A 72089-nucleotide genomic window follows, 5' to 3' on the forward strand; every position below is an offset into this window, starting at 1 on the left:
ACATCTGCTCCTGGCAACACCCATCTATTTCAAAAGGATGGATGATGGGCATCAAAGAGACTCCTTATGGGGTCTGTTAGCCGTTGAGGCAAGAAACTGCTCTTGCCTGGACTGTTTGATGCTGTGCTGTATGAACAGGGCATGCCAGACCCACAAAAAAATGACTGCTGAACTTTCCTAAAGGTGAGACAGTCCTTTTGGGGTTCTTGCTTCATGAAAGAGACTGCCTGACATTCTCCAGGACATAGAAGAAAGTGACTGACAAACTGCCAATATAGGCAGTCTTTGAAATTTCCTACTTCATGAAAAATTCTGCTAGATTCTGTAAGCCTATAGACTGAAGATGAATGCCCCACCATTACAGAAGAACTATAGGTAACTGTCCAGGCAGCAATATGTCTCTGTCAATTCTAGAGTTTTGGAAGTTGTTTACAATGCACTTAGTGTTTTACTGTAATATTATATCCTTCTAGGGTGTTTGATAAAGTTGAAGAATATATAGTTATAATTTTCCTTAGTTATGATAAAAGATAAAGTAGAAATAAATAGTATAATTGTAATTGTTGTTTGATACATTTTCCAGTTGCAAATTTATAATCTTAAATAAAAATATTTCACAGGAAATGGTGGTGTATATTTTTAAACTCAGTATTTGGAAGACATAGAATGGTGGGTGCCTATGAATGTAAAACTATCTTGATTTACATAGCCAATTTCAGGCAAACCTGGGATACAGTGAGAACTAGTTTGTTTGTTTTGTATTTGTATTTGTCTTTATTTGTTTCTTCTTCTTCAAATTTTGTGATTGTGTTTATATATATTTTTTGCAATGAAGCTCAGAAAACTAGGAAATGAACTTAGGGGACAGATCCACAATATTGTTTTTTGTGTGTTCATTCAAAATTTCTAATGTTTAGTTTTTCTGGCTATATCTTTATGGACACAATAAGAAATATTTATTTTATAAATTACTTTGGAAAACCTTGGCCTAGTGAAGTCCATAAAGTTATCTGTCACACTGCTGTAAAAATTTTATATATTCTCATGGCCAATGTTTTCTCTAAGGGCATGGAAATGCCCTTTTTAATTATTCAACAGTCATGAAGTTTAGAAAAAGTTCCATAGAGAAATCATAGACTTTAATTAACCAAAAGATGAAGAAGCTTCTGGCCTCAGTTGAATAGTAATATAAATTTCAATACAATAAATACTGCAAAAAATATGGTAAGAGCGCCAATGATCTAGAACTATATTGAAAGAGGAGGAACAGTGCCTACAAGGTTACAGAAAGTCTTCTTACAGAATTTATCATTTGATATGGAATGTGAAAGACAAAAGGAGTTTTCATGTTGAACTAAATGAAACTGCTAGATTCATTATCTTTCCTTTACTTTGTGGATATATTCATAAAATTCACTATACAGTTGAGTATTGCAGGTTCCTTTTTAATAGTCTATTCAAATCATCCTGGTATAGAAATTATAATTAATTGTGTTGGAATTTATTCCACTTATTATAGTTTTTTCATAGGCCTGAAACATTCTTTTTGGGCTGTAGAAATCCCAAATCTACTCAAATTTTATGAGTTGATGAATTGAACAGATGGATACTATCACTCATTATATTATAAGAAGGTGACAATTTCTGTATTGTGGAAAATTTATATTCTTAAGTCCATGGTAATGTTTTCTCTTCAAGTCAATGAATCCTACTTTATTTTTCTTAATTCTTAACATTCACATAAAAGAAATATTTATTAAATTAAAATGTGTTATTTTCAAGAAAATAATTGAATACTATTTTAATATTAACTGTATTTGTTCAATTTTCCTTTTTTATTGCTTTATATATAATACCATTCAAAATTTCCACTTCCTCCCCTCCTCCCACTCCCCTCTCCCTTTTCCCCCTCCCCCTCCAGTCCTAAGAGAGGGCAGGGTACCTTGCCCTTTGGGAAGTCCAAGGCCCTCCCCCCTCTATCCAGGCCTAGGAAGGTGTGTATCTAAACAGACTAGAATCCCAAAAATCTTGATCTTAGGAATCTTATGACTCTAGTTTTGTATATAATTTCTTAGTTGTTATTTGGTTTGTTTCGGTATTTTTGAGACAAGGTCTCACTGTGTAGCCCTGACTCCTGAAACTTGTTTTTTAGGCCAGATTTGCCTTGAAATCAGAGATCTGCATGCTTCTGCCTCCCAGGTGCTGGGATTAAAGGCATGCCCCCACTACATAGGCCAGTGAATCTAGTTTTAAGCAATACTGGAATTTTTTTTTAGATTTATTTGTTTTATTTTATGATCATAAGTATTATGCCTATACAACACATGCTTGCCTGTTGCCTATCAGAAGTCAGAATAGAGCTTCGTATTTGCTGGAAAAAGAGTTATGGATCATTGTGACATCCAACATAGAGCTTGGAATTAAATCCATTCTCTACAAAAGCAACAAATGCTCTTAACCACTGAGCTAGCTTTCAAGGCCCTTTAAGCAGTGTTTTTATGAGGATGAAATGTGAGTTTTCCAATTCTTGACATGGTATTCAACATTATCATACAATAAATCTCCGGCCAGTAATTGACAAATACAGTCATAAGCCCTCAAAGACAATATTTTCAAGTAGATTTTATGATGAATTTCTGTCTTTTTATATTAAACATAATGTATTGAAATAGCTAGCATGCTATAAAAATACCCTGGATTAAATGGTTTAATGTCAAATCACTACAAACATAACTAAGTGCTTAATTTCAGTGTTAGTACTTCTTCAACCATTCAAACACAAGTCTGTCCCACTAGACTTTCTTGTATCTACAGTCGCTAGTAAGAAGGAGGGCAAGAAAACCTTCTCTTTAATAAAGAACTCAAATCGTGCTTCTGATATTGATTTCACCAGCATCATGTCATGTGGTCTCATACTAAGCAAAATTATCATCATTAAGTCTCTCGATATCTATTTGCCATAGGTGTTAAATCAATCGAAAACTCATTGTATAATTAGACTGACCTTTGAGGCTTATGTTGATAGCTTGAGTAAGAAGTCTGTGGGAAATACATTTTTTGGAAATCAATATGTTGGATTGTCTGGTTTCTCTTTTATTTATTACTTGCAAAGCAGTATTTTACAGAGCTGTTTCGTGAGCATGGTATGAGAAACATCTTATTAAGCAGTATCTGCATTAATTTAGGGGGTAATGACATCTTGAATAAAGAGAGTTGGATGAGCTGAGACCTCCTAGGACTTTTTATGCCTCTTGTTAGCAACGCCATTGCCATTTCCTAGCTCCAAAAATTCAATATAGGGAAACACTCTCCCATAAAAGTAAATATATCTTCCCATTGGCTCCAAGTTGGGAGGCTGAAACCTATGAAAATAATCAGTTTGGAAGAATTCCCAAAGTTTCCACTGTTGCTGTCCATTGTTAAATGAAATGAAACACCCTTTCCTGTAATGTACCACTTCAAGTTAAATTGATTCTTATACAGTTAGGGCACAACAAAGAACTTCGTAGGTTTAGAGTCCAGTGTCCAGAACAATCACACATTTTAAGTTCTCTTCATTTCACAAAGATAGATTTAGAGTAAATTTTTTATCTCCTCTAATCTTCACATATGGATTGTTGGTATTTTTAAGATAACATCTGCACCCATTTTAGCCTTGATTTGATCTTTCAGAGACTTAAAGTGGGATTTTCTGTGTTCCAAATTAGTATATTTTATTAGCTATCACTCAGGCCTTGAAAAAAATCTAAAACTCGAAAAATAATTTTGGCTGAGCTCCAAATTTACTTCCCTGGTGACTTTTGATACACTAACCTTAAATATTATCAAGATCTGAAGTAAAGGAAAGAAAAATTGTGCTTCTTTGGTTGCCTTCTCTGGTGTTTACATAATTCAGCTCAGAATGATTTGAAGCCTTGATAAATTTTGTATTTTGAAATAGTGGACAGTATATTTGAATTTCTTGCAGTATTTGATTCACTGAAGTAGTATTTATTAAGCAGTTAATGTGTAAAAGTAATTGTGGATAAAGGGATAAAAGAGCAGAAAAGAAAATATGTTGGCCAACACCTCTTTGTGGGCACTACATTCTTACTATTTTAACTGGCCGAGCATCAAATCAATATGAACAAAGAAGAAAAGGATTCAGAGATAAAGTAATGGATAGACTAGATGGGAAGGAGTGTCTGAGCTGGGGACTCAACCACTACTGAACTTTTGCTGTATTAACTTCCTTTTCACCAGTGTTTTCTTCTTTTTCAGTCTGGGATTCAAGATCAGACATGTTTAAGAAACCTCCTAAACCAGCGGACCCCTCACTCTCCATCTCTGTATCTCCAGGGACTCCTTGCCAATGAGAGACTAAGCTGAACATGGAATCACCTTTTTCTGTGTTGTTCAGTAGAGTGCTCAGATACACTATTTCTCTCAGAAATCTGAAAGTTTTGCTTTCAAGTGAAAACATGTATGCAGAAATTTATTTTCCTTCTTTAGACTCATAGTATAGACAGATACAGTAGAAAATAATTATGCAAAACTTCTTTGCCTATACTATATGTTTCTCTATAGCAAAATTTCTCTATTTTATTTTTGAAGAAATTGTCCCCCAATATTCTAATGTGTGTGTATTAATTATCTCCCTTCTGTCTTGAACAAATTCCATCTGTAATTTTACTATCATCATTACAAAAGGACATCTTTGAGAAAATCATTGTTATCCCAGGAATACAGGCAAAATGATATAAGAGATTAAGGAAAATAACAGAATTTATGTATTTCTTATAGAAAGTCTTTGAAAATAGGAGAAACTTTCAACATTTTACTTTAGGTTAAAAGTAATTATCCATGGAGATTAATATTGGTATGTGTGAGTTCTAATCTTTGTATAAAACAGACTGGAAGGAAAATTGAAGAAAATTGTATTTTATGAACAATTTAGTTCATACACTATTTGTACACTCAACTTCAAAAACCACTGAAATTCTGTATAGTATTGGATGCACTTGAACAAGGGGAGATTTATTAAATCAGTAAAGCAAGATAAAATCATTCTTCGGAATCTAAGAAATAGCCAAATAAAAATCAACAAAGAAAAAGTAATTTAGCTTAATAATCAAAACTAATATAATAATAATGATAATAGCTGACCTCTGTTTATTAGGTGTTACATATAGTATTGGGTATAAGATTTATCGTCTTGATTAAATCCTCTATGCCCATCAGCACCAATTTGCACATGAGAATACTGAACTGTAGAGATTTTTGCATGGTTATAAAGAAATATGATTTGCATGGCTATAAAGAAATAAATTTATTAATATATACCTCTCATAAGTTTTCATTTAGTTACAGCAGTTGAATATGTGTAACAGTGTTTTAAACTGTTATATACTGATTCCTAAGGAGAATGGAGTACTTCTATCCCTTGTTAATTAAGAGGAATGCAAGAGAATAATTTACATCCATTTCCCAGGAAATGTTGCATGTTAAAATCTAGTTCTTCAGTTCACATTTGTATTCGATAATATTTTCATTACAACTATTATAACTTGGCCTCGCTATATATTAATTTTTTTAATCAACGTCTAGTAACATGAACTGCTTGGCCATAATTAAGCAATATGACATGACAAGCTGCGCCTTTCAGTATGGTTACTGGATTTTATAATTTCATAATAAACTCTAGTGATGTTCTATATTCATTATACACATTAATAGATTCTGTACACATTTAATTATCCTTTATATTGATATTCCCATAACTTTTAAGCAGTTCTGCTTGAATAATACCAGTATTTGAACACAAATTTACTAACAGAACAACAATATTCAAATAATCAGTGCTGTATACTAGGATTAAAGCCACTTTTTGGCCAGTGTACTTTTTTACAGCTACATAGTTGTAGGATTAATGATTAGATAAGAACACTATGAACAAATGTATTTACACATATTAAAAACATATTATCGTATACATCATAATATTATGTATGAACAAATCACATAAATAACAAATAAATGCTAATTGTGATTTTTGAATAGTTAACTACTTAGATTTAATGGATGTATCCAAAGAAGCCATCAAAAACAAAGACATTTGTTCTAAAAGTGAAAACCATAACAAATTTAAAAACTATTTATACTGTGTCCCTTTTCATTGACATACTCTGACTAGAGATAAATTCTCTACAAAATATTTTTAGAAAATTATGCTCAGATATAATTACAAAAATGATAATCACTAAACTTTATGTTGGTGAATTTTTAACCTTTTTAATGTTTTTATCTTTTATTTTATTTTTATTGTATATGACTACAATGGTTTTTGTTGTTGTTGTTGTTATTGTTGTTTTTTTATGAATGACACTTTATTCAGTCATTTTCTTTACAACTGAAACTCTGGGAATTCAAAATTAACATCCTTGCCTGTGAGCTTCTTATACACACCGGAAAAAGTTTCCACCTTGTGCTCCACGTTGTTCTGCTGTGCTTTGTCTAAATGAACCTTTATGAGCCGGCTGCCATTCAGTTTCACACGGATCCTCTTTCCCACAATCTCACTCAGGAAGACCAAGTCCTCAAGGATGGCGCTGTGCACTGCGGTGAGCATGCGGCTTCTGGGGCGCTTCTGCTTATTTTTCGTATGGCTTTTCCGAGTTGGCTTGGGCAGAATCCCCCTCTGAGCAATGAAGAAATGAAGACTAGGTGTTTCCCGCTGAACCTTTTCTCCAATTCACGAACCAGCTGGTCTTGGATTTTTTTTTTTTTTTTTTTGGAAGGATTTCAGCTGAGGAACTAGTACAAAAATTATGATGGCTTTCCGGCCACCACCAACTTCAATTTCCTTGGCCACAATGATGTTGAGCTCCCGCAGCTGCGCCTTGAGATCCGAGTTCATCTCCAGCTGGAGCAGCGCCTGAGAGATGCCGGACTCGAACTCATCCCGCTTCTCCCCATTGGGCTTGACTATCTTGGCGCTCGAGCTGACCATGTCTCGCCCTTACGGAGTGCCAGCTTGGAACAAGGCCCAGCTCTCGCGAGAACTGCTCATATCGACTATAATGTGTTTTAATCATCCTTCCTTTAATACCTTCTGAAGCTTGAGTAAAGTCTCTCCAATGTGTTTCATATGAATTTCCTTGCTAGGAAAGGAGTCTTCATGCTTTTCTAAATTTACAGATATACGTAAGACTTAAACTGATTTCAGGAGAAAAGCGAGCTTCAAAGGAGCCTGTTGGAAGCAGTTCTACCAACAGTAAACCTCAATATTCTGTTTTCCCATGAATAGTAAAAGTGTGTATAACATTCAATTTGGGTGATTTACAATTTTTTCCTTTTTTGAAAAAACAGAATTTTGAAAATGTGAAGGAAGGTATTCAACGTAGTTTAATAAAATAAAATGTTAAATAATTGACCTCTGGCCTAGTAATTCCTGATACATTCAGACTAGGTATATTTTATGAGCCCTTGGATTTTTGTCCCCATCGACCTCTAAAGGTCATGTGAATAAATGATTTAATGTTGGCTGCATCATTAATGCCTCAAATTGCTCCCACAGATAATTTCTTATTATGTGAAATCTTCTAGGTACAATGCCCATGTAGGCAGAGGTTAAGCTACATCTATTTTGAGGGGAATACTTATCTACAAATAATGTGTTACATTGAGATTGTACAATTTTTAATTAAATATAACTCTCAAATTTTGTGATTTCCCTGCAGTACTCTAAAACTCCTTTTGTAATCACCAAGACAGACTGCTTACCATATAGTTTTATAGAATAACTTGGTATTACAGAAGTTTGTCTTCTAGTGTACATTTGTCAAATATGCTGAAAGGACAGTATGAATTTTCTTGGGTTTAAAGAGAGGAAGCTAATTCAACATTTTAAAATATCTTTATCTTTTTTTTTAAATAATCCCTGATCCCTATTAATGGAATACTTTAGAGGGCACTTAAGTGAAAGTAGACCTCAGTTTTCAATGCATTACAACTCTCTTTTCTTCCCAGAAAATAGAATCTCGATCCATTTCCATCCTTATAAATTATAAACATACACTATCCCTTGTAACTGCACCAAAGCAGCATTCTTGGCTTGTCAGGTATTAATGGTGGCTCGTCTGTCTGCCCTTCAGCTGAGACATCAAACTGAGGTCTCATTCTATAGCTTCTAGAAGCTCCTGAAGGGGAATTTAAAAAAAAATATCTCACCATGTTTTTCTTCAGAACAACCTCGGAGTCTTGTCCTTCGTTTTCAAAAATTGTACATGGGAGGCTGTGGTAAGTTCATACTTCAAAGCTGAAGATGCCAATTTGGCTTTTATAGGGAGTGGAATTCCCAGGGTAATTTTAAAATTTGACTTTAAGATGTTTTGAAATGATGAAGGCTAGTATAATATCATTTGATTCTGCTTCCTGATACTATCAGGAAAACAATCATATCTATGATACATTGAACAATAGCTTCTAATATACTTACATTTTAAAAAAATACCCATAAAAGCTTACCTTTCAAGAAGTTGTTAGCTAGGTAAAAATGACATGGAGCATAGAAGCTCCCAATCATAAGAGATTACTTGTATGTCTAACATGCCATGTTAACTCTGAAACTTAGAAAGCAGATAGAAGTATTTGAGAAATTCAAGCATGACCTCATTTGTTCCATTCCAGTTTTTTCTTTATATAATACTTGAATCATGCATGCAATACTTTTTAAAGTTTTCAATTAATAATTTTCAAACATAAAAGTCAATGGAATATACATATTAAATATTAGATTTATAGCATAGTATTTTTATTTTTTCTTTGACTGTAGCCTCATTTATATGTGAAATACAAAAATTCACTTTTAGGAACAAAGAATAAATAATTATCCTGAGTTGCAGGGAATGGAAAAGTATACCAAGTGGAGAAGTTTCAGTCAAAGACACAAAATCTGAACTAGACAGAAACACAAAGTTTAAGAGAATGACCATTCAATACAATGGATTACTGCCATGCTTCATAGTCTTGAAAATAGTTATTAAAAGATTTAGGTGTTTTTATTACCAAAAATAATTACACGCTATAATTGGTATGATAACTGACTTGATCTAGCAACTGAAAAATCTATGTATAGACCAAGATACTTTGTTGTATTATTTCACAATATACTATACAAAATTTGTCAATGTAAAAAGTGGAGCAAATTTTTAAAAATTGGAGTGAAAGAGCATTTACTGGAACAACTCAAAACACACTTCTTTTGATTCAGTGAAGAAAATCAAGCTCTTCAAGAATATAGATTTGATTAATTTTTAACTTGACTACCGTAAGTGAGAAATTGTGTTCTCCCATGGCTTTATGACATAAAACAGAAAAATTAAAGTAATTAACAATTCCATTTATCTCTGCACACAAATAGTCAAAGGCAAATTCCTCTAGAGCAGATTCTCATTTCCTTCTATTCTCCCAGGTAACAAACATCGCACCTGCCGTCTGACACACAGTTGGTACCAAAGGGCTGTGAAGTGTCCTCAAGCATGAATGAAAGAGATCTGGAGCTTTTATTTTTAAAGAGCCCTGTTTTAAATAAAGCTCTAAAGACCAAGAATCATAAAATCAAAGAAGGATAGATTTCTTCAAATATTCGTTATCTCAGAAAGACACCACAATGTCTTTAAGAAATCTCAGGAGAAAGCTCTAGAGCTCAGTCAGCAGTTGTAGACCATGTCCTTTGGGCATCTACAATAAGAGTGAGATCACTTTTCTGATCTGTATCAAATAGTGCGTGATATTTTGTATTTCTTTCTAGTGACGATAAGAAATACTAAACATAACTTTCAGCTTTATAGAACAGCACATTTCAGTGAGCACTTAAGGAAAGAAGAGGATTTCTTCTTTGCCATCACTCTGTCTGCTCTGAGTATTCAAAGTGGACAACCGGTCCAAATCCATGACTTCTGGCTACTGGGTTCAATTCTATTCTTCTACTCCCGGGCAATAAATAAGCTTTGTGTGATTTACATATACAGGATTGCTGTAATCATATGAAGACAGATACTCTGGAGTGAAGTAGAGAGACATGTATGTTACTATTACTAGATTCTTCCTAAATGGTACTAGTCTTGATTTCGAATTCATGAAATGATCTACATTATTCCAGCCTCTGATATTTAAAACACATAATCAAACTAAAATTAGATGCTATCTATTTTCTAAGGACCAAATCAGTGATACAAAGCTGAAAGAATTTCCAAACATTTTAGAATGATTTCCTCCAGGGAATAGTGTGAAAGAAAGGATAAGGGCCCTCTATGTGACGCAGGAGTTCAGTATCCACAATTGCAAACATAACTACAACAGACAAGTAGCTATTTCTACTACATCACAGTTCTTTTTATAATTCTCAGTGTAGCGATCATGGTGAGAGACTGAATACAAACCTGTCAGGTGAAGCTCTAAGAAGGTGGGGAGCTTTCTGTGAAAAAACATTTTAAGAACACTTAATATTGAAAAATAATTGTATTATAAATATTTCATGCTGAGTTTGATTTTTCCAATATATGATCTCCCATGTGGAAATAAATTAGGAATTTTTGAAAGCTGCATGAACATTTTCAAGTTACTAGCAGAAAAAAATATATTAATGGTACCCAAAGAGTTTGAACAATCAATAATTTCTAAGAAAAAAAAGACCTAATTCAGGACAAGCATATAAAAAACAGACACTTGTATGTTCAATAACTGAGTGAAAAGAAACAGATATCAATTGTGCTTTTTAATGGAAAAGTAAAAGGTGTCCCTGTATAGACAAATCCATTAGTAAATTGATGAAAATCCTCCATCCCAGAGTTTGGAAAATATTGTAGAAATGTTGCCTACTCTGCTCATAAATAAGTATAATGCTATAAATATGACATATGAACAATGAGAAAAAATCCTGTTACATAAAATTATGGAAATAATGGTGATATGAAGGAAATTAATAAGTGAATGAGGATTAAAAGTACATTGTTTTCAGAAGGCCACTGTTATAAGGAATGGTGAAAGATTTTAGTCATTGCTATATTCTCTCTGAATGTATTATGGTAAAGAGATATCTAGAATGAACTGAATAAATAAATACACGTGTACCCACTCACAGAATCTAAGGAACAGATCAAGGTTTAAAAAAAAAATCACTTGGGTACATAGAAATCGAAATGTACTAGCTAGAGGAGCAGAGATTTGGATCCAGGTCATCTGAAGTCAGAATCTTTTTATTTTATTTTATTTTATTTTATTTTTTTTTATTGATAAAAGGAAAAAGTTTCAGCCTCCTCCCAGCCTCCCATTTCCCTCCCCCTCCTCCCACTCTTCTTCCCCTCCCCCCACTCCTCTCCCCCTCCCTCTCCAGTCCAAAGAGCAGTCCGGGTTCCCTGCCCTGTGGTAAGTCCTAGGTCCTCCCCCCTCCGTCCATGTCTAGGAAGGTGAACATCCAAACTGGCTAGGCTCCCACAAAGCCAGCACATTAAGTAGGATCAAAACCTTGTGCCATTGTCCTTGGCTTCTCATCAGCCCTCATTGTTCGCCATGTTCAGAGTCCAATTTTATCCCATGCTTTTTCAGTCCCAGTCCTGCTGGCCTTGGTGAGCTCCCAATAGATCAGCCCCATTGTCTCAGTGGGTGGATGCACCCCTCGTGGTCCTGACTTCCTTGCTCATGTTCTCCCTCCTTTTGCTCCTCATCGGGACCTTGGGAGCTCAGTCCAGTGCTCCAGTGTGGGTCTCTGTCTCTATCTCCATCCATCACCAGATGAAGTCAGAATCTTATCTCATGAAATAGTTCAAAACTATGACACTAAATGTGTGAAACAAAATCCTTGTCACTTCACTTAAATCCCTAAATGCACAAGGATGAGCTTGGTTATTTGAAAGAAAAAAAAAAGCGCTTTTCAAAGAACTTGTATAAAACCTATACAATAAATGAGCAACTTAAATAAGAAGAACTCAATTATTTTCATTAAATGTACTATAATTAAATGCTCTCTTCTTTGCTCAGACTCTGAAAAGATGCACGGAAGTTTCAAGTATCAGGACCTCGGACCCCCAACCTGCAGTGTTAAGAGATGCAGAGATCTTTAAAGGGAGTAACATACTCAGAGGCCACTGGGAACACTGGCTTTTCATTTGATGAAGATACTCCTCTTAGATCCCCACTTTATCCAAGAGTTTCATCTCTCCAAGAGTTTCATCTCCACATACCTCTCATCTGTGATAGCAAAACTAGCCCAAATCAATGCTCTACTCTTGAGACTTTAGTAAACTTTTCTTTATTATATCTACATCTCATTACAGAAGTAGAAGAAAGACTAATAATGAGTTTGTTCTATAATAATAAAGACTCATTTCTACTAAAGTTGAAATTCTAAACTTATGATAGAAAATTTCAGTTGTTCACAAAAATTAGAAGGTAGTAAATGAATAATCATCACAAATCATTTTGATCATTACAAATGATCAAAATTTAGATATTAAATGAATTCTGCATGCCTAGTCAAGAATCTATATCTATAACTCTCTCTTCAAATTTCAGACATCTTAGAAAAATTATTCAGAGATCATTGTGGTAGAGGGGACAGAAAGATTATAAGATCCAGAAGATCAGGGAGTTTGCTATCAGATTGTGTCTCTAGAAATGTCCAAAACTATACTCATGAAGTTTAACCAGACCAACATGACTACTCAAGTATGAACTGAACATGGCTGACATCAATAGTCATGCCAAAGTGGATAAGGAAAACCTATGACTCTCCTACCATGTACAAAGAACTGTAGCCAGCTAAGAAGTGCTGAGAGTGCTAGAAATAGTATTATTCATGGAAGAAGACACCAATTGATTATCTGACACCAAATGGTCAGCATTGAAAACATGGTGCAAGTAATACTATATGGACCAAGTAAGTTAGATTTCATAATGTATATGTATATACATATACATAGAAGCCATAAATAACAACTTGTAAAAAAAGAGGGCATTGAGGGAGAGAGTAATGAGGATATTTAAAATAATTTAGAAGGAAGAAGGGAAGGGACAAATATTATAACTATATTGTAATCTTTTTTATTTTTTTTATTGAAAAAAAATTTCTGCCTCCTCCCAGCCTCCCATTTCCCTCCCCCTCCTCCCGCACCTCTGCCCCTCCCCCCACTCCTCTCCCCCTCCCTCTCCAATCCGAAGAGCAGTCAGGGTTCCCTGCCCTGTGAAAAGTCCTCCTCCATCCAGGTCTAGGAAGGTGAACAACCAAACTGGCTAGGCTCCCACAAAGACAGAACATGAAGTAGGAACAAAACCCCGTGCCATTGTCCTTGGCTTCTCATCAGCCCTCGTTGTCCACCATATTCAGAGAGTCCGGTTTTATCCCCTGCTTTTTCAGTCACAGTTCAGCTGGCCTTGGTGAGCTCCCAATAGATCAGCTCCACTGTCTCAGTGGGTGGGTGCTCCCCTCGTGGTCCCGACTTCTTTGCTCATGTTCTCCCTCCTTCTGTTCCTCATTGGGACTTTGGGAGCTCAGTCCAGTGCTCCAGTGTGGGTCTCTGTCTCTATCTCCATCCATCACCAGATGAAGGTTCTATGGTGATTTGCAAGTTATTCATCAGTATGGCTATAGGATAGGGTCATTTCAGGTTCCCTACCCCCAGCTGCCCAAGGAACTAACTGGGGACATTGCCCTGGGCACCTGGGAGCCACTCTAGGTTCAAGTCTCTTACCAACCCTAAGGTGGGTCCCTTAATTAAGTTATGTGATTCCCTGCTCCTCTATCCAACCTTGTTTTATCCCAATCATCTCGTTTCCCCAAGTTCCCCCCATCCTCCTCTTCTCAATTTTCTCTCCCCTTCTCCCCTTACCCTTTCAATGGAAGAATGGATGAAGAGAGTGTGGAATATATACACATTAGAGTACTATTCTGCCATAAAAAACAATGACTTCCCGAATTTTGCATGCAAATGGATGGAAATAGAAAACACTATCCTGAGTGAGGTAACCCAGACCCAAAAAGAGGATCTTGGGATGTACTCACTCATAATTGATTTCTAGCCATAAATAAAGGTCACTGAGTCTATAATTGGATATCCTAAAGAAGCTAAATAAGAAGGTGAACCCAAAGAAAAACATATAGTTATTATCCCTGCTATGGGAAATAGACAAGATTGCTGGGCAAAAAAATTGGGATCTTGGGGGTGGGGTGGGATGGGGGTAAGGGGAGAAGGGGAGAGAAAACTATATTGTAATCTTAAAAACAAAATTTTAACCCGAGGAAAGGGTTAGAGAGGAGTGGTATAAAACATAAACTTCAAGGCTTAAAATAGCTAATATACTCTTTTTTCACAACAACTGTAATTAGCTGTACATTACAAGATTAAGGTTGTCAATATTCTTCCATAGAAGACTTATGGGACTCCCATCCCTCATAGGTATTTATACAGGGATAACTCTCATTGAGGGACTGAGAGATATTTCTTCAGTGCAGTAGCTATTGGTAATTTAACCATGGTCTGGTAAACAAACTCTCGGCCATACTCTTGTAGATAATAACAATGAAACTCAAACACTCACAACCACACACACATACACACTCTCATATACACATTATTATTTAGAGAGGAAGATATTTGTGAAGGAGTAACAAAGAGAAGAAAAGGCAAAAAGATAATAGAATAATTGGATGAATATGATTGAAATATACTATGTATATGCATAAAAGTGTCATAATTAAATCAATTATACATAATTAATACAAGATAATCAAAACTTAAATAAATACAAGTGTTTAATGAGAAGTCAGTGTCATTATGTTACTTTAATCAATTTTGATCTGCAGTCCTGGCACCAGAAATCTACTAATAGTTCATAATGAATGAACAGAGCATTAACTCAACTGTTAGAATGGAGCAAGCCTTGTTTTCTGGCCTAAGTTTGTTGTGTGGTGGAAGATGTTAAAACAAATGCACTACATGTGACCTTTCCCTTATGCTTCCCTATTTGATCAACTTTTCTATTCTGTTATTATTCATGAAGTTCTATACCACAAGAGGTGTGGGGCAGAGGACAGGGTTTTAATATCTAGAAATACAAGATGGGGGAAGAATTGCATACACTATCTAATGTTGAAATTATGTCCCTTTACTTGAATCTTTTTTCTTCATTTATAAAGTGACAGTAATTATACCTGTTCAGAGATGCTGTAGGAAGCAGTCTCATTCTTATTTAAAAGTGTTTTGTGTGGTGCTTATTAAAACCATCCTGAATGATGTAATTCAGACTCAGAAACACAAACATGGTATGTACTCACTTATAAGTGAATATTAGACATAAAGCAAAGGATAGCCGGTCTATAGTTCACCACAATAGAGAAGCTAGGTAACAAGGAGACCATAAAAGAGCTCCCTGGGAAGGGGAAACATACAAGATCTCATGAGAAAATTGGGAGTGTCTGGGGGAGGGGAGTCACCAGAAGATGAGGAAGAGGGTAGAAGGATGGAAGGAGGGGAACATGAGGGAATGGGGTGGTTGAGATGGGGAAAGGAGAGAGAGGGAGAGCAATGAAAGTGACTTCTTGATTGAGGAAGCCATTATGGGGCAAACAAGAAAACTGGAACTAGGGAAATTCTCAGGAATCCACAACTAGTACCGTAAGCAATCATGGTGAGGGTGCCTGAAATGGCTTTGCCCTGTAGTCAGATTGACCTTAATTGTCACCATAGAACCTTCATCCAGCAACAGGTGGAAGAAGATGCAGAAATCCACAATTAAGCACTGGACCCATCTTCTGGAGACCAGTCCAAGAGAGGAAGGAATGATAATAAGAGCAAAGGGGTCAAGATCATGATGGGGATAATGACAGAAACCGCTGACCTGAGCTAGTGAAAGTTCACTGACTCTGGACTGAAATAGCAGGGGAATTTGCATAGGACAACACTAGGCCCAGTGAGTGTGGGTGACAGATGTGTGGCTTAGCCAGGCTATGAGGCCACTGGCAGTGGGATCAAGACTTATCCCTAGTGCTTGAACTGGCTCTTTGGAACCCATTCTTTTAGAAAGAGTACCTTGCTCAGTCTATATATAGGAGGGAGGGCCTATGTCCTGCCTAAAAGTGATGTGTCAGATTTTTTATTTTTTTGATTCCTCACGGGAATCCTTACCCTCTTGAGGAGTGAATGGGGGACTAGGGTTAGAGGAAGTGGGAGGAGCAGGAGGAGTAAAAGGAGTGAGGACTAAGATAGGTATATAAAATGAGAAAAAAGTTGTTTAAAACAATAAATTAAATAAAAAGTGTGTTTTATAAACACGAGTTGCTTTCCTGAAGAGGGCAATATAGGAACCAACTCCTAAGATAATTTTAATTTCAAAAAATATTCATAAATCCCTTAAGATAGTACTATCGTATACCTTACTGAGTAGCCACATTCAGCCTTAATAGGAGAGCAGGTGTCTGGTGTTACTGAGACTTGATATGTCATGGCTGGCTGTTAGAGAAAGGAGGAGGAGTGAATATGGGATAAGGGACATTGCAGGGAGGGTCCAGGAGGAGAGGACAGAGGGAAGGAAGGAGGGGAAATGTAATCAAGCTGGAAAAAAATAATTAGCTAATAAAAAAGAGAACTTCATCCTGCGTAGGTAGGTATTGCTGCTCGCAGAGGCTATAGGCTTTATATGGAAATCCCAGTGCCAGTTCGGTATAGCCAAGTATGAATTGCTATTCAGGGAGCCTCCAGAAGTTCCCCAAAACAATAGAGATTATTGTCCCTGTTCTTTATCTCCCTCTAGAAATGAATGGCCACATCCTATCACTACAGTCGCAACACACTTTAGATAAAAGACAATGCAAAACCAAACTGTAACAGAAGGAGAAGGTTCATGCCTATGTTCTTGCATTTACAGTGCTGAGAATGTTCTATATAGGCTGATGGTGAGAAGCGTCATCAGTCATCTTACCCAAAGTTTGCCCTCCGTGCTATAAAACCAATCTTTCAGGCAATATATTCCCACAGCTCTAATGATGTTGAATATTTGTGAGTGGGTAGCCAATCATTTTCTGATTGAATTTGAGTCCCTTTCTATTATCAGGAATCCATATATGGTACTGTAAATCTGACCAAAAAGATACGGCTAGGGAAGTTACAGGTTCTATGAGGAGTGTTCTATTGGTTGTTTTCTAGATGAATGGTTGCCAAAATGCTTTCTAAATATGTTTATTTCTACACATAGTGCTGCTCTAAGCCTTGGTCATTGAAGATTCTTTTAATAGAAATAGTTAATGCAGATACTCAAAATTAATCAAAGCTCACTGGGTGGTATTGATGCACAACTTTAATCCCAGCACTTGGGAAGCAGAGGCAGGTGGATCTCTGTGAATTTGAGTCCAGTCTGGTCTACAAGAGCTAGTTCCAGGACAGGCTCCAAAGCAACACAGAGAAACCCTGTCTTGAAAAAAAAACATAATAAAAGTTCTGAGAGCAAGTAGCTAGTGAGTTGTCAGCCCTAACAAAGGCATCAAAGTCATCCTTCTAAAGTAGAGGTGAAACTCTAAGAAGATAGGGAAGAATGAATATAAAAAGGCAGAGGATGGAAAGGAAGTCTATGAATAGCTAACTTCTTGATACAATATAACTATTACAATCATTGACATATAGCATTGTGAATGAGACATGTGCACACACACACACACACACACACACACACACACCAGTACACAGTACATAAGAGCAGAAATAATCAGATGCAAGGAGTTATATACAGGAGGAAAAGAAGGAAAAGTGAAAGAAAAAAGAAAGGAATAGAAGAAATTAGGAAAAGTATGCAGATGTCTCAGAGAATATGGATATGTTCTAAATACATCTTCTCAGGTTTGGCATTACCAAAGAATAAGCCAGAATAAAAATAAAACAAAATATATGAAGGATGGAAGAATAGTAGTTTTGATTAAGGAATTAGCATAACTGGGAGGGAATAAAAGACAGGCAAACATGTAAGGGATAATGGGAAAAATATCACAATTATTATTTTTTAAATTAAAAAGAGATGTACATGTGAGCATAATATCTACATTTTAAACACAAACAAATAGTTTATATATATAGATGATAGCCAGATGGATGATACATAGATAGATAGATAGATAGATAGATAGATAGATAGATAGATAGATAGATAGATGATAGATAGATGATGATAGATGATAGATAGATAGATAGATAGATAGATGATAGATAGATGATAGATAGATAGATAGATAGATAGATAGATGATAAATTATAAAATAGATGAGATAATAGAAGAAATAGAGGGAGATGATAAGTAAGTGATAGATATATAGACAGAATAGAATTTTTCAAAAGTAATCAGGGATTTTTAACTTAGATCTATAAAGTTTAGATTTGGATTTCATTTTTATTCTCAAAAATATGTAGTGGTTTGGCTATGGCTTTACTAAAAAGTGAAGAAAATGACCGTGACAGAAATTTAAAGTAGTGGGAAAATGAAAGAAATATATCATCATGAAGCCAAACACAGAAGAATTGGAGCTTTGATTCCAGGCTTCATTTCCAGAAAGAAAAGATTGAATGTGCTTTTAAGTTTCTTCCCTCTGGCTTCTCTGAAATAGAACATTGTAGTGAAATCAGAGGGTCGGTCACTCGCAAGAAGACGGTTTAGCTTCTAATTAACACTGGAGAACACCGTGAGAGCACTTGCTAATTAATTCTCGGTAGAGCTGTATGTCCTTCCTTTGTCGTTTATAAATGAACGTGTTAATGTCAATGTAAGGTAATATGTTTGTAACATGAATCGGAAATAAACGAAATGCACGAGTAAAATTAGAAATTTTTAAAAGTGGACACAATTGAACTTCAGAAAAATACTGAAAAAAATTCACGTAGAGTCTTGAACCGAAATACTAATTTCAGTATTAATATAAAAGTGTTACAAGAAGAATTTTTTTTCTCAGAATAGGGAAATTTATTACTGTGCTTCCACTGTCAAAATTTAGGATCTTGGTCTTTCCTTCTTGCCTTTGTACAGGGCCAAATGGGACACGTTGGCTACTTTAACAACCTTAAAGCGGACTCCAGGAATATCACCTACAGCATGACCCTTTCGACCAAATCCAGCAACCAGAACTTCATCGTTTTCCTCAATGAAGTTCACGCAACCATCGTTGGGGACGAAAGCTGTGATCTTCTTGCCGTTCTTGATGAGCTGCACCCTGACACACTTCCTGATAGCAGAATTTGGCTGCTTGGCTTCAACTCCTACTTTTTCCAGCACAATTCCCTTGGCATGAGAGGCACCTCCAAAAGGATTGGCCTTCAGGGCTGTGCCCAAGTGGGCTTTCTTGTATTGTTTGTCATGCCACTTCTGGTCCCGTCGGTGGCTGCGGAGCTTCCTGGCAGTACGGAGACCACGACACTTGCCCATCTTGCCGACGCCAAGGGCCCGAGAGAAAGAGCAAGAATTTTAAAAGGGAAATAAGATTAAACTTATGCATGGCTTTCTGGTAAAGTCTTAATTTTAACACCACAGAGAAAATTCTAACATAAAGGTCAATGGGACTTCCACTCCAGTTTGGTAGGTTGGAGGGTAATTTCACCATATCTTCTGATGAGTTCATCCCCACAAAGTGTCTTAGATGCACCCTCCAGGTTGAGAGTGATTAAACTGACATGCCCACTTGCCAGAATCTTTTCCTCTGGGAATGAGTGTGGGATTTGCCTACAGATAAGCTGGGGCTGGGAAGGGAGCCAAAGGTTGAATAGGGCCATTAAGAGCTCCTTCCAGATTCCTCAGTAGTTTTTAATTGTGGTTCACTGTTTGGCAAGTTCGTGGATACCTCCATCGTTACTTCCTCTCTGTTCATCTGAGGGCAGAGAGGTTCCCCTGTTTAAGTATCTCTCCGCTACAAATAAAAACTCTTAAATGGATTTAAAGCTTCCCTGGTCAAACCTTTAGCAAATGCTCCCACTATCAGCCTTTAGACACAATTTGTCTGCTTATTTATTTATTCCTTTCATGCATTATTCTATTTGGTCTCCATATTTTTAAATTACCTAAATATTTTAATATCATTAAAGCTGGCTGGAGATTTTACAAAAAAATTAAAGTATAAATATTGTTGCAAAGAGGTTTTCTAGCAAAAAAAAAACTCACTTTGGTAATATAAGGTTGAAATGTGACTGAATATATCAATTATAGTTTTAACTTGCAAAATAATTCATCTCCTGAGAAAATATTAGCAGTGGATATGTTTTAATAAGGGGAAATACACAAAGCAACTCAGAAATGATAATGTATACCTAATGATGCATATCACACATGGGAAGTGCTTGTTTTGCTTTGTATTGGCAAGTGTTTTCTAAGCTGCCACTTTCATTAAGAAAGCCTATATTAACTCCAGAAATGAGAAGTACACTGAGTTTTGAATAAAATAATTGGCACAGAGCACAGTGGTCCTACCATAGCCCGTGTTCAGGTCTTGAGACACATAAGGGGCATTGGCATGATGAAATAAAATTTCAAGCCCCTGGAAGAGTTTGACACCAATGGTTAGCCACAGATAGCTCCAGCGGTTTTTATTTATGTGCTAAAAATAAACATGTTTTTCCATACTAACTAAGATATGGATTTTGCCACATTTGTGTATCCCAACACCCAAAATGGATCAGGGATGGGGATTAAGCAGAGGAAGCAAACAATTAAATGGATAAACTAATAATTGGCTTGCTTCTAGTGAGATGAAATCACACTACTACTGTGGGATGAATGCTCTTGTACACTGTAAAGATGTGTCACCCATAATGGTTTAATAAAATGCTGATAGGCCAGTAGCTATCAGGGAAACACAAATCAAAACAACTCTGAGATACCATCTTACACCTGTCAGAATGGCTAAGATCATAAACACCAATGATAGCTTATGCTGGAGAGGATGTGGAATAAGGGGAACAACCATGCATTGCTGGTGGGAATGCAAACTTGTACGAACACTTTGGAAATCACTATGGCAGTTTCTCAGAAAATTGGGGGTCAACCTACCTTAGGATCTAGCAATAACAGTCTTGGGAATATACCCAAATGATGCTCAATCATACTACAAAAGCATTTTTTTTCAACTATGTTTTTAGCAGCATTATTTGTAATAGCCAGAACTTGAAAACAACCTAGATGCCCCTCAACTGATGAATGGATAAAGAAAGTGTGGAAAATGTATGCATTAGAGTACTACTTGACTATATAAAAAAAAAACAATGACATCTTGAAATTTGCATGCAAGTGGATGGAAGTAGAAAACATTTTTCTGAGTGAGGTAACTCAGACCCAAAAAGATGAATATGGTATGTACTCACTCATCAGTGGATACTAGCTATAAACAAAGGACATTCAGCCTATAGTTCATGATACTAGAAAAGCTAAGTAATAAGGTGAACCCAAAGGAAAACATATATGTACCCAGCTGGGGGTTGGAGAGAGACATGGTCACCTGACAGGATTGAGAGCATGGGAGCAGAGGGGAAGAGTAAAGGGAAGGGTGAGGCAGAAGAGGAGGGGGTAGAAGGGGAGGTTTGATGAGAACTTGAGGGAATGGGATGGTCAAGATGGAGGGGTGACAGATATGAGAGCAAGGAGAGACATATCTTGATTGTGGGAGCCATTTTGGGGTTGGCAAGAAGCCTGGCTCAAGAGAGAAATTCCCAGGAACCCACGAGGATGGCCCCAGCTAAGACTCTAAGCAGTAGTGGAGAAGGTGCCTGAACTGGCATTGCCCTGTATTCAGATTGATGATTATCTTAAATATCACCATAGGTACCATTCATAAAGCTCTGCTTATTCTAAAACTGCCACAGAGTCATCAATATTACAAGAGAAAAGAGAACATGCAGGCTGTGCTGTCCCAAAGTCCACTGGTCCTTTCTGAGTGAGACTGTTCCTGTGTTTTTTTTGCATCATATGGAGACCCACTGAACAATTAATTCACTCATATATTGTTCTGAACGTATGCCACATAGCTCCCAACAACAAAGTCTAAGTGAAACCAAGTTTTTATTGATAATATTTATTTAAAAATTTCAAAGTTTATGGTGAAAAAATGTTACCCGGAAGGGGTAAAGATATTCTTTGGATGACCTAACTATGCAGTTTCACTGCTCTATAGTTTTGGTTCATTCTCCCTATTCTGTCCTCTACTCTGAGCCTCTGTAAAATAGATACAGTAATACTTGAAGCACTGTTGCTTAGAGTATTATGAATATTAAATGACAAGGCATGAGCAAAGTATCAAGTATATTGCCCAGTTTATACAAATAATAGAGAATGGTAACAATAATGTTAAAAATTTATTTCTTTAAGTACCTTCCCTACATATTCAACTCTAAGTTATGTGTGACATAAAGTAAACAATTCTGTTTCCAAAAAGGAACAATTCATAAGCACTTAATATGTAAGACAAGCTCCCTGAAATATATTCAAGATCCTGATTTCAATCCGTTTCTAAGTTGAGTCTGATGTCTTATTCATGAGCCCCATCTTGTCCCATCGTTTGGTATCTCTTTAAGAAAGGAAATTTCTAGCAGTTAAGAACATAGACATCTATAACCAGAGTTTGCAGGCCCTAACCCTTGTCCTCCCATTGCTATGCAACCTGAAGAGAAACACTTCGACTCTCTGTCAAAGCATTGCCTGCATGGGATTTCTGAAGGCATAAAACTGATTGAAAAAAGTAAACATTTAGAGTATAACATGGCATAAAATAGGAAACTAATTCTTATTTTCTATAAAATAAAAGACCAGAGACTATGCTGTGGTTTATGCTCCAAACCCAAGCTCCCAGGAGGCTGGGATGGAAGAAGTGAGATTTCTAATCTTAATTTAGAATTACATCGTGATACCTGAAGCAAAGTAATAAAATAATGAGTTATATAACCCAGAATTACCTCAAAACTTTATATTCTTATTGTGATTTATACTAGAATTTATATTATGACCTTAATCCTTCCCACTTGCACATCCTTTCATTATTATTTTCCACATAACTATCACTTGCCATTATTTCCTCAAAAATGAAGGGTAGTATTAAGGATGATTTGTCTATATATTTCTCATACTTGGATTAAAGACTTGGAATGTATACAAATGTTGTATCTAAAATTTGCTGCAGTTTACTTATAGTCAGCATAGTATTTAAAGCATAAGTTCCATCAGCAACAAATTAAATATATCAGGTTGGAGAAAATATAACACTGTTTTCTTCCATCTGTGGCTTGGAATTAAGTAATGTGGAAGGAAAGAATGGTTATATATAACTAGATGTATCTAAAATTCCTTTTTAGTTTCATGTCCCAGTATATCTTCACCTTTTCTGACTTTATCCTTTTTTCTTCTGATTTTCGTTCTTAAAACAATATTTTCTTTTTTACATACCAATCCCAGTTCCTACTCCCTCCTCTCCTCCTGCTCTCTGCACAATTCCCAGACCTCATCCCTCCATCCCTTACCATCAGAGAGGGTATGGCTTCCCCTGGGGAGTCAATAAAGTCTGGCACATCATTTTGAGACAGGACCTAAGCCCCCACCCAATGTCTAGGCGGAGCAAGGTATCCCTCCAAGGAGAACGGGCTCTAAAAATTCAGTTCAAGCACTAGGGATAAATCTTGGTTCCGCTGCCAGGGGGTACACAGACTGCCCTAGTCAAGCAACTGTCACCCACATTCAGTGGGCCTAGTTTGGGCCTATGCAGGCTTCTCTGCAGCCAGGCCAAAGTTAATGATCTTCCATAAGATCAGGTCAGCTGTTTCTATGGGTATCACCATCATGGTCATGATCTGTATGCTCATATTGTCGCTCCTCTCTCTGGGGTCAACTGAACTCTTGGAGCTTGGCCCAGTACTTAGCTGTGGCTTTCTGCATCTGCCTCCATCAGTTGCTGGAGAAAGGTTTGTAAATACAAATTTCTGTTCTGCCTGATCCCGGAGCCAATTGGTCCCAAAGAAGCACATAGAAGCTTGTATTAATTATAAACTGTTTGGCCTATTATCTCAACTATTGACTGACTCTTACAAATTAAATTAACCCACAATTCTTACCTATGTTTAGCCACCTGACTTGGTACCTCTTCCCAGTGAGGCATTGTCATCTTGTGTGTTTCCTCTGGATCTGACTAGTGACTCCTTCTATGTCTTTCCTCTTTCCAGAATTCTTCTAGTCCCACCTATACTTCCTGCCTGGCTATTGCCAATCAGCATTTCATTAAACTAATATGAGTGATAAATCTTTACATTGTAGAGCAAAAGTTCTATGATGACAATTAAGGTAGTCATCAATCTGGTACAGGAGAAGTGCAATTTAGGTGCTGTCACTACTATTGGTTAGGGTCTGAGCTGGGGGTCATCCTTGTGGATTCCTGGGAATTTCCCTTAACCAGCTTTCCTTTTTCACTTAACAAATTTTATCTGTCTTGACTTGGAGTTTTGTGCACAGTGAGAATGAAGTCTATCTCAGAGAAATATGGAGATGTGTGCAAAGATAAGACAAAGGGTTGTTGTGAGGAAAAGCTATTAGCAAACATTTTGGCATGTGGTTATATGCCAAAATTCTAGAGATATAAATATCTCTATAATAGCGCATGCACTCCTGCGCACTCTGCACACGCTGTTTTCTCGTCTTCTGTCTGGTACCAAAGGCTTGAGGTGTCTCGTGTCAGGGGCGACATGGGTACTGAGTTCTGCTACCATGCATTGATTGATTCTCTGGGTCAGGTTACCTGACCCAATTCTGGACAAAGCTTCAATCGCTGGAAGAAAAAAACACAGCCACAGGCAGAACCAAAATAAGAAGTGGAGGAAACAGCTGAAGAAGCCAGAATGGCAGGTCGAGTGTGAGGGGATCAGCCCCCTCATGCGGAACTATAGGAAATAAATGTAAATAAAATCACAAGATATCCAGATTTTCCTTTGTCAAAAAAAAAAAAAACATTGATAGGTTTACAAGAAGCTTGGTACCACTGTTAACAGAGATACAGAAGCAGACCATAGGGTTGGCTTTGCAAGGTAAAGATGTGCTTGGAGATGCCAAAACTGAATCTGGCAAAATTTGGCTTTTCTCATTCCAGTGTTAGAAGCCTTACATCGCCTGCAGTGGACTTCTGATAATTTCACCTCCTCAAGAACTGGCCTATCAGACATTTGCAGTTCTACGAATAGTAGGAAAGATACATGACTTTTCAGCTAGTCTCATCTTTGTTAGAAAAAAATTGAAACATGAAGCTGAGAGGATCAACAACATAAATATACTCCTTTGTCCACCAGGGTGACTTCTTCAAAAAGTGGATGAAACAATATGCTTCCATGCCTCCAATATTCAGATGTTAATTCTCGATGAAGCAGGTAGGATCTTGGACATGGGCTCTACTGACACAATGAATGCTATTATTGAAAATCTTCCCAAGAAACACCAGGTTTTACTTTTCTCAGACACACGGGCCAAATCTGTAAAGGATCCTGCATGCTTGAGTTCGAAAGATTCTGAGTATGTTTGAGTTCAGATAAAACCAAAATGTAGTACCCCTGATACATTGGAGCAGAACTATATTGTGTGTGAGCTGCACCAAAATACAAGTATGCTGTTTTCTTTTTGAGAAGCCACAGAAAGAAGAAGATGTATTGTGCTTTTCTCCAGTTGCAAAGAGGTTTAGTACCTGTACAGGGTGTTCTACTAGCTGCACCCAGGCATCTCTATCCTTGCTGTCCATGGTGGGCAACAGCAGATGAGAAGAATGGAAGTCTACAATGAATTTGTCTGGAAGAGAGCTGCAGTGCTGTTTGCTACTGATATTGCAGCCAGAGGATTGGATTTCCCAGGTGTGAATTGGGTTCTTCAGTTTGATTGTCCAGAAGATGCTAACACATATATTCACAGAGTTGGAAGAACTGCCAGATACAAAGAGGACGGAAAAGCTTTACCAATTTTACTACCCTCAGAAGAACAAGAGATAGCACAGCAACTTCTCTAGAAGAAAGTACCGGTGAAGGAGATCAAAATCAATCCAGAAAAAATGTACTGATGTTTGGATAAAACTATAATCATTTTTAGCCCAAGATCAAGATTTAAAAGAAAGAACTCAAAAGTGTTTTGTCTTTTATATACATTCAGTATATCTTATGAAGGATAAAGAAGAATTGAATGTGAGCAAGTTACCTATTACTGAATATGCACTGTCTCTTGGTCTTGATGTAGCTCCACGGAAAAGATTTCTTCAGAAAATGGGAGAAGCAGCCAACCAAAGGAGCAGAAAGGAATCAAGTCACTAAAGCAATTCAGTCCAGGGCTCCCTCCCTCACCAATGACAAAGTAGAAGAATTTAGAACTATTTCAGTGATAAAATGTCCATCCTTCAGAAAAGTGGAAAAAAAGCTAGAAGAGACAGAACACATATTGGCCAGTGGTGAGAGTGAAGAAGAGGATGAAGACACAGATGATGAAGAAATGGAAGAGCAACTGGAAAAAAGCAAGATGGCCTCAAACTGAATCTGTTCTCAATATTAAAGAGGCACAGAAGGAGGTTAAGGAAGGTCCTATGCAGTTCTTAGGCAGAGATGATGATGAGGAAGATGGTCATGGTTTTGATTTCCTCACAGCGAAGCAGCTTGATGTGTTTGGGTTGGATCTTAAACAGAATCAAAGATTTTCGAAAAAGGAATCTTCTCAATCCAGTGTCAAGGAAAAATTAACCAAGGTTGCAGAAGCAAAGGAAGTAACGAAGAGAAATGTTAAAGCGAACAAGAAAATAACATTTACTGATGAAGCAGTGGCCACAGATTCAAAATCTGCTTCAAAAGATGTGGAGGAAGAAGATGATACCGGGGGTATCAACTGAGACAACGCAAAGGAAAGGCATCAGGAAGAGGACAAATTTGACAAAGAAGAATATAAGAAGAAAATTAAATCAAAGCATCAGGAAAGGCAGCTAAAAGAGAAGCCAGAAGAGAAGCCAATAAAAGACAAAGGCCAGAGATGAAGATTAAGCCTTTCCGGACTGGAGTGATGAAGATGTTGATGGACTTGATCCAAGCTCACTTCCAGATCCAGACAAGCACAGACGTTCTGAAGATTCTGAGAGTGAAGATATAAAACACATGCTGAGTGACACCACGAAGAAGCAAGGAATGAGGAAAGGAATAACACTGAAGTAGATGATGTACAACCAAGATCGTCATGGAGGAAAGGCCAAGTGGGAAACTTTAGAGCCTTTGGATACAGGCTTGCCCTTAGCAGAAGATGAAGAGCTGGTGTTACACCTGCTCAAAAGTCAAAACTTTCTTTGTCTTTGTCAAATACTCTCTGTAGTAATATGGGGCGGCAGGGCTGCGTCCCCCACACCCGGCCGCCCACATGGCTAGCTTATGCTCCGAAATAACAACACACAAACTGTATTCTTTTAATCACTGCTTGGCCCATTCTCTTCTAGGCTAATTCTCACATATTAATTTAGCCCATTCCTAATCATCTGTGTGTAGCACCCCAAGGTGTGCTTACCGGGGAGATTCTAGCCTAGTCCATCCTGGGTCCGAGCTTCATCACGTGTGTCTGCCAGGGAGCAGGGCATGGCGTCTCTGCTGAGGCGTCTGCTCCCGAGAGAGCTGTGGAGTCTCTGACCTCACTTCCTCTTCCTCCCAGCGTTCTGATCTGTTTACTCCACCTACCTATGTCCTAACCAATAAAATGGGCCAGGGCAGTTCCTTTATTAGCCAATGACCTTCCTCCATCATTTCCCCTTTTTCGGTTTAAACAAAAAAAAAAGGCTTTAACATAGCAAAATTACATATAACAGTTATCAAGTAAAAGTTACAATAATCTTTATCATAACTACGGAAAACTATAACTAACTATTCTTAACTCCATCAAAGACTCCAGAAAGATATAATATTACCTAAGTAAACAAGAACTAAGAAACTTCAAACTCTAGAAATGACAAAGACATCTCGCTGCCTGGACAGTCACCCAAAGTTCTTTTGTACCGTTGGGGCATCCATCTTCAGCCTTCAGGCCCATGGTATCCAGCAGACATTTCCATAAAGCAGGAAAATTCAAAGTCAGTTCAGTCACTATCTGTTGTGTCCTGCAGAATGTCTCGCAGACTCTTTCAAAATGAATCAGGAACCCCAAAAGATCATCTCACCTTAGGCAAGTTCAGTAGTCCTTTCTCTGTGGGTTCTCTGTGTCCAGTTTATGCAATAGTCCAGGTAAGAACAGTTTCTTGCCCAAATGGCTATCAAACTCCATAAGCATCCTCTTCGATGCCCATCTTCTTCTTGAAGTAGATTGGTGCTGCCAGGAGCAGAGTGTCTCATTGTCATGAAAAGTCCTATTCTTAGAAAGACATGAAGAATGTCTATCTAAAATATATCTCTATATATCTAGAAAATCTAACTAACATGACTACAAGCTTTACTATTATCGATGATTATCCATTAACAACCTATATTTCTTAATTATACAGTACGTATTTAAATGAACTACACAATCACAATACCTTAATCAAAATCAGAAACACTTATACATATAACAAAATTGACCTTAAATCTCTATCAATAAAGCAAAATCTATACTAATGCAAATTATTCATATCTATATCATATCCCCCTTTAAATGTAAAAGAACATTTATAAACATTTTTTGGGAATATGGGCGCAGTTATTTCTCTCCAAACTGCTTCCTGCTGAATGGGGGCGTCGTTAATTAGGTCTTTCATGGTACAACCTGTGTGCTAGTTTCATCTCAGTTGGCAGTTGAGCGAAGCAATTTTTTGAAGGCGTTCACACCAACCCTTCAGGAGGGCGTGGTCCATCATACCAAATCGGAATAAATGCAATCCACAAGGTCTGATCCTCTGTGAAAACAAAAGAAGAATCTCTTTTCCAAAGTATCATATCCTTAGATCCAAATTCTGAAATCATACCCTCATGATATCCGTTCTGGTTCCATTTGGCAGCCCATATAATGAAATGTCTCTCTGTACTTAGCTCCTTCACAGTCAAAAATTTTAAAGAAAACACAATGTACATAATCCAGACTCTCTGTGAATTTTCCATTTTTACGTGGCTTATTTTTCTTTATTTCTTTTAATCTCTTAACTATCTGTACTCTGTCTCTTTAAAGACTTTACTTTTACTTTTTTAAACCATTAACTTTATTCTCTATATTCTTTTTCTTCTCTCTCCCAAGCCTACGTACATTCATCCACAGTGTGACTCATTTAGTGGTCTGAATCTGTCCTATTGTGAATCTGCAATTTTTTACTATCCAAGGGCACTTTTGATTTGCGCCTTTAAATCAGTAGGCACTTAAGAATCTAAGCTGTGACATTCCTAGGTTAACTTTTTGCTTTTTGAGCGTGTATCTTTGACCTGGAATATCTCTGTAGACCAGGCTGTCTTTGAACTCTCAGAGATCCGCCTGTCTCTGCCTCCCAGGCATTCGGGATTAAAGGTGTACACTACTACACCTTGAACTCACAGAGATCTGTTTGTCTCTGCCTTCTAGGCACTGGGATTAAAGGCGTGTGCTACCACACACAACAACTCTCTTCCTTTTTTTGTTTTTTACTTTAAGAAGTTCAACTTTTAGTCTGTATATATTTTTAACACAATGTAAACCATTTAAAAATTTTCTTTGTCTTTGAATTTCTCTTTACTGTATATCTCTCTTTTTTTGACCACATGAGTCTTTAATTTACCAAGCAATGTCAGTAGGATTAAAGGCGTGGCTTTGCCAGCTAGATCCAGTCCATTCCTTAGCTTTTCAGCCTCATGGCTGAGGTACTGGCTGTGGCCATGTTTACTGCAACAACTGTATGGCATTTCAAGGTCCCTGCCAGCAAGTGAGCTACAACAGACAACACTCAAGTCCTCTCTCGGTAGCCGGCCCTCCTGCCTCAAACAGTCAGAGTTTGCCCTGGCAGGATGGCCCAGAAAGCTGGCATTTTTAAACGGAGCAGCTTTTTTCCTGCTGAGGCTGAAAACCGAAAAGCATGTGTTCAGCTTTTCCTCAACACCGTTTAAGTGTTTCGTGGCAGGACCTCTTAATGAGCTGCAGGCTTTGCAGCTAAAGCTGAGTCAGGAAGCCTCTCTTAGATGAGGCGCTTGCTTGCCTCTAGCAAGCAGAGCAGACCCGAGAACACAGCGAGTCTAGTTGCCATCAAACAAATCGTAGCACTTTACTCCAAATGCTCCATTCAAAAGCTCTGTCTCCTGCAGGAGCCAGACAGAGATCGCAATGGCGGCACAGCCCCAGGAAGTCATGCTTTAAAATGACACAGCATTTTTTTTTTTTGCTACTGTTGCCGAATCAGGAAATCTCTCTACAGCACGCCACCAACAAACAGCAAAAATCTGTGTTAAACTCTCTCTCCCTTACTTTTAAGCCTTCTCAGGTTTTTTAAGTGGGTTTAGCTGTTCACACGTCTGGGCGCCAAATGTAGTAATATGGGGCGGCAGGGCTGCGTCCCCCACACCCGGCCGCCCACATGGCTAGCTTATGCTCCGAAATAACAACACACAAACTGTATTCTTTTAATCACTGCTTGGCCCATTCTCTTCTAGGCTAATTCTCACATATTAATTTAGCCCATTCCTAATCATCTGTGTGTAGCACCCCAAGGTGTGCTTACCGGGGAGATTCTAGCCTAGTCCATCCTGGGTCCGAGCTTCATCACGTGTGTCTGCCAGGGAGCAGGGCATGGCGTCTCTGCTGAGGCGTCTGCTCCCGAGAGAGCTGTGGAGTCTCTGACCTCACTTCCTCTTCCTCCCAGCGTTCTGATCTGTTTACTCCACCTACCTATGTCCTAACCAATAAAATGGGCCAGGGCAGTTCCTTTATTAGCCAATGACCTTCCTCCATCAACTCTCTTTGTCTTTGTGGACTTTGATGGACATTATGATGTGGGCAAGAAGTTGAAAAGAGCTTTGGGGCATTTAGGTACTATGTGTCCCATTTTCAAAGGAAACATTCTCTAACAGAAATGATCACATCTCTTGGTTTCTTTCACAAACTGAGTTTTGAAACATCAAGGAATATACTCAAAATAAGGATGTATTGTACAGTTTACTATTTTGCTGTGTGTAGTCTGCTCTGTTAGAATTTGTCAATAGGCTTCTATTACCCACCAGTAGAAATGTTTATTTTGCTTTCACAGCGCTGAGGGTTAAACCAAGGCCTTGCATATGGTAGACAAGTGTTCTATTAATGAGCTTGTACCTTGTCTTTGTTTGTTTTACAGGAAGGTTCTGAATCCCTTGCTCATACCAATCTTTCATATGATACAGAAATTTTAATGTTATTGTTAAATGGCTAATAGTTTTATATATATTTGATTATCTCCAAAGGAACAGTATAACGGACCAGCTCTGACCAAAAAAAAAAAAAAAATGAATATTTTTAATTGAGTTCATAAAAAATAAATGGATTTCCTATAATGTAAAAATAATATCTCTAGAATAAAGGTACTTATCCATACTCCTATGAAAGTTTCCCTAAATAGTTTACAAAAAGGGCAAAAGTCCAAAAATTTCTGTCATAGAGTTACACAGCCATATGCAAATGACTGTAACTATAGTACTAGAGAACCATTTCTTATATGCTGTGTCATCTTACCTACAAAAAACATATGCACAACCCTTAAAAATATGAAATATTTAAGAGTGCATATTGATTTTGTATACATATTCCTGCCCTCTCCTGAGAATTCTACTGATCTAATACTAAATGTATAGATCAATAAAACAATAAGTTGATTCACAAGGAACACAGGATTGGACAAAATTTAGATGATTTGAAGATGTTTTCATAAGCAGGGTGACAGAGGGGAGGATAAAAAATGAATTTGCTGTACACTAGGAAGCTGCAATAGAAAGTTTCCCACAGCAAAAAGATATATTCAAGACATCATTTGACTTGTTCTTATAACCTCAATAACATAAGAACTAATATATGCAACACAGAACAGGGAAATCTCATTAATATGTGTAGAGTCAGGGAGTCGATACTTTGAAAAAGACACAAACGAAAAGCAATGTTAAGTTGAGGGACAGATTAAGACAGACATTTGAATTATTGACACTAGACTCAACAAAAGGCTGTGGCACAGAGTTTGGTAAGACAACCCAAACAGATCTGAAGAGGACCAGTGAGCTCACCCATGTCTCCTTCCTCTGTTTTGTGAACTAAGATTAACACATCAAGACTTCTAACAAAAACAAGGACAAAGAATTCCCCAAGAAGAAACTTATTATTCCATCTGTAAACATTAACAAATGTCCTCAGTGACAGTTCATTTTTCCATAATTGTCTTACAGGAATAGACATATCTTGCCTATATAAGGAAAGACTCAACTTGAAAACACACAGACTATAAAGAGGAAAACAATCTTTAGAAAATATAAATCAGGCAGGGAGAAACATAAATCCACAACTTGTTCCTTCAGATGAAGCAGAATATATTTCATTCATAACCTAAATAAAGGTGCTATATATTTAACAAGTAGCTTGTAAGCAAGAAATGGCCCTTCAAAGTTAAAAATGGGGTCACTGAAACCCTACTCTACTGAGGCTACTACTGTAGGCAGCGAGGATATTGGAGGGTTCATAGAATTACCCAAAATCCAATTTAAAATAATTTTAACATGATAAATGTTAAAAGTAATTTTATAGGTTTAATCAAGACAATACAAAATCTACCTAATAGAGTAAAGAAATAAAACTATCATTCAATTACATTTCTCACTGTTAAAAGTGACGTCCTGGGTCAAAGCCCTGGAGCTCTTTCGGGGCACATTCTCAGCATTCACATGGTGGCACACAATTGTAACTCCAGTCCCAGCGTGATCCAGCCCCTTTTACTGGCATCCATAGATATCAGGCATACATGAAGTACACAGATATATGAGTAGACAAAACATCCATTGATTAAAATAATAATTAATTAATTAAAAGATGTCCTCTTATTGAAAGTTCACTATACTCATTTCAAAACAGTTGGGAAATTCCATAGTGATTAGTCCTACACAATCAATTACTAGGCTGCCTGGATAGAATACCAATCTCCAAAACTTACTGCTTAATAGTCCATATAGAAAGCATCTCTCTACTCAGATTTCTCTTTGCAAAACCACTAGGTCCTTGTAAATACAAAACTATCAAAATGCATATGTCCTTTTTGAAATAGTGTTACAAAGTAAGTACTTAAGAATTGATTATTCTTATAATAACTAGGCAAGAAATATCAAGGGATGGAAGGTAGTTCAGTCTACAATATGCTTGCTATGAAATCTTGATGACATAAATATGATCCCAGGACAAGGAGCTAAAGCTGTACCTGAAATGATAGTTCTGGGGAAACAGAAACAGAAGATCACTGAGCTTTCTGATCAACTACCTTAGCTGTATAGCAAGCTCATACTTTAGTGAGAAACAAACACAAAGAGAGAAGAGAGAGAAAGAGAGAGAGAGAGAGAGAGCGCAGGAATTGAATAAATTTTAGAAAAAAATCAAATTAAAATTCTATATCCAGTTAAGTTGTTCCTTGTATGGCATCACAGAAAATATATACTTGGAACTTGAACATCATCATACTTTCTTTTTGTTCTTTAAATTCTTCTTTCTGCCTTTTCCAGCCATCTTTCTTTCTTTCTTTCTTTCTTTTTATTTTATTACTTTTTGGATGAGCTTAGAGACAGGGTTTCTCTGTTGCTTTCAAACCTGTTCTAGAACTAGCTCTGGTAGACCATGATGGCCTTGAACTCACAGAGATCTCCCTGCTTCTACCTCCCAAGTGCTTGGATTAAAGGGATGTGCCACCACCTCCCCGACAACCATACTCTTTTTTAAGAACTTCCTAGGGGGCATGGTTTCTCACAGATAAGAAATTGTAGGGTAATACATACTATTGGATAATATTCACAAGGTCTACCAAAGGAGTCACAAAGATATATCTGTAGAATTTGTATACATCAAGTCTAGTGAAAAACAACATTGACTGATGCATAGGTCAGATGACTGCAGGAAAGCAAAATTACAAAAAGGAATAGAAATTATAATATTTTGTAGAAGCTCTATAATCTTTAGCTATAAACATTGTGGGAGAATCAAATTAAATATATGTATGAATTATAAAATGAAAGACAGCTAAATGCTTAAAATTGCAAGTCACTAATTAAAAAAATAATATGTTTAAAATTAATAATAATCTCAGCAGTTAGTTACAAACAGATGCTAAATTGAATATTTATTTAACAAGAATATATGCCATAAATCTATTTAGGAAGAGAAAGCTTAGTGATAAAACCTTCTTGGCTAATGTTTGTTACATAAACTAAGAATACAGTCAAAATTTAATACTTGTAAACATAAAAAGAAAATATTATGTTATGCTGAGGAACCTAACATACCAGGGAAATGAAAATATGTTCATATAATGTTTTGTAGTAGGAACTGAAACTCTAAACTATGGTATCTTATTAAGTAATTCATGTAATTATAGACTGCCTTTTAAATAGTGTCTTTCTAGTACCTTCTGGCTCTAAGATAATTTTCTTTAACTCTGGAAGTTCTTCACTTCAGCTAAATATTTTATTAATACAATCTGTCTGACCAACTCTTCAGCTTCCTGTTTTATTATGAATTTTGTTTTCATTCATTTTAGGACTTTCCCAGAAACTCCCTGGTTTATACCAGTAGTTCATTCCCATTAAGGCTGTTGGCAGAGACATCCAAAATACTCCTCATTGATTGAAACCTGATTTGCTAGTCCCTCAACTTTCAGGAACACTAAATTCCTTTGCAAATTAAAAACAAACACAGCTGATCTATCTTACATTTAATTTAGCCTAGCCTAGATTAAAGAAACTTTAGGCTCTGGGACCTTCAAGAACTTTGCAGGGATAATAATAGCAGGCTGCCCTTACCGGTAGCACTGTCTCTCCTTTCAATGATCCCTATAAATATATTATTAATTTTAAAATGGGAGGTTTTCAAAGTAGTTTCTATGTTTCCATATTTGTGTGGGTATTTGGAATCTAGAGACATAATATGATAACTAAATTGGAATACTGCCATAAGGAAGTTCACTATAAATAATTTACTTTTTCTTACAACATATTTTCACAATTTATTTTTCTACAAAATAATTTCAATGACTACATCAGACATTCATTTAAAGTAAGACATCTGCAAACCAAATGATTTTTTTCAGTATGACACAGTATTTTTTTATAAAGCTCAGAAATAATGTAAACAGAAATACACTTAATACATTTTATTTAGTTAGTTAGTTAGTTTTGGTTTTTCAAGACAGGGTTTCTCTGTAGCTTTGGAGCCTGTCATGGAACTAGCACTTGTAGACGAACTTGGTCTTGAACTCACCGAGATCCTCTTGCCTCTGTCTCTCAAGGGCTGGAATTAAAAGTGTGTGCCACCACCACCCCACTCAGAAATGCATTGCTTAACATTACTTTTGTACATTTTTGAAATATTTTTTGAAGAAGGAAATGAACTGGGGAAATGACTTAGACGGTGTTTACCATGAAACAGGAGCACTTAAGTTCCATCTCCAGCAGCCGCATAAAAAGCCAGGTGCGGCTGCATAAACCTGGGGTCCCAGCAATGTGGGGTACAGGAACTGGAGGATCATTCAGTCTGGATGGATACCATCCTAACAGAAATGGTGAATCCCAGGTTCAGTGTCTCAAGGGAATAAGGCAGAGAATAACAGTGACATCTAATGTCCTCCTCTGACTTCTAGGAACACAAAGGCATGTACACCCACACACCTTTCTACACACAACACATGCACACACCGAAATTTTAAAGCATTGAGACCACGTTTTACTATGTATTCAGGGCTGGCTTGGAAGTCACTGTGTAGAGCAGGCTGACCAACACAAGTGCTAGGATAAAAAGTGTGTACTACCACCCTTTTTTTTCTAGTGTTCTTCCTAATTCCATACCTTCTCATACGGGATACCCTGCTGGTTTTCCAGTAGAACATCTGGGCCTTCATGAGGGTTAAGAATTGGCCATGACTGAAGCTCTATTTCAAAATCAAACCACTGCTGAAGAGTGCAGAGATGCTGAAGAAGATGGCCAACATGAAGGGGGAGTTTGAGTGAGTCAAAGAATTACTAGAGAAGTCTTAGGCTCACTGCAAGGAGCAGGAGGAGAAAATGTTGTCCCTGCAGCAAGCAAAGTGCAAGCCGGAGGGTGATCTGAAACTGACCGAGGAGAGCATCATGGATCTAGAGAATGACAAGCTTCATCTAAAAGAAAAACTCAAAAAGTATGACCTGTGGTGGGCAGGATGGACTGACGAGGGCATCTGACCTGGTAACCTTGGTGCAGAGTGTTGTACTCCCACCAGCTTGGCTTCTCTGGACACAGTGGAAGGGAGAACCACCAGGTCTCTCCCCCTTCACTATCATGGCCAGGGACAAGTTCAGGTATAATGTACTAAAAGAAGCAGGCCCAGTGGAAGAAAGATCATCAGTCCCATGTCCATTCCTCTCCAGGAAAGAGTTTGACATCAACCAGCAGAACAATAAGATTGAGGATGAGCAGACCCTGGCTCTTCGATTACAAAAGAAACTGAAGGAAAACCAGGTGACCTTTTTCCCAGTGTGGCCAAAGGGAGTCAGAGCCTGGAGGCTGTGTGAGCTGTTTAAGGTTCTAGACAATTTCTGGGGCTCCAGACAGCTCAAGCCGCAAGCATTCCTCAATACAGGAAAACTGGCCTTCCACTATTGCAAAAGAATGTGTCATCTTCTTGGCAAGGTTGTTTCTGGGAGAATGATACCTAGAAATAGGGATTCTTTTTTTATTTTATTGATTTTTTCTATTGAGCTCTACAATTTTCTCTGTTCCCCTCCCTTCTTTTTCCCAAGATGTACTCTGCCTGTTGGCCATTCTCTTCTGGAACAACTGAGAGGGCTCTTCTGAGCCTCTCTGCTACTGCTCTTCACAGGGCAGAGGCAAGCCCTAACAAAGGCCCCTCCCATAGGTTGCTCTCTTCACAATCTTTGAGTACTAACCCCAACCTCTAATACAGCCTATAACCCATAGGCATCCTGGAGTAAGTCACCTACCCTCCCCTATACTCAATATTCTTCTCACTGCACAGAGGCAGTAAGGCTGTAAATGATGGCTTACCCACATTCATGAGGAGTTTGTCCTCCCATCTTCGTGGGCACACCTTTTTGGTTTTAGCCAGAATACTGAGCCATCCCCAGGGTCTTTGGCCTGTTGAAGACAGTAATGCTGCTATCCTCACCAGGTCTTGGCACCAGGCTACACATCCCCCACTTTAATGTAGGCTCTGAGCTCCAAGTCCAACCCTTTCCATCTCGAGTGTAGAAGTGTAGATCCCCTCTCTCCCACTCCAGGATTCACTCTGAGATCTATTAAAGTTGTCCATTACTCCAAAAAAAAAAATGAGATCCCACAGATCATCCCTACAGAGACAAAAGACCAAAATGGTAGGTGGGGCACTCTCCAATTCTTAGTGAAGACCAAGACAAATGTTACAATGAGCTGGGGTATGGAGGAGAAGGCACCTTGAGGGAATGCACATACCTGGCTTCAAAAGGAACAATCAGGCTAGAGCTCAGACCTGACAATAACTGAGGAATCCATGAAGAATAAGAAAGGCATTCAATTAGACTTCATGGTTAACTCAGATAATTACGAAAGTATTTGATTTTTTCTTAAGGCAATTTGCTGCAAATGTTTGTGAAAACATGAAGACTTACTGCCTGTCTTATGTTTAGTGGAGCAGAGTCAGGTGAAACTGTGGATTATTTGAGGTTCATAATCTCATGAGGTCTCAGGATCCCCCTCCAAACCCAAACCCTCAGCACTTAGGCTGTGGATGCTCAAGCTGAGTCTCGGGTGCTTTTAGGAAATCCTCAAAACTTTGGTATCAGCTGAATTCCTAATGATGAACCGTTCATTCCTAGGGTGCTTAGTAAGACTCCTTGATTCTACCTACAGCTGTCATAGCATCCTCCACCAAGTCCATACACCTGAAAATGTCTACAGCCACTGCCACCTTTACCCAATGACTAAAAACCAGTGCTAGAAACCTAGTACCTAGGAGTCTTTTAGAGTCCCGGAGTGGGGATCTCAATAGAAGAATCCAGAAAGCTGGTATGAACCTTTGTATCCTTGACTAGGCACAAATCAAGGAGCTGGAGGAGGAACTGGAGGGGAAGTACACAGCTGGGGCCAAGGTGAAGAAGCTGTGCTCAGACCTGAGCTGTGAACTGGGAGGAGATCAGCAAGTGGCTGGAGGAGGCCGGTGGGGCCACACCTGTGCAGATAGAGATGAATGGAAATGTGCTGAGCAAGTGCAGAGCTCTCTTAAAGTGAAACATTCTGTTATTACCAAAGTACTAAATAAGCCTTCAAATAGATTCTTTCAGTATTTCATCCTATCTTGTATCTTCTCACATTGACCCATTTTGAAGTATCTCCCAGGCATCAGCAGACCACCTGTCATTTTGACCTAGAGTCCACACAAATAGGCTTTTAAGTATTTAATCACAAATATCGATTAGCAAAGAAACCATGTGATGCATTTGGATAAATGAAATGCGCGCGCGCGCACACACACACACACACACACACACCACACGACAATATCTGTTCTTTGACCCTTTACTATATAAAACATACATGAAGGTTTTATATTTTTCTTAAAACCATAGCTGCAAAACCAGATTTGTTTTTTAGATCTAACAATGTTTACGACTCTAGTTATCTAACTTAATGCCCAGTGCTTATGAGAAAATAAAAGGAAACCTTTCTTGCAATAACACAATCTTGAGAGCTACTATAGTATTTAACAATTTGCGAGTGTGTTGCTGAATTCCTTTATATTTACTTCTTTTGCTTTTTAGATTTTTTTAAAGATAAACTCTCCTTGTGGAGACTATTAGGCTTTTCTGCTACAATTTATTTCACAGCATTGCCCAGTGAACGAATATCTGCAAATGTTTATAGATTCCATTATTCTAGTTTATCCGTTTTTTTCTGAAACAATTTCCTTTTATATCTTCGTGCCAACCTTAAAAGTGGTGATCCACTTTGCTAGCAAACTTACTTGATACTGATTTGGGAAATGTGGAATGCATAAGGAGGTAAATATCAGAGATAATAGTGTTAATTTCTGAAGAACAAAATACACAAATATCCTATCTTATTTGGGAAGGAGAATATAATATAACGGTATTATGATCTCCTAAAATAAGATAATTTTGGAAAGAAATAAGAGTAAGTAGCCTCTCTGAGACCAGATTTCTTATGACAACTGTCCTTGCTCCTAGGCCATCAATTGACAGTATTGACCCAGCTAGTCATGGGGCTTCATGTATCACATACCTATCCTCACTAGGAGTTTGGCTGACTAAATCTAGTGCAGATCTTATTCAAACAGTCCTTTACCCAAGCATGTATATTCGGCACCAAGTGGATTCGGTGTTTCTTTTCTTTCCTCTTCTTTTCTTTCTTTTCTTTTGCTTAAGACAATATTCAGTTGTGAGGAAAAAGTGGACGGGGTTGAGTAGAGGCAGAAAATCTGAAAGAAGAGAAATGGAGGTCTATTTTATGAATACATTATGTTTTTCTATGAAACTCTCAAGGAATTTTAAAGAAACAGATATCCAAGATGAAGAATAAGTAAACCCATAAAATTTCAATAAGATAAGGGAAACTTTTGAAACAACTTGGCCAATTAGGAAACCACTCACAAATTGGTCCTGACTTTAGACTTGGATGGCTAATGTTTACCATCATCTTGAGACTCTTCTCCTTGGTTGGGGAAATTTTGCAGTTAGGAACAAGAAATTTACCAAGGCTCATGCATTTTCTCTGATCAGAGGCAGGAATCGAATCTCATTAGTTCTCACATTATAAATTAAATCAAGCCAGGATGTGGTGGGAAGCAGAGGCAAGCAGATATCTCTGTGAGTTCAAAGCCACCCTGGTCTACAGAACAAGTTCTAGGACATCCAGGGTCACAAAAAGAAACCCTGCCTTGAAAAACAACTCAAAAAAATTGAGCATCTGTTGGAATATATTACTGACTGGATAGAGGTAATGTTTTCCATACAATAATATATATGCATTAAATAATTCATTTATACATTAAAATATGAAATATAAATATATGTTATGAATATATAATATAAAATACAAATGTATAGAAAAACAATATATTAAATACATTACTATAATGTATTCCATACATCCATAATATCTGCCATAGCCTGGCATAGTTCTCTAAGCCCAACAATATGGAAACTCCCTCCCTCCCCAACAAGGCTTCCTGCTCTCCACATAGTCTCATCTGGATGATGTCCCTGGGCTTGGAGGACTGACGTTATCTGAAAGTTGTCTCTAAACCAGATGCCTGACTTACCTTTAGCTTTAATGTTGGCATAGATTCCTGCTAGATGGTTCCCTTGCTACACATATGATAACTTACACTTGGTCTGAGAGCCTTATGATTTGAATAAGCCACTTAATGCAAATTAGAGTTTGTTGTCAGGCTTCCCTGTCCTATATATTCTGAAATAAAGTTGCGTTGATTCACAAAAATCTGTCTCTCAGAGGGCTGTCTCTCTTTGTGCTCATGGGCCATGTACAAACTTTCCTATCACCCTGTCTTCCTCTTTCCCCACTCAGACGGATGGCTGGTAGGCTAAGAGAGAAAGAGAACCCCCACAAGTATCCAATTTGATAGTTTTCTAAATATCATGTCTATCTGTCTATCTATCTATCTATCTATCTATCTATCTATCTATCTATCATTTACTTATTTATCTATATCCATCATCTATCTATCTACTATCTATCTCTTGCTTTTTATACTTTTAGTTTTCCTTGATATAGACTTAATAGACCCATTAATTTAGTAATTCTCCCATAAAGTTAAAGTTTCTAAACAATAACCATCTAGAACTTCCTCTACATCAGTGTAAAGTCACATTGACATCATGCTCACCATTCAGTAGTTCCAAGAAACACTGTCAGAGTATAAAAGAAGAGCATCTCACATGCACCATAATACAGCTCACTGTTTTCTGAAGAAATAACACACTTCCTTGGTTACTTTATTGAACTAACATACACATAACACAAGATTGACCATGTTTCCTATGTTGCGAGTGCCATTCAAGGTATTCATAATGCCGCCTAAACATTACCAGAGTATCTCACAGCTCTTTCCACAGTAGAAAATGGACACTAGCAACTTCCCATCTCCATCACTCCTTTCTGCTCTGTTTTGATGAAATATGTCCTAAATGGAACCTCCTACTGATTTTTTTGTTATTTGGTAGGCTTATTATGCTAAGATCTGATTTGTCAACTTCCTACTCTATACAGCATATATCAGAATTTCCAACCCTCTGGAAGATTAGTTTGAATGTATATAATACACTTTCCATTAATCTCTTCCCAAATACTCAGATTGATTTGAATAATTGCTATTTAAACATTATTTTAAATATTAGTAGTAGTTTTGCTAACATGGATATGCATATATATTTTTTGAAATTTCCTTGAGAAAAATATCCAGAGAAAGAATATATAAATCAAATGACAACTCAACTTAGTTTGAGGTATAACACCCATACTGTGTTCCAAAGTAGCTGTACAATTTCACTTTCAATCATCGGAGGGGAAGAGTATCAAACCCTTGGCATCATTGTCAACACTCGAGACATTCTTGTTGTCTTTGAGTGTATGCATCTGAAGGAATATGAGGTGACACCTTAGTTTTAGTATGATTATAATTTCCATAATACTAAGTGGCAGTAATTGTGCTTTCATAAATTTATAGGCCAGCTATTTACCCTAGGAGCGAAGTGAATTCTAGTTCTGTTGGGTCATTATTAAACAGATTTTGCTTGTTGTTGCTGTTGCAGGTTTTAGGTCTTTATATAATTTTTTATGAATGTAATTTTCTGACATATAATTTGTAAATACTTTATACTATGCTATGGATTAGGATGTTTCCCTCCATTTATTATATTTATATTTGCAGGACTTGCATGTTATAAAACTTTTTGGAGCTCTTCTTGACTTTGTTTTGTGACAAATGGACAAAATCATTGCCAAGAATTCAGTCATGATTTTATCATATTTTCTTCTGAGACTTCATTGGTTAGGTCTTTAGAACATTGGTATATTATGAAGGTTTTATTTATTTTCATTTTAGTTATTATGCTTTTATACATTTTAGCTTTAGAATTTCTTTAGACAATGGCTTGCTCTTCTATTTTCTTCACACATTGTTTACTTGACTTCCTCCAGTCCTTCACTCTGAGCATTTCAGAATTGTGTTTTAAGATCTTTGCCTGATCACTTATTTTGTAGAGATAGTTTCTAATTTGTTTATTATTTTTCTCTTTTAAATAAGGCATACTTAGCTTACTCTTATTTATTTATTTATTTTTGTCCTTATTCATTTATTTTCTTTCAATCATCGATTCTCATGCTGTGGTTCATTTTGCACTCAAATTAATATATTCCTCTCTCAGCCTACTCATTGCTGGGATAGCAGGTTTGAACCACCATGTCTGATCTTACCTGTTTTTTTTTTATGTTTTCTGTAATTTATTTTGTTAAAAATAGAGAGTGAAGTCAAATAGAGTAACTCTGGAAATCAGATCTCCTCCTGAGGTTTTGATGTGTTTCTTATTGTTTATCATTTTATGATGCCTCTGTACAGAGACTCAAGATTGTGCTGGAACAAAGCTAAAACTCGTCGCAGATTTCTTCTGAACTTTTACATGGGTGTGCATAGTCTTTTTTCACAATCCTTGTCTGTGTAACATTTTTTAATATACTGATCTTTCCACATGTGGCTCCAAAACAGGGAAAAGAAAACGAGCAGGGATAGGAATGGGATATACCTTCCAAGACCCCTGAAAGTCATTTAGGTCTCTTTGTTGGGGGCAGGACTCACCTAAAACTTAGGAGAAAGAACAAAGGCCATTTGTCTCTTTGCTCTTCTGTGAGCAGTGATCAGCAGTAAACAGATTATTGACACATGTGAGGATGTTTGCAGCCCTTCCTGACAGTAATGGACAAACTTTGTCAGAAATACACGGAGAGATGTTACCACAGTGCTAGGTGGAAAGGGTCCTAGATTTTCATCATTACTTTCTAAGGCTTCTTCTGAAAGTTACAAGCCATCATTAGATCTCATAGTTATGTAATAGTAATGTCAGACAGAGCCTTAGAGGGCAATTGTCATCTAGGTGAGAATGGCACCTCCTTTCCCATCATCTTGCCAGAATTTGTGACCTCAAATAGTATTTACTCTAGACATTTAAAGACATTTAAATATCTTTCTATTAAAAGGATGAGTAGAAATTGTGATTTCCGAATAGAAGAAATCAAAGTTCATTCAGTATGGTTACAAAGTTCATAGTAGGCATGGATTATTTTTCATGAGCTTAATTTTATGTGGAATATTTTACTTATATTTTTGTGCTTCATGTGAGTGGGAGGTGTGTTATTTTTAACACTGATTTCCCTTTGTGCTTAATTAAAAATAACAATGACATAATCATATGACCTTGTAACTTCGACTCCTAGCTTTCATTATTCATTGCTATCAACATGCAATTTATAAACAGGAACACAGACTTGTTAAGTGGTTATTCAGTGAAACACATGCTTTGTTTCTCTCCTCCATATCTTTTCCTCTCTTTCATATCTATGACTCAGATACTGGCAAATTTTAGCAGGGATCTAGAAAGCTAAAATTAGAAATCACCGATAGTATTGGAGGGGTAGTATGCTTAGGTCCTGGATCCAGAAATACTTTGGAGTCCTGTGTCTTTCTGTCTGTTCTACATTCCTTGCCCCTGAAATTATTTCAAACAAAAGTAAAACAAAACCCACAAAAGCTCTCATGTTTAAATCTCTATTGTATAAGTTGAATCATATTTAATTGATGCAATGTCTTAATATTTAGCTAGCTTCATAGCAGACAGTAATGACTAGATCACATCTAATTTAGTTTCTTATGGAACCTGAATCTGACCATTGAATTATAATGAACTAAAAATGTTTCAACTCAACATTTTTTTCAGTAAGTCTAATTTTAAAGTGCATCCTCCCCATTTTAGACAATCTAAATATTTAGTTCCATTTGTGAATACATTTAATGGAACATCATTTATAAGCTTATTCATTTAATGGCATAGAGAAATATCAATCACCTTTAAAAAAATGTGGAGACAAAGGTTTTAAGTTAAGACAATGATGTCATTCCAGGAACCATCGACAAGTCTCAGGAGGGTTAGGATTTGGGTTCTAATGTGCAACCAGTGTTTCTATTGAGATTAGGATTTGAGTACAGTTTCCTTTTGTGGATTCAGGGAATGCTTTTCTATTAATCACTCATCCTGCATAGTGGCTGGCTATGGAACAAGAGAAATATTTTATTTAATAAACTCAAACAAATGCAAACTTTATGAGAGATTGTGACTATAAATTGCTTTTCAAAGGATGTATCATTTAGGATTCAGTGTATAGGTTCATTTGGAGTGTAAGTATCAGTAATTATGGGATGTCTTTTTAAACTGCCTGGGGGAAATTATCATAATCAAATTTTTAATCATGTAAGTGTGCATACATATACAGCTAGAGCATTAAAAATTTGAACACCAGAAAAGTACGTCAATAAAGCCTAATTATCATGAACATGTTAATGAAGATATTCCTAATATTCAATTTGTATCTTAATGTTCAATGGAGTAAAGATGGAAAGAGTTAGATACATAAATACAGATGAGAAATATGTATTTAGAAGCTGGACATGCCTAGATTGGAACTAAATTTCCTGAAATTCTCAGTCCGCCATAAGGTGTCAAGTCCTATTTCCTTGAAGATTTCTAGATATCTGTGATTATCCAGAACCTTTCATTGAGTTGAAGACCTGTGTTCCCGTCTAGAGTATGACCAGTCAAAAACACTGGAAGTCACTTAATGCTCAGTATATTACACGAATCCTGACTTACAATGATCTTTGCAAGCCATCACTGACAGGCACTTAGTTTATCTCCAAATAAATGCTTGAATATGCAAACTGCATTTATCATCGCACAAGAGTTTTATAAAGTTCATACTTCTGTAAGTGACATATGCATATGTCACAAAAGCCTACACTCATTTATACCAGAGGTCAGAATTTCCTGTGAGTTGCTCAAGAGTAGATATGTTCGAGTCTACTCCAGAATGATCTTTTTTCTTTACTAAAAACAAAGGGAAATTATTTACTAAAAATAAGGATTTTTTTCTCATATAATATATCTTGATTAGTTTCTCCTCCATTTCTCCCCACCTTCTTCCCCACTTCCATTCACATCCAGATACATTCCTTTTCTGTCTGTCAAAAAAGGGAGTAGTCTCCTAAGAGAAAACCACAGTACATAACAAAATAAAATGTAGTAATATAAAACAAAAACCATCACATCAAAGTTGGACAAGGCAAATCATGAGATAAAAAGAGCCCAAGAGAAGACTGAGGAACCCTCTTGATCACACTTTTAAGAGTCCTTAAATCCCTATTTAGGAAATCATAGTATATAGGCAAATGTGGCGGACCTCTCGACCAGCGAGAAAGAACAAGGAAACAAGGGGCAGTAAGGGAAGGGCAGGGAGAGCATGAAGCAAAGGGGCAGGGAGCTAAGGGGAGAGACAGCATGAAGCGAAGGGGCAAAGGGCACTTAGGCAGCTGCTTAAAAGGGAATTGGCAAACGGGTCACCCTGTGATTGGCTGCCACCAACAGCAGACACTAGACCGCATCGGGATAGGCTCAAGGATCCTCATCCACCGCGCATGCGGGAAGCAGGGACACACAGCTCTCAAAGGCATAGCCAAACATGGAGTTGTTTGTTTCCAACAAGACAGGATGTCGGCGCCATCTTGTAATGGCGATCCTGTACGGCTCACTACAGGCAAAGAACCTGTGATTGCTGCTTCGGTTTCTGTCAAATCATATGAGCCATGATGTCTTGGTATGTACCTGGTTTTACTGAAGCATATTATGCTATGTTTGTTTGTTTGAAATCCCTGGAGGCCTGCTCATGAGATGTGGGAAAGACTTGGGAGAGTTGAAGAAGGGGAAACTTAGGTTGGGATGTAGAATATGAAAGAAGAATAAAATAACGTGACATGATTGGTACATACATTACTCTTTTGGTAGGCAGCATAGTGCCTTCTCTTACAAAAGACACTAGACCATAACCCCATAAGATTCTTTTTTTTATTTTTATTTTACAAGTCAGAAAATTTAATAAAGTAGAACAAAGCCCTTATAAGTCTTTCAAAAAGTCAGAATCACATGCTATTCTTATGGAACTAAAGGATTTTTTTCTTTTTTTTTCTTTTTTTTCTTTTTTTTTTTAAATTTTTTTATTGAAAAAAAAATTCCGCCTCCTCCCAGCCTCCCATTTCCCTCGCCCCCTACTCCTCTCCCCCTCCCTCTCCAGTCCGAAGAGCAGTCAGGGTTCCCTGCCCTGTGGAAAGACTAAGGTCCTCCCCACTCCATCCAGGTCTAGGAAGGTGAACATCCCAACTGGCTAGTCTCCCACAAAGCCAGAATATGAAGTAGGATCAAAACCCCGTGCCATTGTCCTTGGCTTCTCATCAGCCCTCATTGTTTGCCATGTTCAGAGAGTCCGGTTTTATCCCATTCTTTTTCAGTCACAGAATTAGAATGTTTTAGCAGAGACAAGACAATTAGCTCCTAACTACAGATTAGTGTTGAGCCACATTTAGAACTACTGATGCAAATCAGAGAGAATCTTTTCCCTCATTATGAGAAGACATCCCTTAAGGTGTTAATACTTTACTTTATATTGACACTGATTGTTCAACGGTGACAAAGATTATGCTGAAATAGAGTAACATTTTAACAAATTGAACCCATAATTCTATTTATTATATAAAGCACTTCCCAACCTGTACTTCTAACCTTTAATAACCTTTTGTTATGGTATTTAGATAACAGTGGTGTGGTGGGAATGAAATGTATTACATTATTTAATAAGTATATTGTACTTTACATGCAAATATAATTATAGGCTATAATATAATAGGCAATTCCACTAATAGGAAAAAGTAATTGATATCTCAGCTTGTGCTTTCACGTCTTACTCTGTAGAGATAAGAAACTGGTTGACAACAGAGAGTCACACAGAACACAATTGCTGAAGTGATTCTTTAAAGCGACAAAAAGCCCAATAAGACTAAGCATAGGCATGTTCCCTTCTCTACCCTGTAGGGCAGATTTTCTCTGTTATATTTTCCAACCATTCAGCATAAAAGACTAAACTTCCTTCAACTAGTTTGTTTGCATTGAGCTACTGAGACAATCTGTAAGCACCGAACACTAGTGTTTTAGGTTGGTTATATGTAAAACACATTTAGAATTACAAAAAGCTGTTTCCTAAGAAACAGTGCTGTTCCTATGTGGCTATCATACCCATTAATTGCAAGTGATATCACCACGGATTCCTCTGTTCTCAATTGTCTTTATCATTTAAAAAAAGATGAACAAATCAAATGCAAACATAAGAAGCCTAAAGAAGTAATCCAGAAAAATGCCTTTAAACTGCTGTTTTTTTTAAAGTAAAAGTTGTAATACCGAGTTTGACTAAATATGACTTACTTTGCTAGCTGAATCGCGTAAAATCATGTATAAATTATTAGTATTGTTTTTACTCAGCTAGTGAGCAGAGTAAATATGAGTGATCACAGTGCAGACAGGTTAGATGGAGTCCCTGATCATTATGATGTGTAATCTTGGACAACTTAATCAGTTTTTTTATGGCTCAGTTTTCTCATCTGTAAAAGGAAGATTTTGGAGCACATGAGATGGCTCAGGTATAAAAGCACGGCCAATTTGGTTTGAGTTCCAGGACCCACATCAGTTAGGAAGAAATCATTGTTTCCACAAAATTGTTCTCTGATCTTACACTTAGACTATGACATAGCATGTACAGGCCTATACTCACACATACAATAGACATGAAATGATGTGCTTAAAGATAGCTCTGAGGTGATAATGTGCATGATTATCTCAATATTTAGAAAGTGATTATGACTGTGATTTAAATTATGTTATATAAATACTTAAATAAATTGTTAACTGAGTAAAGTATATGCCTAGTACATTATTATATCTATAATTTTCCATTTATTTATGAAATATTTGGATATTATAATATTTTGTATGCCAATCAACAATGAAAAAATTTGTATTGGTAAAGTTTTAGCATACCATACCAATGTTAGTATTAGTTTATCTATGCAAAATAAGGAGCTACAGTGTGTCTATTTTCAGGTATTTGGATATTGATGATTAGATTTGGCTCTAACTATTGTGCTAACTAGACTTCAAATGGAAACTCAAAAGGAAATACTAGATTCTTAGTCACATAATACCTGGAGTTTTCTAACTTTTAATTAAGAAACACATTTAGATTTATATAGATTTCAAAGTCACTACAGAGAAGCCATGCTCTTTTCATCCCTATCTGCATACTAGATGCACCCTTTGGCACTTTATTCTGCTAATTAGGCATTAATCCTTCTAACCAGTAATGTGTTAACAAACAATAATTAAAGCACTGTTTATTAAGATGCCAATGACCCAACTTCAGGGTTTTTTTTTCTATCTGAAATTTACTATAAAATCTCACCTGACCAGTATATAATAGGCTATAAGTTAGAGAACTGCTCAATTGTATCACAGCTCCTTTCTCACTGCAGATTAGAATGAAAATATAGCTTTGTAATCATATTATCAGTGTTGGATTAAGTTTGGAAAATGAGCTATTAAAAGAGCTGTTTTTACAGTCTACAAAAGGCACATAAAAACTGACAAAAGGTAAAGATGAAAAAAATGAATGTAATAACAAAACAAAAACAAACAAAAAAGCAGGTACCTCTACCATGGCACATGCTTACAATCTCAATATATAGGAGCTGGAAGCAAGAACCTCAGATTTCAAGTTCAGTGCTTCACAGTTTCTTCTAAGCCTGATATACATAAGATTCATTTCAAACAATTAAGAATAGCAAAAAAAAACAAAAAACAACTTAAGGGAAGTAGTATCTTCTATTAATTTGTTTTGAAAGAAGAGGATGAGTCCTTAGAAGAACAGAGAACTGCCTGGAAAATGAAAACCATATTGCAAGTTTGTCACTACATTCTACAGAAGACAAAATACTCTGCTGCTGAGTGCCACAAAGAAGCAGTAATTTAACCTTTCATTCCTGGTTATCTAAGCAATGCTGGGCATGGGATCCCTCTCCTGGCATGGGTCTCAAGTTAGACCAGTCATTGGTTGGATTCTCCCAGAAGTTCTGCCCCACCATTGCCATAGCATATCTTTGACTATAAAGATATAACAGAATAAAATAGGTTGAAGGTTTTATTGCTGAATTGGAATCCCAGTTCCACCACTGGATGACTTGTCTAGCTACAGAAGATGTCAGGTTCAGGTTCTGTTCTCTTCTCTAGGATAATCCTTGTAGATTCCAGGTAGTTTCCGCAGCAATAGATTTCCACATTGACTCTCTATGGCCCCAAATTCCAGCTGTCTCTCCCAATACTCTCTTCTTCTATTCTTCCTCAATCAAATATGATCTCTCCTGTTTCCATCTCTAATTTGCCTAAGTCCATCTGTAAAATCTATCCTACTTCACTTTCCCAGGACAATCCATGTGTTTCCCCCTCGAGGCCTCCTTCTTACTTACTCCTGCTGAGTCTGTGGATAGTTGCACGGTTATCCTTTATTTAACAACTAAAATCCATTTATGAGTGAGTGTCTATCATGTTTTTCTTTCTGGGTCTGCATTGCCTCACTTAGGATGATATTTTTCTAGTTCAATCGATTTGCCCACATATTTTGGGATGTCTTTTTGTAACAGTATGTAAATGTACCACATTTTCCTTATCCTTTCATCTCTTGAAGGAAACTTAGGCTGTTTCCAGTTTTGGGCTATTATAAATAAAACTGCTTTGAACCTGGTTGACCAAGTGCCCCTGTGGCATGACGGATTGCCTTTTGGGTATATGCCCAAGAGTTGTAGAGCTGGGTCTTGAGGTAGATCATTTAACAATTTTTTTGAGGAATCACCACATTGACTTCCATTGTGACTGAATAAGTTTGCACTCCTACCAGAAATGGAGCAAGCAGTGTTCCCTTGCTCCATGTTCTATTCAGCAAGAGTTCTCATTTGTGTTATTGGTCTTAGCCATTCTGACAGGTACAAGATGGAACCTCCAAGTCACTTTGATTTGTATTTTCCTGATAGCTAAGGATGTTGAACCTTTCTTTTTTCACTCTGCATATTTTATTTATATTATTTAATTTTTATTGACTTTATTGAACTATAAATTTTTCTCTGCTCCCCTTCCATCTTCTCTCCTTCCCTTCAACCCTCTCCCATGGTCCCCATGCTACCAATTTACTCAGAAGATCTTGTCTTTTTCTACTTCCCATGTAGATTAGATCTACATACTTCTCTCTTAGGGTACTCATTGTTGTCTAGGTTCTCAGGGATTGTGATTTGTAGGCTGGTTTTCTTTGCTTTATATCTAAAAGCCACTTATGAGTGAGTATATATGATATTTGTCCTTCTGGGTCTGGGTTACCTCACTCAATATGATGTTTTCTATATCCAACCATTTGCCTACAAATTTCAAGATGTCATTTTTTTCTGCTTTGCAGTATTCCATTGTGTGAATGTACCACATTTTCCTTATCCATTCCTTGGTCACAGGGCATTTAGGTTGTTTCCAGGTTGTGGCTATGACAAACAATGCTGCTATGAACATAAATGAGCACATGTTTTTGTGGCATGATTGAGCATCCTCTGGATATATACCAAAAGTGATATTGCTGGGTCTTGAGGAAGGTTATTCCCTAATTTTTTGAGAAATAGCCATACTGATATCCAAACGGGCTGTACCAGCCCACACTCCCACCAGCAATACAGGAGTGTTTCCTTTAGCCCTCATCCTCTTTAGCATAAGTTGTCAACAGTGTTTTTAATCTTGGCCATTCTTACAGGTGTAAGATGGAATCTCAGAGTTGATTTGCATTTCCCTGATTGCTAAAGAGGTTGAGCATGACCTTAAGTGTCTTTTGGCCATTTGAACTTCCTCTGCTGAGAATTCTCTGTTCAGTTCAGTGCCCCATTTTATTAATTGGGTTAATTAGCATTTTAAAGTCTAGTTTCCTGAGTTCTCTATATATTTTGGAGATCACTGGACTGAGCTCCCAAGGTCCCAATGAGGAGCAGATGGAGGGAGAACATGAGCAAAGAAGTCGGGACCACGAGGGGTGCACCCACCCACTGAGACAGTGGAGCTGATCTATTGGGAGCTCACCAAGGCCAGCTGGACTGTGACTGAAAAAGCATGGGATAAAACTGGACTCTCTGAGCATGGCGAACAATGAGGGCTGATGAGAAGCCAAGGACAATGGCACGGGGTTTTGAACCTACGTAATGTGCTGGCTTTGTGGGAGCCTAGCCAGTTTGGATGTTCACCTTCCTAGAAATGGATGGAGAGGGGAGGACCTAGGACTTACCACAGGGCAGGGAACCCTGACTGCTCTTTGGACTGGAGAGGGATGGGGAGAGGAGTGGGGGGAGGGGGAGAAGGGTGGGAGGAGGGGGAGAAGGGTGGGAGGAGGGTGAGGGAAGTGGGAGGCTGGGAGGAGGTGGAAACTTGTTTTTTTTTTTCTTTTTTCTCCTTTTCTCAATAAAAAAATGGAAAAAAAAAGAAAACTCTGCTTGGGATATAATGTATAAGTGAAGAATAAATTTTTAAAAAGTAGAAGCAATAATTCATTGCCGAGTAGTTTATAATAATAATAATAATAATAATATAAGTAGGGGCTGGAGAGATGACTCAGTGGTTGAGAGCATTGCCTGCTCTTCCAAAGGTCCTGAGTTCAATTCCCAGCAACCACATGGTAGCTCAGAACCATCTGTAATGGGGTCTGGTGCACTCTTCTGGCCTGCAGGCATACAGACAGAACATTGTATATATAATAAATAAATATATTTTTTAAAGTATTTATTTTATTTACATAGCATACAGTTTACTCCATCTGGAATTAACTAAAATCCAAGCAGTTGAGTACACCTATGAGTGATTTTTTTATTAATTAAATTATTTGAACTGGGAAGACACACATTTAACTGGGATCTTTGAGGAAGAAAAAAACACCTTTAATCTAGGCCATATCTGTTAGCAGCCTATATAAAGAACACAAAGCAAGGAAGTTTTTTGCTCTTTGCTGGCCTGCCCTCACTTACATTGGCAAGTCAATTCCCTTTCTGGCACTACAGCCTACTCCTTTTCAATCTGAAGTATACTGAAGACAAGTTGATGTGTCCTGCTTTATAGATTGACATTTCTGGATTCTTGGAACTTCTAAGACCAACTGAAGTGCCCAGCTTTGTAGACTGATATTGATACATTCTTGGAGCTTCTATTGGTATAGACATCTACTGTTGGACTAGCAGGTGATGATAGATAGATAGATAGATAGATAGATAGATAGATAGATAGATAAACAGATATAGCTAGGTATCTAAATACAGATGAGCTTTGACTAATGCAGACACCAACTTTGAATTCACATTGGTAAGACAGACTTGCTACATTTTTTTTTTTAATCATGGAGCACTTAGAGAAATTAAGTGAACCCCAGGCTTTGGAAAAGTCAGGAGTTTGTGACTGTGATCAAATAAAGTGTGGGTTTGCAAAAAATCATCCTCTGCAAACTGACAAGGAGTCCTGTTAGGAACTCTTGGTACAGTTAGGAGATGTCTATGCTGAATATAGGAGTGTGAGAATCACAGAAAGTTACATCTGTTACAAATAATCTCCCATCATTTTCTGATTTAATCAATTTTGATATAAGGCTAATTTTCAGGACAAAATTTCTTTCTACTAATATTATAAAGATCCTATTTAAAAACTAAAACTAATTATCAAATACTTTAACAGAGCAGTACCAAAGTAGGAATGTACAACAAATTGCCTAAAATTACTTTGAAATGTAATTTCATCTCATAACACTAAAATGAGGAAAGTTTTACTAATGAATAAACACAATAAAACACAAGTTCACACTGTGGAGAATGAACTCTGGCATATAAATCCTTAATAAAAGCATAGCAGAATTAATGGAATATTTTTTTCTCTTCAGATTATAAAGTATATATCAACCCTGCAGTTTCTAAATATGGAATATATGGTTAGAAAAATAATAAAAGACAATAGTGTTTATGACAGAGCATGGATTTAGCACACTGATGAGAAGGAACTTTTTAAAGCCATTCAAGTGTGAAATGGGGAGGGTCTTTTTGTGAGTTTTATCAAATATATTTAGATTTAAATCTTTGTAATAAGTAATTATAATTTCTTTACAGCTGGGTGGGTTGGCAGTAAGTTGGAATAGTTAACATAAGTCTGAAGGTGATTAAAGTAACTGCAGGCATCATAGTTTGAAGTGCACAGTGCCACAATCCACTCATAACTACATTTCTCAACAACTTGAAATTAAAATACCCAGAGAATTGCAGAAATAAAGCATGGAAGAATTCTGCTTAAATGTTAAAGATGGGTGAAACAGAATAAAGCTTTCTCATGAGCCTCAGGATCTGCTGTGTGCTCTAGCCACCACTATCCTGTGGCCTGATCTCTATTACTTTTCTCTGCTTTTTATCTTATTTAATTTATATACTTGGTGTGTGTGTGTGTGTGTGTGTGTGTGTGTGTGTATACTCAAGGTAACTTCTGGTATTATAAACTGTCATGTTCCCAAAGTTCTCAACAGAAAATATAAACTATGTATTCTTTGACTCAAATTTTAGAGGACCACTCAATGACTACATGAAGAAATGAAACATAATTCAGTCTCAAAGCCAGATCTCTCAGCTACTACAGCAAAGTAGACAAAATAGATGGTTATTAAAAATATTTTAAAATATTCTAGTATTTGAACATGATGCATAATGTGTTTTCATCATATTCATTTTCTGTCACACAACTCTGTCCAGTCCACCCCACCTAATCATCTTTTGTAACCATCTCTTTTATTGAAATCCACCACAGACAGTTTATGCGGTCTTAGTACTGTTAGAAGTGTGATCTTCCCAATGTATGCTTTTCGGGGGAGGGGGAGGGAAATGGGAGGCGGTGGCGGGGAGGAGGCAGAAATGTTAAATAAATAAATAAATAAATAAATAAATAAATAAATAAATAAATAAGTGTGATCTTCCACTAGCATGTGGTAGACTTACCAGGGTCTACACCGTTAAAAAAAAAAAGTCTCTCTTTTTCTCTCAGTGTAGTGGAGACTTCTTTTTCATTTCCCAGATACCCAGACCTGAATAATCATACAAAGACTATGTTAATGATAATACCGCTTAACCAATAGCTTAATCGTATTCCTAGCTAGTTCTTACATATTAAATTAACCAATTTCTATTATTCTGTGTATCACTATGAGACTGTGGCTTACCAGGTAAGGTTCTGGCATCTCTTTCATCAGCTACATGGCGTTTCTTTGATTCAGACTATTCTATCTATCTCTTCCAGCCTGGCTATATTCTGTACTGCTATAGGCTGAAGCAGCTTTCGTACTAACCAATGGTAATAAAACATATTCACAGCATACAGAGGGAAATCCCACATGACCCCAGCAGCTCAATTGCCAATAGTTCTTTGACCAGCACTGGGACTCCACACCCATTACCCACTCAATTCTTGGAATCTTTCCAGCTTGGGCTTGCACAGGGTCTATGCATGCTGCCACATGTCTTTGGTTTCATGTGTCTAGAAAATGCTTTGTTGTTATCCACTGCCTCTTGCTCCTATTCTCTCTGTCACTTCATCCACATGTTTGATCCAGTCAGAATATGCTAAGATAATAATTTAAAAACTATAACAAATGTTTGTATGGATATGGGGAAAAGGGGATATTTTTACACGGCTAGAGGAATCTTGCAAACTGTCAGAGATACTTTTTGGAAATCAGTGAAAACTAGAACATGATCCCACTATACCACTCTTGGGCATGTATCCAAATGAAAATAATTTTGTGTATTTTAATATTGTACCTAATTGCACAAATATTCTAAATTTGTTAACTGACTGATCAAAGTACTCAATTTAGGAGTGTTATTTCTTTGTTTGTTGCTTTTACAATTGTTCTTGCTCAATTATTTGTTCATGATCAATTTGACTATAATAAAAAATTCATCTGTTAAAGATGCACTATTATATTTACTGAAAGTGTCAAATACATCATATCATGTCCTTTTTGTGAGAGCTCAGGGGAACAATTTCTTTTATGCTCTAATATCAAGAAAGTAGGCTGCAGGCTTTCTGCTGAATTCTAATAAGGTTATATATAATCATATCTACTCTACTTTGACCTAATAGAATATTTGAAATTAAGCTTTAGCTTTTCCAATAGCTTAATATTTAATTATAGAAAATTTTCAAATACACAAATTAAATAGGGTGTTGCATGCATACATCCATAATACAACTTAAATGTTATCTGTCTTTTATTTTTTATTTCATCAAAATGGCCTTCTATTCTCATATTTTTTCATTATACTTACAGTTACCTTATGGGTGGTTTACATTCTTGGCAATGCTTGAATATTAAGGATATAATAAATTATATCTAACCTAGCTCTTTGCCACTGTCTAAAGAATCAACCATCTAACTTCTTTACCTAAGTTAGTGTGTTTCATAATAACAACAGTGCTCAATCTTGTCATACCTAACTCATTCTCTAGTATCTGCTAACTTATCTACCTTTCACTCATATTTGTTCTAATTTTTAGTCTTTTAATATTCTTTTATTTGGCTGAGTTCAAATCTTTTAAACATAACACATTAATCAATTAAAGATAGGGGAGATTTGTTTTCAATAAATCATTTTCCAAACTATATGTAAATTGATACTATTTAGAAGGAGAAAATTATTTCTTAAACAGCAAAGAGTCTATTACTACTGTTGGTATGTGGGAGAAATGAATACATTGCTTCTAAAAATTGATAATATATGGGCTTGTGTTACAAAGTATATTAACACATGCAAAAGAAATTCAAGCTTAATTTAAATGAGAGCTAGATCTAAGTAATGACATTGAGAAAAACACAAACTTTAATTGTATTATTTATAAAATTTTAAAACAGGCCATCTTTGAAGCATAGGTATTGTATCTAGAGTAGAATTTCTAAAATTTCTTATTATGTTATTGTGGGTCCATATAATATTTTCTTTTATTCATTATTATGAATGACAACAAAAATAGTTACATATGTCATTATTGCTGTTTACTACATTATATTCAAATTATTTTTTAAATATTCTAAACTACTTGGTCAGATATGGATATTTGCCTCCATTTTATAGCCAAGAACATTTCCTATCTTGGTAAGTTGGAGGTTAAGTCTTCTGTCTCCATAAACTGATGCTGTAGTGTTGAAATTCAGCACCGACATTTATTACCCCAGTAACCTTTCCGGAGCTTTTATTTATTACTCATTGTCATGTACCTGTCAAACTAAGTAAGTGACATCAACTCTCTTATCACTCTTGATTTTTTTATCTCCTCTCTTTCTCTACATGATTACTTCTCCTCCATGGGTTGCCCATGTAGCTTAAGATTCACATAGACTCTTCATAGACCAATGGCAATTTTATGCCTTGTGATGTAGTCACAGATAAACCTTGAAAGATCATCTTTCTTTATTGTCAGTGTTTGATACCATTGCTATGTGTCTACCAGTATTTACTATCAATAATTTTGATTATTTTTTAAATCCACTATTTTGAGATATTACCTTTTTAAGATAAGCTTTCCATTTTATTCTTTGAAAGAAGAAAATAACGAATAATTTAGTGCCCAGTTAAAGATAATATATATTATGCTTTCTCAAATGAGTACATATTAATATAGAAACATATGCTTCAAATACTGCAGAAATACATGTAGCATTAGTTAAATACTTGTAGGTCGCTGAAAATGTAATAGCAAAGTTAAAACAAACAAGTTGAAAGAAAGAGCTATATTAACGTAAAAATAACTTCTCTTCTTTGTTTCTAATGGAGTTAATTGTTCATATTATTTAAAGGCAAAAAAGAGAAAATCTAATTTATAAGTAACTACCTTCTTCAATCACACAAGAGAAGTGGAGGATAAGAGAGAAGTGGAGGAGGAAGAGAAGGAAGATAAGAGAGGAAAATAAAGAACAGTAATAACACCTGAAAAGTCAAAATAGACAAGATCACCTGACAAAATTGGGAACATAGTTGTGGGGAGAGAAGGAAGGAGAGAAGGGTAGAGCAGGGGATAGAGAGAACTTGAGGGAACGAGATAGTTAAGATGGAGGAAGGACAGAGATGAGAGCAAGAAAACAATATCTTGATTGAGGGAGCCATTGTAAGGTTAGCAAGAAACCTGGCTCTACAGAAATTCTTAGGAATCTACAAGGATGACTCCAGCTAAGACCATAAGCAATAGAGAAGACGGTGCCTGAACTGTCTCTGCCCTGTGGCCAGACTGATGAATATCTAAAATATCACCAGAGAGCCTTTATCTAGCAGCTGATGGAAACAGGAACAGACCCGGAAGAGGAGCACTGGACTGAGCACCCAGGGTCTGGTTGAAGAGTGGGAGGAGTGAGAATATGAGCAAAGAGATCAAGACCATGATGGGGACACCGACCGAAACAGCTGAGCTAATGGGAGCTCACCAACTCCAGATGGACAGGGAATGAACCGGCATAGAACCAAACTAGTCCCTCTGAATGTTGTTGACAATTGCGTGGCTGGGGCAGACTGAGGGGCCACTGGATATGGCACCAGGATTTATTTGTTCCTGCTTCTTGTGCTGATTTGGGGGAACCTGTTCTCTTTGGATGGATACCTTGTTCAGCCCAGATATAGTGGGGAGGGCCTTAGACCTTCCCCAGTGTAGTGTGTTTTGCCCTCTCTGGGGAGTGCATGGGAGGTGTGGTGGGTGAGATTGGTGGAGGGAATGGGAGGATGGGAGGAAGTGGGAACTTGGATTGGGTATATATGATGAAAATAAAAAGATAGTTTGTTGTCTTTTTAAAAAAATAATAATAAAGACAATACCACATAGAAAAAAATCGTAGCGGCAATAAGGAGAGAAATTTGGGAAAGAGTATTTGATCAAAATACATTATATGCATGCGTGACATCCTCAAACAATAAAAATATTACATAGGAAAAAAAGTAATAAAAAGAGAGTAAAATCAAGACGGTACTGTATTCTAATTTCTGGACACTGTGTGTTTCCTGAACATTAGGGAATGAGTAGAAGGCTAGAAAGTGAAGGACAAACATTTTGCAAATAAGACAACAGGGTTAAGAGAGGAGATGGGGAGATGATGCCTCATTTTGTCACATCAGCCACTGGCAGCACACGGTACTGTGTGTGCTGTAAATAAATAAAGGGGAAAATTTTATTTTTTGATAAAAGAGATCCCCATCAACCTATGGTCTTTCTTATTCTCTAAATATCTTTGCTCCTTATTTTCAGTCTAGGACCTCACTATGACATGAGAACGACTCACTTTCTTAAAGAATTAATATAGTATGTGGCCACCCTTGGATTCTTTGTCTGGGTTTATCCAACAAAGAACTGCCCCCTTTTAATTCCTTTTCTCATGTTGTGAAGGTCATGGCCACATACTATTACATCTTTATTTGAATTATTTTTATTGCATTCATTTAGTTGTGGGTTTGCTCGAGTGTTTGTAGGTCGGCTTGCACATATGTGCTACGAAGTATTTAGAAAGTTCGCACAAGATCATGCAGGAATCCGTTCTCTCCTTCTACAACATGCATTTCAAATTCAGCTCCTCAGCTTTGGCAGTAATCACCTATACTAAATAAGAGACCTTGTTGGGCCTTTTCTCATTCCATAGTCTCTCTAAGTTGACATGGCTGAGTGAGTATAAAGAGACTTCTCATAATATGCCAAGTTCTCCACCTGAAGCTCATGGTTATTCGGTTGCCAATCTGATCTAGTAACTTTGATCTGAGGTGTAGAACTGTCAGCATTGTTCCAACTGTAATTCAACCCTCCTTAACTTAAGCTTACACTTAAGAAAGTCCAATAAAATATGAAGTTACTTTATCTTTTGTTCGAATATGAATTATATTAATGCAGTGCTTCTTTTCTTTGAATTTTCAAAGTCAACCCTCTCTCTCCTTATTGAAATTGTGCAGAGCTTTGCTTATAGATGCTGAGTCTTCACGAGTAATCCTACCTATATTTCTCCTTCTGTGCTAATATCCTCATCTACTATCCTACCCGTTAATCTAAAAGAGTTTGAACAAGTTCACTAGAATTTTTCTAGTTTTGTAACAATTGTTAGCTGAAAGTAAAGTGGGAATTTTAAGAGTCTCTTCCTTAATAAAGTAGCACTTGGAATTATTATTTCAAAAGTTAATAAAAAGGCACAACATGGGAAGATTCTGCCTTGGGAATAGGCAGTGAAGGTGATATACATAAAATAAAATGTAGCTGGAGTATTCTTTATTTTACAATTTTTAATGAGATCACATCACTGTTAAAGTCCAAAAAATAATACTGACAAGTTTTGGTGGCTTATGACTACAGGTTTCTCAGCTGGCCACAAGGGGGAGAGCTCTAGTCATTTCATTCTTATGTTGAAGGCATTACTCATTATGCTGTTTTGTACCCACCAGGGCATTCTCTTTAGGGCACTCCAGTGACTTTTATTATTATCCTTTGTCCTGTGTTCATGAGAAGGCAAGGTATCTCCACAATTGAGTTCCCTAGTTTAGGAGTTTCCATAGACACTATATAAAGGAGGTGATAGGAATAGATATTGGGGTTTTGTTTGTTTGTTTGTTTTATTTTATTTTATTTTTTTTTTTTTTGAGACAAGGCTTCTCTGTAGCTTTGGAGCCTGGAACTAACTCTTGTAGACCAGGCTTGCCTCGAATTCACCTGTGTTCCAGCTGCCTCTGCTTCCGGAGTGCTGGGATTAAAGGTGTGCACCACCACCACCCAGCCTAGACATTGATATTTAAAAGAAAATAAAACATTGTCTAGAATCATACTAATATCTATTACCTAAGTCCCAGTTGACACCTGCTTCCATAGCCACAACTCCATCTTTAGAGAAGCAGTCTTAAAGAAAGAAACACTTGAGGAGACCAAGTGTACCTCAACTAACAACAGAATTCAATTCCATCTCCTTGAATTTACGGAAAGTACTAAGAAGTAAAACAGGGACAAGATTGAACTGAGAAGGCAGATGTATGTCCGTGAGCTTTCACCAGTAGGCTATCAGTTGGTCATGAGGTGAGCATCTTACAAAGAGGCACAGACAGAAAAAAAATGACAGAAAGAGGATTTCACTTTAGAAAACTTCAAACCACCCATTAATAAAGTACATCAAGTAAACAAAATAATTACACTTCACTCCTTTTAAAAATTTTTCAGTAAATTTATATAGGCATAATTAAAAAAACATTGACTACCCCAAACTTTATTTTTAATTTACAATGGAGCCCAATAAATATATTGTTAGGGTCAGAATTAAGCATTCTTGGAACACATGTGAAAACTTATTTTCCAAAGAAGTAAAGACATGTCATCCTAGCAAGATTTCTATTTAAATATTACTATCATGTGCAAGTCTGGTGTCTTAGATTCACCCTTGGTTCAGAGCCTCTATTTTGTGTCAAATCTGTGTCCACATTCTCCCACAGGTCCTTCATAATGTTTTCAAAACTCATTCAAGGAAAAAGCAAATGACATCAGATAGCAGTATTTGTGATCAATTTTCTGGAAGAATAAGATTCAGCACTCAAAATATTATTTTAACATAAAGTTGAGGACAAGGGCCTTTCTCATGGATTGGAAGTCAAGTTTCAGCCAGTGACCAGTGTTGAGATCAGCAGGAAAGGACTGTTTACATATAGAGTACCTATGGCTACTTTAACACGTCTGTGAAAAGAATTTCTCCATCCCCATAGCAGAGGAACTTAGCTTGTCCTCTGGAATAACACTAATTTGGCAGACTACACCCTCATGCTATGGAAGATGCATGCTCTTTAAATAAATGGGGGCAAATATCCAATTTTATTTTGCTATTTCACTTCCTAATGAAACTAATTATACTTCACAATTCAATTGAGTTATTATTTTCCATTCTTCCTTAATTCATGAATATTTTATATTCCATAAATTAAATAATAATTCTTGAATAACAGATTTTAAAATCAACTGAAATAACTAAAAGTAGGAAAAAATAAACTTGTGAAAAATCTCATCCAGACATTATTACCATGCACTTTATCAACGCAACTGTTTATGTATAATATGCTAAATGTCTATGTAAAATGTAAATGCAAGACTGGATACAATTATATGGCTATCAACCTGTAAAACACTCAGTGCACATTATTCTTCGTGGAATATATTTTGCCTGGATGAGTTGAGACAGATTGTATAATAAAATGAACATGGCAAAAGTGGGTTTTAAGTCAGGAAACAGAACAGTGAAGCAATTTCCTGAGTTATTTAAATGCTTTCAAAGAGAAATGTCATTACATCCTTCAGTTACACTGGCATATAATTACATGAGCATTACAAATAACAATGTCTCACTAAGAAAAACAGAAGTTATTATAGAAGAATTCTTTCACATCATAAACCTTCATTTTTTAAGCTCAGATAAATACACAGAAAGGGAATTTAAATTTTACCAGAATCTATTCTAGTCATGAAATCATCAATTATCATTATAATTTGAAAAAAATTACTTCTGTCTTTATTAGAAAAATTTTTCTCAATCTTAATAATAATGTTTATTAAACATTAAATTTAAACATGATTTTAAAGTGAAATACAAATAATAATTAATAACTATGGTAAGGTTTTTGGTAACTTTTATAAAAGATATTTAAATATTGAGTTACATTTTGAAAATTATTTACTCCCTTTTTAGTCAGTTAAATATTTTCTATAATTTCAAGTTTATTCTAGCTATAAAGTGTATAATGTATGAAAATAGCAGGCAAATATTGCTCCTAATTTAAAGACTCAACTAGTCTAAAAAAAAACCCTTAACTTTGTATTGCCAGTGCTCTGGGATCTCTAATTAACATGAAGATACTTTTAAAGGGAAATAAAAGAACCTGAATAGGTTCAGAAAATATGAAATATTGTACTCTTTACAAAGGATGGCCACAAAAGCGATAAGAACAAAATAACTAAAATATTAGTAACTTCCTAAAAGTCACAGCAGGCCAAATATTAACACCTTAGGAACTGATACTTGAACTCTAAAAGCTTGCAAGCCCCGGATAAAAAGAAATCAATAGCCAATTGTCAATTCTGCCCTGTTGCTCTCCACTGCTAGAGCAAATGGAGTCAATAGGCAGAGCTAAGACAAGATACTTTCACCTCCACTGATACCCATAGGAAGCAATATCCATTTAACATTACAGAAGTGAAAAGAAGTCCTTTCAGCTTGCCCCAAGCCCTAGGTCACTTTTGTGAAAAAGACATTAAAGTAAAAATTATCTGCTACAAAAGCTGGCTGCTCCAGAGGAAGTGGAAGGAAAGAAATCAACTGCTTCTGCAGGTCGGTCAGAAAGAAAGCCCATCATCTGGGGATCTCCCATCACACTAGATGGATATCAGGGATTATGGGTAAAAAAGCAAGGCACATAGTGATATGGAACACATCTTAGGTCAGAGACACACCAAGCTACCCCACATCTTACAAAAAAAAAAAAAAAAGACAGAGTAAAGAATCACCTCCCTAAAGCCACCCTGACTCTGAAAATCCATTAGATTACTGGAGATTACTGGATGTATTTGAAATGAAAGGAAGCCCTCATGCATACTAGGTCGGTCAGAGAAACCAAGAAGGAGCAAGGATACTAAGGAATCTTTCTCTGATTCCAAGACTCACACAGTTCTGTGACTATCACTAAAATAAATGAATGGTAATTATAGCCACAGCGGAGCTCAAAGACAGCTCCACTGCAGATTGGATGGATTTTGAGACCCATACAACAACCTGACAAACAGTCATTTCTGAGCACAATCACTGTTTTTCCCTGCCTCCAACAATCTGAGACCTAGATCAAAAACACCGATGACAGTTTATGCTGTAGAGGATGTGGGGTAAAAGGAACACTCTGCCATTGCTGGTGGGAGTAGACATAAAACAAAGAAAAACCAGCCTACAATTCACAACCTCAGAGAACCTAGACAACAAAGAGGACCCTAAGAGAGATATGCATGTATCTAATCTACATGGGAAATAGAAAACGACAAAATCTCCTGAGTAAATTGGGAGCATGGGGATCATGGGAGAGGGCAGAAGAGGAGGAGGGAGAATGGGAGGGGAGTGAAGAAAAAATATATAGCTCAATAAAAACAATAAAAAAGGAATAAAACAGCCAACAAATGAGAGAGGAAAATAAACAAGCAAGTAGAAAACAGACACTGGGGGAATCTTGGAAATGGGAAATCTGGGTAAGCAAACACACTACAGATGCAGCATCACTGACAGAATATGAGAGACAAAAGAAAAAAATCTCAGATGCTGAAGACAGAAAGGGGAAATATATCAGTCAAAGAAAATGTTAAACCAAAAAAAAATTAACATAAAATCATAGGAAGTCTGGGACACCATAAAAATACCAAACATATGAATAATAGGGATAAATGAGAAGAAGGAGAAGAAACCCAGTTCAGAAACCTGCATAATATATTTTCCCAACCCATAGAAGAATGTGCTTACAAAGATACAAGAAGCTTACAGAATGCCAAAGAGATTGGATCAGAAAAGAAAAATCCCAATGCCACAAAACAATCAAAACACTAAACATAAACAACCAAGAAAGACTATTGAAAATGGCAAGGAAAAAAGGCCAAGTAATATACAAAGGAAAATATATTAGAATCACACCTGACTTCTCAGTGAGACCCTAAAATATAGAAAGGCCTGGATTTATCGCTTACAGACTAAGAGAACATGGGTGCCAGCCTAGAGAACTATACTCAGGAAACTGGCAATCCCCATAGATGGAGAAAGCAAGATATTTCATAAAAAGTCAAATATAAACAATATTTAGATACAAACCCAGCCCTACAAAAGGTACTAGAAGGAAAACTACAGTCTCAAAAAGGTAACTACCCTGACAAAAACTCTCATACCAGCAAAACTCAAAGAAAGAAAATGTGTACATACACGCACCACTACCACCAAATCCAAAATAACAAGAATCAACAATCATTGGTTTTAATATCTTTCAATATCAATGAACTCAATATGTCGATAAAATGACACATGCTAACAGAATGGATGGGAAAATAAGATCTGTCATTCTGTTGCACAAGAAACACACCTCAACACCAATAATAGACATCATCTCAGATCAAAAGGTTAGAAAGATATTTTTCAAACAGATGGACCTAAGAAGCAAGCTAGTGTGGCTGACCTAATATCTAACAAAATTGACTTTCTTCCAAAATTAATCAAAAGAGATAGAGAGGGACTTTTAATACTCATAAAAGTATAAGAAGGATAAACATGCTACCACTTATAAGTGAATACTAGCTGTAAAATGAAGGCTATCCATACTATAATCCACAGACCCAAAATGATTAGGTAACAAGGACAAAAGGTGGGGGAAGCTTGGATCTACCTGGAAAGGAGAAATAGTAGAGATTTCAGGAGTGTACTGTTGTGACTATTGTGGATATGAACATGACAAATCAGGTTGGTGGAGGGGAGAGAGTGTATGTGTACTGAAAAAAAAAAACTACTGGAAAGAAGGGTATACTCATAAAAAGAAAAATCCACCAAGTTTATGCTTCATTTCTAATCATATATGCCCCAAATGTAATAGCACCCACATTTACAAAGGGAACATTATTGAAGCTTAAATCACACATCAAAATCTACACAATAGTGGAGGACTTCAACACCCAACTCTTCAGACATCTAGCCAGACTATCCAGACAGAACTAAGCAGAGAAATAATGGTGCTAACAGATGTAATGACTCAAATGTACTTAGCAGACATTTTCAGAACATTTCACACAAACACAAAATAATACACCCTCTTCTCAGTAGCACATGGAACCCTTTCCAAAATTGACCATGTACTTGGCACAAAGCAATTCTCAGAAGGTACATAAGGTTGAAATAACCCCCTGCATCTTATCAGACCACCTTGGATTAAATCTGGATTTCAAAAAACAACAGAAAAATAATCAAGTTATATGAACTTATGGAGACTGAACAATTATATATATACACACATACATAGAGAGAGAAAGAGAGAGAAGACTTCCTACAATTCAATGAAAATGAATGCACATTGTACCTCAGTTATAACCTCTGAGAAAGTAGAAACAGTCACTAAAAGTATTCTAACAAAAACAAGTTCAGAGCCCGATGGTTATAATGCAGATTTGTACCAAAATTTCAAAGAAAAGCAATAACGATATTCAAATTATCCCACAAAATAAAAACAGAAGGAACACTACCAAATTCTTTCTATGAGGCAACGAATACCCAAAACATGCAAAGACTCAAAAAAAAAAAAAAGAAAAAGTATTAAAGATGTATTTCCCTCATGAACATTTATGCAAAAATACTCAATAAAATACTGGCAAACAAATTCCAAGAACACATCAAAAGATAATCCACCATGACCAAGGAGGCTTCATCTCAGAGATACAGGGATGGTTCAACCTATGAAAATTTGTAAACATAATCCACTATATAAAAATACTATAAAAGAAAAAAATCACAAGAAAATCTCATTAGATGCTGAAAATGTCTTCGACAAAATCCAAAAGTCCTTCATAATAAAAATCTTGGAGAGATCAGGGATATAACTAGCATTCCTAAATGTATAAAAGTAATAGTTATAAAGCTGATAGCCAATATCTAATTAAATGGTGAGAAACTAATAGCAATTCTAATAAAGTAAGGAATAAGACAGGGTTTTTCACTCTTTCCATACTTATTCTACATGGCACTTAAAGTTCTATCAAAAAGACAACTAGAGGAAATCAAGGGGATACAAATGGGAAAGGAAGAAGTCAAAGTACATATGATATGATAGTATATGTAAGTGACCTAAAAATTTCTACCAGGAAAATTCTACAGCTGATAAACACCTTTAGACAAGTGACTGCATATAGGATTAACTGGAAAAAAATCATTAGCTCTCCTGTATGCAAACAATAAATGGAAAAGCAAAGAAATCAAGGAATCAGCACCTATTATAATAGCTTCAAATAATCTAAAAAGTCTTGAGGTAACTCTAAAAAAGCAAGTAAAAGACATATATGTCAAGAACTTCAAGCCTTTGAAGAAAGAAATAAGAGAAAATATCAAAAAATGGAAAGATTTCCTATGTTCATGGATTGACAGAATTAACATAGTATAAATAACTCTCTTACCAGAAACAATCTGGAGATTCAATGCAATCCCCATTAAAATCCCCACACATTTCTTTATAGTCCTTGAAATAACAATACTGAACTTTATATGAAAAAATGATAGCTGAAACAATCCTGTAAAATAAAAAAAATAAATTTCCAGAGGTATCACTGTCTCTGATTTCAAGAGGTACTACAGAGCTATAGCAGTAAAAACCATGTGATGTTGAAATGAAACCAACAGATGAATCAAAGACTCAGATTTAAATTAATACACCTATAGACATCTGATTTTCAAAAAGAAGTGAAAATTATGCAATGAAAAAAATGTATCTTCAACAAATGGTATTGTCGTAACTGGATGTTGACATGTACAAGAATGCAAATAAATCTAAACATATGACCCCGCACACAATTCAAGTTCAAATGATTGAAAGGCCTCAGCATAAATCCAGATACACTAAGACTGATAGAAGAGAAAATGGGAAATAGCCTTGAAAATATTGGCAAAGGAGGCGACTTCCTTAACAGAACACCAATCCACTGATTATACAAATAAAGTTTCTGTAAGTCAAAAGACATGGTCAATAATATAAATGTCAACTTACAGAATGGGAACTGTTAGTCAACAACCCTACATCTGACAGAAGATTGAATTCCAAAATATATAAAGAATTCAAGAAACTAGACATCAATAAAAACAAATAATCCAACTAAAAAGTGGGGTACAGATCTCAACAGAGAATTCTCAACAGAGCAACCTCAAATGATCAAACGAGGAATAAAGATAATGTGGAATATTTACACACTGGATTATTACTCAGCTGCTAAAAGAAATGATATCACAAAATTTCAAGACAAATGAGTGGAACTAGAAAAAGAAAATCATACCTAGTGTGGTACCCCGAAATAAGAAGGACAAACATGTTATGTAATCACTTATAAGTGGATATAAGCTGTAAAATGAAGCATAACCGTACTATAATCCACAGATCCAGAAAGACTAAATAACAAAGAGAGTGAAGGGAGGGGGGTTCTTGAATTCCCCCAGAGAAGAGGAAACAGAAGAGATTTCAGGAGTGTACTGAGAGCTAGTGTGGATAGGAACATGATAGATCAGGTTGGTGTTGGGGAGTCTGTGTACTGAAAGAAACTACTGGAAAGGAAGGCATTTCAGGGTTAGGTAAAAACCTAGCAGAAGGGAATCTCTCAAGAATATACAAGAATGATCCCAGCTAAAACTCTTAGCAAAGCAGGCAGATATATAGCCTCAACTGTCCATCTTCTGTGACCCCGTAAAACTACAAGCGGAGGGAGTGGGAAATCAACCCAGCCACAACCTTCGACCTAAAGTCTGTCCTGCCGATATGATGTGTTCAGAAGAAGAGTGGTAGAATAGAGAGAGTAATCAACCAATGACTGGTCGAGCTAAAATCCCATGCCAAAAGAGTACCCTTGACACTGCCTGGAGCACCACAATGCACAGGTTGGATTATCTAGAGATTTAGGATAGAATGAAACATGACTGGAGGAAAAAAGCATGTCAATGTAAGAATGTCTAATGATTTTCTACTATACTCATAGATAGGTGCCTAGCATAATTGTCATCAGAGAGGCTCTATCTAGCAACTGATGGAAACAGATGCAGACCCTAACCGAATATTAGGTAGAGCTTGGGGAATTCTGCAGAAGACAGTGAGAAAAGGTTGTAGGAACCAGAGGGGATCAAGGGCACCCAAAGGAAAGCACAAAATCAACCTGGGCTCCTAAAGGTTCACAGAGACTGAACCAAAACCAAAGAGCCTGCATGAGAATGAGCTACACGGTCATCATATGTTATAGTTGTGCAGCAATGCCCTCTTGTGGGACTTCTAACAAAGGAAGTAGGAACTTTCTATGGCTCTTTTACTAGTTTTGTGACCCTACTCCTCATACCGGATCACTTTGCCCAACCTTAACTCATAGGGAGGCATTTAGTCTTACTGCAACTTGATAAGCCATGTTTGTTGATATCTGTGGGAGACCTGCCCTTCTCTTAAAGGAAATAGAGGAATGAGTGGAGTGGGAGGTGGGAACAGAAAAAAGAGAGGGAGTGGAAGGAGAGGAGGGAAGGTAAACTGCAGCAGAGTGTAAAATTAATTAATTTGTAGTACGATTCTAATTGGTATTAATAATATAAATCCAGAGTCAGATATGGGTTAATGCTGAAAATCAGAGAAGCAGTGCAACTTACCTCTACCAATGTTCAGACCAAAAGAGCAATCCTGTCCTCAGACTGTACTCTCAGGCTACAGCAGACTGCCACCTCAAGGTGTTGCCTCAGACTGCACTGAGCTCCTGTCTCCTCCTACCTTATATTCCCCTCGCCCTATCATATCGCTCCTATCTCCACATAGTGCTGAGATTAAACATGTGTGATCCTCAGCACTGGGATCACCTTTGTAAGAGCTCTGTTTCTCTTTTAGGCTGGAACAATTTAATGTAGTCCAGGGTGGCCTTGAACTAACAGAGATCCATCTGCCTCAGTCTCCTGAGTCCTGGGATTAAGGGTGTGTGCCACCACTGCCTGGCCTCTAGTGGTTTAACTCTGCGCTCTGTTCTTCAGGCAAGCTTTATTTGTTAAAACACAAACAAAATATCACTGCATAGTTAGTTAATTAATTAAGAGGTACTTAATATGTATTACTCGGTTTTTGTGTCAAACATGTAACAAGTCATTTTAATGCCCAGCTAAAAACACTTTTGTCTTCATTTTGTAACTTTGTCCTGAGAACCATTATGGTAAAGTATAAAAAAAAGGCCCAACTTCAGTTTTTACAACACATAGTTAGCAGCACAGTTTACAGGACTAAAAGAATCAATAACAAAGTAAGAAAGATACCAAACTTGAAATTCCCACTTCAAAGGATTTCATTAATTTCTAATGCCTATTGGGCAGGAGAGACTGTAAAATAAGTAAATAATTTGTCATATAAGGACCTAATTTAAATTCCCAGAATGCACATAAATGTTTGGGACAGGAGTTTGTACTTTCAATCCCTGTACTGAGCAGAAGAGTTAGGGAGGTCCCCGGGGCTGGCTAGACAGGTGTTTAGGCAATGAACTATGCCTCAAAAAATAAGGTGAATTTTTGAGAAAGGCATCTACCTCTTGCTCCTATATTTTTCCATGGACTTCATTTTCTTTATATTGAGAGGAATATATGAATAATGATTATTTCTAATTGAAGTGATTGAGCAGCCAATGTTGAGCTGTTTAGGGAGCTTAAGACATTGCACTTTCACACTGACCCTGGCCGTGTGCATAAATAGCTTCTAAGTCCCTTCACCTGGAATCAATTTTTTGTTGTTGTTGAAAATTCCTAAGGTCAGAGAAAAATTCTCTAACTCATCGCCAAAGGCCAATCATGAAAACGTATGCTTCAACTATCATATCTGTAAAAAGATCATAATGAAGTTATAGAGAAGATCAACTCCATCATTCCAAGCATTAAATACTGAGGCTGCCACAACGTGTGTCCAGTGCTGGATATAATGATTGCTATTACTTGGAGTCTATACATGGTGTAACTTCCAAGGGACAAGAATAAATAAGCTTCCTTGTCTTGACCAATACAAACAGGAAACCTCAGAGAACTAAAATTCTCCTAAGAATTCCATGTTGGGAGGAAGATGTTGAATTGCTGGTCCTAACGAAATCACCTGCATCCCACAAAAAGATTTAACTCATTTCCATTGACTGACATGAACATAAGCCTATACCCTGGTTTTTCTTTCATCTTGCCTATTCAATGTAACTACGGCAACAGAAATGACAGAGAGAACCCGGAAGTTTTTCTTTCCAAGTTTGGCCAGACTTTCTTTATCAATTTGTCTTCCCTTTCTGTTTTAAGGCAGTAGATTTGCAAATAAATGTCCTTATAATAAGAAACACTCACAGTTTAAACAAGTTTACTGAGAGTAGTTCCATGGTGGGTTATTTGGACACAGGTCCATTAATAATAGAACGAATCTGTAATGCTTCCTTGTGATTATTTAAAACTGTGGACATATTCTTTGAGACCTTGGTAGGGGAATAATCATCTTGGCAGTATTTGAGTGGGTCTAGATTTTTAGGCCATGTTCTATGAAGATCTCACTGGCCACTCTTGTGCAGCAATTCTCTTGAAGCTGAAGTCTTCCATCTTTTGAGGGAAACTTCTTAAGACATGATATAAAAGGGAAACTAAACAATAGGATATCTTAAGTTAGAATGTTGATACAGACATGAAACAAAATGGTAGTCTAAGGGGAAGTAAAATTTCCATTCTGAATAGAAGCCCAGTAAGATAAAAAGTAAACATCTGAAAATAACTCTGAATAACTCTAGGAACTCCCAAAAACTGAACGGATTAGGCCCCTCCCTTTCCAAGAGCACATAAGCAAAAAAGACTGCTGATAATCAGTCTCAGATCATGGGAATTGCATAGAAGAGTCTTCTGCCAAGAATCTATAAGAAGCAGAGGTCAGGAAAGCAGTCTGAAAGGAGCAAAGACAAGCCAGACTTCCAAGAAGAAACAGACTGAATGAATTGACTAAAAGAAGCCCAGAACAACTGAGCCACAGGGAACGAATCTCATTGAACACGCTGACTTGCTTGCTCGTTGTGTATTGTGCTCCAGCATTCATGGGCCAGCCCCCATGCTTCTATAGGTTTTGGTAATACAACTGTCTCTGCGTCTTAGCTGCAGTCATCCTTGTGGATTCCTGGGAATTTTTTGAGATCCAGGTTTTTTACTAACCCCAAAACGACTCCCTCAACCAAGATATCTCTTTCATTGCTCTCATATCTGTCCTTCCTCTATCTCAACTATCCCATTGCCTCAAGCTCTCCCCAGCTCTCCCCTTCTTCCCTCTTCTTCCTCTTCTCCCCTTCCTTCTATCCCCACTCTCATGCTCTCAGATTGTATCAGGTGATCTTGTCTGCTTCCCATTTCCAGGTGGATCTATATATCTTTCTCTTTGGTTTCACTTTATTATTTTAGCTTCTCTAGGATCATGAACTATAGGCTCAATATCCTTTGTTTATGGCTAGTATCCACCAGTGAGTTAGTCCATAGCATATTCATACATTTGAGCCTAGGTTTTATCACTCAGAATAGTGTTTTCTAATTCCATCCATTTGCATGCAAAATTCAAGATGTCATTGTTTTTTTACCATTGAGTAGTACTCTAATGTCTATCTGTGCCACACTTTCTTTATCCATTCTTAGAGGAGCTTCTAGGTTGTTCCCAGGTTCTGGCTATTACAAATGTTTCTATGAACATAGTTGAACAAATGCTTTTGTAGTATGATTGAGAATCTTTTGGGTATATTCCCAAGAGTGATATTGCTGGATTCTGAAGTAGGTTGACTCACAATTTTCTGAGAAACTACCACACTGATTTCCAAAGTAGTTGCAAAAGTTTGCATCTCCACCAGCAATGGATGAGTGTTCCCCTTACT

The 72089-nt window shown here is 36.8% G+C and overlaps 1 protein-coding gene and 2 pseudogenes across 1 annotated transcript; 1 reads left to right on the plus strand and 2 right to left on the minus strand.

Moving 5' to 3' along the window:
• Positions 1 to 6353: 6353 nt before the first annotated feature.
• Positions 6354 to 6988, minus strand: LOC121452033 (annotated as a pseudogene).
• Positions 6989 to 18962: 11974 nt separating this feature from the next.
• Positions 18963 to 19467, minus strand: LOC121450856 (40S ribosomal protein S23-like). Its single transcript, XM_041656201.1, has one exon. It carries the CDS (start codon positions 19432 to 19434, stop codon positions 19003 to 19005), a length of 432 nt encoding a protein of 143 aa, XP_041512135.1. The 5' UTR covers positions 19435 to 19467; the 3' UTR covers positions 18963 to 19002.
• A 4353-nt stretch (positions 19468 to 23820) lies between these two features.
• LOC121432881 lies at positions 23821 to 38504 on the plus strand (annotated as a pseudogene).
• Positions 38505 to 72089: the final 33585 nt, after the last annotated feature.

The sequence above is a fragment of the Microtus oregoni genome, unplaced genomic scaffold (genome assembly GCF_018167655.1).
Source record: "Microtus oregoni isolate MIOR12 unplaced genomic scaffold, Mior012 000000F_ref0000247, whole genome shotgun sequence".
Taxonomy (NCBI): domain Eukaryota; kingdom Metazoa; phylum Chordata; class Mammalia; order Rodentia; family Cricetidae; genus Microtus; species Microtus oregoni.

What these genes read in the sequence shown, in the direction of transcription:
- LOC121450856 (XM_041656201.1), bottom strand. Translation starts at nt 19,434, where the DNA reads ATGGGCAAGTGTCGTGGTCTCCGTACTGCCAGGAAGCTCCGCAGCCAC.